Genomic DNA, 72,089 nt, shown 5'->3' with positions numbered 1-72,089 from the left:
CAATGCTATAGGCCAACCCATTTTCCTTATTCATTAACTAATAAAACAACACATAGACAGAAGGACCTCCCACACAATATTCCCTTGATGAGGGGTAAAGTCTACACATAGGGTCTGAAGATTTGTCCAATGAGAGAGAACATGCACCAAAAAAAAAAAAAAAAAGAAAAGAAAAGAAAGAAAAAAACACTTCACTACTTTTGAGGAAAGCCAGAGAGCAGCACAGGTTTACTGTTGTCACTCCTGTTTAAAAATGAAATCCTGAGATCCATAATGATCCAAAGAGACAAACCCAGAGACTGGGTCTGAATTTGCATCATTCATGGCTTCTCCCGTGTGGGTTACCCTTTCTAAATAATGGTTAATCAAAACGCAGAAACTTTATTGCATTCACTCAGTGATAAAGGCCTGTCATTGCCATGGAATAAAGCAAATTGGAAAATAATCCCAAACTGTCTATTTTCAGATGAGAGTATGTGGTATTTTTCCATGTTGTATAGAGAGACATCATACAAACTCAGTAACTAAAATTGGTCCCTTTTTAATGGGCATTTCCATGGGTTTGGAACTCATTCAGGAGCTATTTTCTTTCAACACTTTGAAGACGTCCTTCCATGCATTTTTATTTCCTATCACCAATTTAAAACATTCAGTTCACGAGTCCATTATTTTACATCCAATAATGATCATTGTAGCTTTTTATTGCTATGTAACAAACCCAGTTCCTTAAAATAACACACCATTTTGACCTATTTCCTTACACAGCTATCTGGGTGCCATCTTCGTGAGTTTTCTGCTCAAGGTATCATGAATCTACAGAGTATCATGAATGTACAGTGATGTGGCCATTACTGCAGAGTGGCATGCACTTCCAAGCTGCTGAGAGAATTAGGTTCTTGTGATTAGAAGACTGAAGTTGTTTTTCTTTCTGGTTGCCAATTGTGAATGTTATGTTATAGAAATTTCTCAGTTGTTTTATACACAGAGCTCTCACTGGTATTCTTAAAACACAACACCTTGCTTCTTCAAAGTGACTGAAGAAGTATGTCTGCCTCTAGTCTGGTTACATGGACCTATCATTGTATACAATGTATAATAAGACAGATTTCTAGGAAATGCATTTTAGCATAGGAATGATGTCCTATTATCTTTGCTGTATTATATTAGGAATTGGAAAGTCCAGTTCTGTCCACAGTGTAATGAAGGGCCTTACACATAGGTGAGACTCATTGTGAATCATATTTGGAAGAATTTGTAACATTTGAAATCATCTTAAAGTTCTCTTATTGAGTCCACAAAGTAATTTTTGTTCATCTGTCCCTATGGTGTGCTTTGCCTTCTACATGAATTTTAGTTCTTTTTTTCCTTTTTTCTGCTGCATCTGTAAAGTTCTGTTGCATTCTGAACACTTTATCAGGAGTCTAATATTTTCCTGATTAGGGCCAAATGGTGAATAATTTAAGGGTTTGAACCATAATCTCTGTTGTGTTAAATTTTTCAAAGATAACCCCAAAATGGCTATAGATAATATGTAAATTAATGCTTGTATGATTGAAAACCAACTTGTATGATTAATAAAATTAAAAATATAATATACTTTCTGTTTTTTAAAAAAAACTTTCACTTTATTTACTTTTTAATTGATTAAAATTCTGAACTCTTTTACATCTTGCTGTCTGTACAAAAACAGATGGTGGTCACATCAGCTGGCAGGCCATAGTTGCTTATCCCTGCTTTATATGAATAAATTATAAAGACAAATTGAAGCTCTAGATTACATTATCTTTCTGTAGTAGGGATTTTATTGTACTCCCTGGCAGGTGGTAGTAGGGACAAGATCCTATTTATCTAACTGGGGACTAAGTGAACTTGAATCTAGTTTCAATCTTTGTGAGGGTTAATGTGTTTCCACTGACTCTTCCATGTATAAGCACATATGGGGACTGCAGATGCTCTGTCAGTCTTTAGGTTCTTATGACCAAAGACTACAAACATTAAATGACAGTTCCTCAAAGAAACCACAGAGAGTTGAATGTCAGACGAACACATTTATTTACATCCCTCCTTTCTAAATGCTTGATTCTTAAAGAATGTAATTATCTCTATATCACTCAGTGATGATAGCATTGTTTCAGGGATGCAGTAAAATTGATTATATAAAAAATGATGCTCTTTTCTCTCTCTGTTCCCCCAGATCCAATCTGCTAGCCTCATCCCCAGTTCTGCATCACATCAATCTTGATACCTTCCCTGCCCCCTGTTTCCATCTTCTGTGGATTTCACATATCATTCCCCTCCTAATCCCCCTCCCTCTACTCATTACATTGCCCTGGCTCTCAACCCCAGCAATCACCCCTTGATAACCAGAAAGCCACTCTTGCCAAGAAAGCAGGTAGGGTGACAGAGGATTCACACCTTTCTCCTGCTCCTTCAGATCCATTCACCCCATCTTACCCCCAGATCTGTAATCTACTGTAGATAATCTACTGTAGTCTTCCTTTCCTCTCTGACCCCATCCTCGAGAAATCACAAATACTGTCTTCAACCTTCCTTCTCCCAACTCATACCATTATTCCTGTTACCAATACCAGCAACCTGTGAACATACCAGCTAAGTATCCCAAGGAAACTGGTCCATGGAAAATTTCCCCACAGGCAGCACACAGCTGTAATACTCTCCTAAAGTCCAGGGAGGAGGCAGAAACCAAGAATCAAAACATTTATCCAGTGGAGACAAAACCTGATATCATCAGCTGTAGCTGAGTCCTGATGGCTCCCTTGGAGGAGTGGGTGAGAAGGCACGGAGTCAGCATAGACTCTGGGAGTCAGGCAAGTGGCAAAGCAGACTTATTTATTGAGTGGTGGGGAGAACCTTATATACCTTCCTCCCAGCATCCAGGCTCCATTCCAATCCATTGCCTTTGCAAGGTTGCCCCTTGTTGACTAATCATGATCAGAACCTCTGACAGTGACTGTTGCTAGGCCCTCAGGCAGACTCCAGGTTCTTTTATCTCTCAACCTTGTAGGCCCTATCTTCCTACATATGGACCCTTTTTTATTTATTGCATAGGTGCTCAGCTGGAACCAGAGTTCTTTGCTCAGGCCTTGTTGACCCTGTTTTAGGAGGGCTCAGCAACTGTACTGTGCCTGTCTTAGATTGACCTGCCAAACAGGCTCTTACCAGTCATTTACTACCAGCCCTGGAAGAGCATCTCTTACCAGGACTTGCATTGGTGTTGTGGCAGTCTGAGGAAAAACACAATCATATCCTCTCCCACAGGTTAGCAGGGGGAAAGGATCTCTCCATCTTACCAGGGTCAGGAGTGTGTTTCTTGGCAGAGATGTACAATGATTGTAAGCCAGACTGAGCCCCTTGTCATCAAAAACTGAGAAAGTCCATATAGAAAAGGTCAGATGGAAAAGTCCTGTTAAGGCCAGATAAGGATTGTCTCCTAGCCTCTGTTGAGATAGTCATGGTCAACAGTTCCTTAAGAGCTCTGTTGGTCCTCTCCACAATGGCTTCACTGTGGATTTCATGGAATGTCAATGGTATGGGAAATCTTCCAGGGCCCCAGAAAGTCTTTGAATTGTTGAGAGGCATAGGCAGGGACATTATCAGTTATAAGTGCCCAAGGTATAGCAAATATGGGTGACTATTAATCTGTAATTCTTAATAACCTATATAGCTTAAAGACTAATGCTTCATACTATAAAAATAAACAATATTTTAACAGATGTGCAGAATGAAAACAATGACCTCATAATTATAACAATATATAAAGATATCTTGGTCAAAGTTATAAATGTATAGTGCAATATGACAAAACACCCTTAAATTCTATCATTATACGAAATATCTTAAGAATATGGAAACATGCATACATGCAGTATAACAAAAATGATTTTACATTTGTGTACAAAAACATTGTAAATAGAAATAGAAATATGCACAATAGAATGATATAATTTAAATTTGTAACAATATACAAATTATCTTAGACAGGAATACAAAAATAATTTTACATATGTATCAATAAAGAAGAATCTGTGCCAACGTAAATTGTCTATAACTAATAACTGCTAAAAATAGTTCACAAGTAGATGCACAAATCTATCTTATCATCACATCCCATCCATTCCCCCCTTTTCTTTCCTAAAAGAGATTCCCAAGTCTAAACTTCATTGTCCCACCTCAACCCTATTACAACTTATAACCAACTCTTAACAGATGACAATTATCCAAAAACCTAAGAAAACAAAATCTACTGAAAGAGGGGGCATTGCTTTCTTAATATTACTTCCAGTTGTCTCAGGAGCAACGCTATCTCTACGGGATCCTTTATTTATTTATTTATTTATTTATTTATTTATTTATTTATTTAAATTTTCCACCTCCTCCCATTGCTTTCCCACTCCCCCCACTTTCTCTCCCCCTCCCTCTCCAGTCCTAAGAGCAATCAGGGTTTCCTGCCCTGTGGGAAGTCCAAGGTCCTCCCCCTTCCATCCAGGTCTGGAAAGGTGAGCATCCAAACAGACTAGTCTCCCACAAGGCTTGAGTTTCTGCCTGATCATCGTTAACCAGTTTTCCAACTAAGAAAGGTGGCTGGCTCCAGGACAGCTTTACTGAAGTGAAGGTGTAGCCTCCTGCTGCAGGAGTGGAGCTGATGGGCAAGTGGCACCTGTGCTCTTTTAACTGTGGCTAGGCTCTCTTTGGCAGGTTTCGTGGGGCTTGAACTGTCTGTCTCCTCATCATCAGATGTTGTAGAGAGATTGGACATGGAGGTAAAGGAAAGGTTACCCATTTTGTAGAGGGAGATAGCAGGTGAACAACAGTCAGAGAGAAGATGACAGTCAACAGGAGTAGATAATTGTGGTGGACATTCATGTTTTATGGTTAGTGGGGGGACTTCTGTAGTTTTTTAGGGCATGGCCGTATGCCTACATAGTGTCTCCAGATGAGGGACAGTGTTTGAGAGTCTAGGAGCTGAGCCTTGCTTCCACCTCCTCGGGGGTCAGCCATTATGTGGAGGTACCAGGCGAACCGAAACAGAAAAAAAAATGTTCCTTCCTAATTGGAAAATCAGGCAAATGTGACAGACAACACAAAAGAAGAAAGAAAGAGAGAGAGAGAGAGAGAGAGAGAGAGAGAGAGAGAGAGGTTTCCCAACACTTTTTCAGAGGGACCTAGGGGTCTTCCCACCAAAATACACCATCTTGGGGGAGCTGTCCAGTACTGTAAGGAGAGGGAGATGACTAGAAATTGTTCTGGCACCAAATGTAGCTGGATCCTAACAGCTCCCTCTGAGAAGGGTGAGAAGGAGTCAATGACATAGACTCTTTGGGGTCAGGCAAGTGGCAAAGCAGACTCACTTATTGAGTGATAGGGAGAGACTTATATACCTTCCTCTCGGCACCCAGACTGTGATCTGTTGACATTGTGTGGTTGCCCCTCATTGGCGAGGCATGGTCAGGACCTCTGACAGTGACTGCTGCTAGGCCCTCAGGGAGACTCCAGGTTGGCTCATCTCTTGGCCTTGTAGGCCTTATCTTCCTACAATCACCTAGACCTATAACTATCCCAATGCCAAATGCCTAGATGTCAGTGTAAAAATGTAATCAGTAACAGCCAGGTTGTGATATCTCCACTGGAGCCTAGCAGTCCTACCCCAGAAGACACTGGCTATTCCAACATAGCTGTAACCCAATAAAAATCCTTCAAAATAATCTACATTGAAATGACAGAGACCATTAAAGAAGGTATGAAAAAATAATTTGTATAAATTTAGGAAAATACATACAAGCAGAGAATGAACTGAATAAATTTGCTCTAGACCTTAAGACAGAAGTAGAATCAATGATGAAGACCCAAACTGAAGGACAGCGCGAAATGAAAAACAATTGGCCATTTGAGCAGAAACTACAGAGTCAAACTTCACGAACAGCATTCAGGATATGGAAGAAAAAAAACTCAGGCATTGGAGATTTGATCGAAAAAGATGGACATATTAGTCAAATAAAAATGACATCATGAAATATTTAGGCAAATAGATGAAAATAGAAAAACTTATCTCGAGGGAGGTAACTTAGACTCAGAAAGAAAAACGCAGTATGAACTCACTCATAAGTGAATTCTTGATGTAAAGGAAAGAATGTCCAGACAACAATCTACAGCTCCAGAGAAGCTAGGGAATTAGGAGCACCCTAAAAGGGATGTATAGATCTCCCTGGGAGGGGAAATAGATCATATCTCCCAGGTAAACTGGAGGAAGAGGGTACAGTAGAGGGGAGGAGATGGAGGATGAGAACATGAGGGAACAGGATGGTTAAGTTGGGGAAGGGATGGAGTGGGAGAGCAATGACAAAGAGATCTTGAGAGAGGGAGCCATTATGAGGTTAGGGAGAAATCTGGTACTAGGGAAGTTGCCAGTAATTCACAAGGATGACCGCAGCTAAGATTCCTAGGAATAGTAGAAAGGCCTTTTCTTGTAGACAGATTGGTGAATGCCCTAACGGTCATCCCAGAGCCTTCATCCAGTAACTGATGAGAGCAGATACAGAGATCCACAGCCAAGCACCAGGCTGAGCTCCGGGAGTCCAGTCGAAGAGAGAGAGAGGGAGGAAGGATTATGTAAGCAAAGGGCATCAAGATAATGACAGAGAAATCCAGAGACAGTTGAACAAAGTTCCTGGGAACCTGAGGGTGTTGAAAGCAGCAGAGCTGATCCCCTCCCCCCACATCTATCATGTGGTGGCATAAATGAGGCAGCAATTGGAAGAAATGGCCCTGCACCTAGCCTGGGCAAAACAGTAGAGCTGGCCCTGGAGGTGTGAGTAAGAAGGACCCCAGGGTATGAGAACAGGAGGACAGGTTGCCTTGGAAGGGCTGGCTGAGGCAATGTTGGAGAGCTTGACACCAGGGTGGGATGGGGTGGATGACAATGGGGAAAGCTGGTATTGTGACCAGTCTAGCTGACACTAAGCCCTAAATTTTTATTTGCTTTGAGGGAAGAGGTTTTAAGGATGATTGTTGTAGCAGGGGACTGGCAGATGGGCGAGACTGGAATGCATGATGTGAAAAGCACAAAGAATCAATAAAAGTTAATAAGAAAAAAGAAAGAAATAAGGCCTTTCCTAATGTGCGGATCTAACCAACAAATTCTGAAAAGACAGTCATCTCTTCTTTCTTTTCATTTTTTATTAAGAAAGTTTTAAATACAATCTTTCTCATTTTACATAATTATCCCCATTCCCACTCCCTCCCCTCCTCTTGCTTCAGCTTCCCTCTCCACCTTCCTGACCCTACCTCCCCATTCATTCCTCAGAAAGGGTAAGGCTTCTCATGGGAGTCAACCAAGTCTGACACTTTTCCTCCTCCCTCTTTTTCTCCCCACCCCCTTCCCTTCCACCCTCTCTTCTCCCCGCCTCCTAATTTTCTCAGGAGGTCTTGTCTGTTTCCCCTTCCCAGGGAGAATCAATGTATGTCTCTCTTAGGATTCTCCTTGTTACCTAACTTCTTTAAATCATGTACTATAGGCTGATTATCCTTTGCTTTACATCTAATATCCACTTATGAGTAAGTACATACTGTGTTTGTCTGTCTGGGTTTAAGTTACCTCACTCGAGATGTTTTTGTCTAGTTCTATTCATTTGCATACAAATTTCAAGATGTCATTATTTTTTACCGCTGAGTAGCACTCCATTGTGTAAATGTGCTACATTGTCTTTATTCATTCTTCAATTGAGGGCATCTAGGTTGTTTCCAAGTTCTGGCTATTATGAATAAAGCTGGTATGAATGCAGTTGAGCAAATGTGCTTGTGGTATGAGTGTGCATCCATTGGGTGTAAGTGCAAGAGTGGTGTTGCTGGGTCCTGAGATAGATTGATTCCCAATTTTCTGAGAAACTGGCATACTTATTTCCAAGTTTACACTCTCACTAGCAATGGAGGAGTGTTCCTTTTGCTCCACATCCTCTCCAGCATAAGCTATCACTGGTATTTTTGATCTTAGCCATTCTGATCTGTGTAAGATGGTATCTCAGAGTTGTTTTGATTTGCATTTCACTGATGGTTAAGGACGCTGAGCAATGTCTTTCGGCCATTTGCAATTCTTCTTTTGAGAATTCTCTGTTTAGATCTGTACCCCATTTTTTGATTAGATTATTTGGTAGTTTGATGTCTAGTTTCTTTTTTGAGTTCTTTATATATTTTGGAGATTAGTCCTCTCTCTGATGTGTGGTTAGTGAAGATCTTTCATCATTGTAGACTGCCCATTTGTCTTAGTAACTGTGTCCTTTGCCTTACAGAAGCTTCTCAGTTTTAGGAGGTCCCATTTATTAATTGCTGCTTTCAGTATCTGCCCCTACACATATTTGTATAATGCTTGGGAACCAGACTAAAGACACTGCTTCTGGAATGTGATCATGGATAGACAGACTGCTTTTTGTTGTAGCTTTTTATTAAATGTGTTATTTGACAACCTCAAATATGTAAAAAGTACACTGACATCATCCTAACACCCATATTCTCTATTCTCCCTCTCAACCCCATTACACACTTGGTTCTTAATAGTTCTCCTTCTCACACTTGTAGCTTTTGTTGTTCTGGTTTTGGTACCAACTGATTAGAGATTCTGTATTTTAACAATCTTTTGCTTATTGCTTTTTCTTTTTTAGCAAGAGAAAGAATCTCTGCCAGCCCAATAGATGTATTAGCCATTCTGAGGAGATAGACCTGTGCAGAAATAGGAAAATCACCTCTCTCCAACTAGGAAGATGGGAAGAAACCTCACTCTACATATTGGATTAATATGTAGGTGGCAGACAGGATTGACCTCAAGTAAAGGAGATTCGAACTCCACTCTGATGGAGACTTGTGTACTATTAGAGAACTATACTTTTAAAATGGAATTTTCTATTAAAGAACAGTGAGCTTATGACAGGAAATTCTATACTTGAAGGCTCCAAATGAAAGGTAAATGATTTATGAATTTCAAAAAACAAGCAAACAAACAAACTCTGGATAGAAATCTTGTGGGTGTCAATCTAATGCTTCTCCTCTTTTTCCAACTGTTATTATTATTCCACATTGTTCTAGGGGACATTATCTGCCCCGGGGAAAGATAATAAGAATCCAGAGGGACCGGCAACTGCATTTCAAAAAAGACTTTTAAGAACTCATAACTGAAACATTTTTATTGAAAACTGAAAGAGGGTTTAAGTTAGGCAAACTTTTCTAGAGAATGATTTTGAATATCAAAATCTGAACACTAATATATTCTATGTGTGAAACATTATGTGAACTATGGGGCTGAGACAAATTCAGGGTTTGCTGTTTGAATAACAAAAAGAATGCAACCTTTGGAGAAGACAGCCTTGCAGTCAGTGGGATATTGGGGGAGCAGACTCTCATCCCTGCCCCCAGCTAAACTGTGATGCCTTCATCAAGGACAGAAAGAAGTCATTGAAATAGGGGAGTGTGAATGTTCCTCACTTTCCAGAGCAGTCTCTCAGAAAGACTTGGGTCCTGGCAGGGAGGAGTAGATAAGTGAGGTGTTAGGTGGATGGTTTGAGGATGCCAAGTTGACTCTAGTTCACTATATCACAAGACCACAAACAGTTGAACAGTTGAAGACTATACGAGGGTAAGGAGGCATGGTGGACATAGAATGGCCACTTACTGGTCCAAGAAAGACATGAAGTGCAGGAATCACTTGGCATGACACTAAGGATGACTGTGGGTCATATACCTTCCTGGAATCTATCGAGTGGAGGTAGAAACAAAGAGGGATGAAGTTCCTTTTCCTTCAGGGTAGGAGATGTTTTCTGGAACTGGGTTTACTACAGGACCTTGTGAGGAAAAGCAGAGAAAAAGCAAAAAGCAGAACCTCAAAGTATTTTTGTTACTCAACCTGGATTTCTCATCATTGACTAACTGGGTTTACATAAAAACTCTAGGTAGTTTTTCCTGCATCAGGAGTATTGGGAGTTCTGAATGATAATGCAGATGGAAGGTTAGAACTTTCTAACATTTATTTACCTGCATACATATTATATTGCATGCACTACAGCTTTGCATATTTTATTTGATATTTCTGTATTTTGACAACATTTAACAAAGAAAATAATGTGTACTCATGTATCCTTTGTGGATATTGAAGTTAATTTCTCAGTACAATAAAATACTTTGATTTGCTCAATAATTATCCCTGCTAATTACTAATTCATTCATCATTTATTTTTTCTCAGAAATTGAAACTAAAATTTACATCCATTGTTCTCCTTTATTCATTTTTTTGAGAAAAGGAAGAGTAAATAGTCTATTATTATTGCATTTCTGACTCAGTCAATTGAAGTTTATGGAAGTCTTCATGCCAGAATTCCTTACTACTTACATTGCTCAGGTTTTCAATGGTAATGGAATCATTTCATTTATTTTACAAAGGAGTTATCCTGTCTTAAATTTCCACCTAATCCCTTTCTTTGACTTGGTAACTTGGCTTACAAGGGAGAGAAGGAGACTCAATTAAAGGACTTTTTCTAAATTCCCTCTGCTCCTCTTAGTCCTCCTCACCATGTCATCTAACACTTTGACTCAACTCTCAAGAAGTCTTCAGAAGATTATTATTATTATTGTTATTTGGTTTTTCGAGACAGGGTTTCTCTGTAGCTTTGGAACCTGTCCTGGAACTAGGTCACGCAGACCAGGCTGGTCTTGAACTCAAAGAGATCCTTCTGCCTCTGCCTCCCAAGTGCTGGGATTAAAGGTGTGTGCCACCACCACCTGCCCCACCACCACCTGCCCCACCCCCATTTTTTTGAGAAGATTTCTTCTTAACCCTTCCTGATTCGACAATTTTACAGAATTCTCAGCAATCTTCTCCCTCACACACATCCTCTTCCTTTCTGTGATTTAAAACAATTTTTTCTATGAAGTATATTTTTATTATTAGCCTCAGAAACCACTCTCCTCCATCTGGCTTCTCTTCAGTAAGAAGCAAAGAATAGCCCAAGTCACTTGCATTCAGATGATATGACCAGACTCTCAAGACTATCCTATGCTGATTAGAAAGCTTCTACATTGAATGTGTCCTTTTCTCTTCAGGACCTTTACTTAGCTCCCCTTCATTAGGAGTTCCACCTGTGGCAGATAGGAGACCTGGAGCTCCTTTGGAGTTCATGTGTGGCTGCTTGAAGATAGTTTGGGAAGTTTTAGTCCATTCTAGATCCATTTCTTAAAAGATCTCTTTAGTTTCGCATTGCTTATCTTATTAAAACACAAGGCAGTTAGATGTTTGTATATTTCCCTCCTACTCACGACTTGCTCAAGTGACTAATTTATATTAAGAGAATATTCCATTGAGTAATGTTTAGTGTGTGGTTTATAATTCAATGAGAAATAGATTGGTTCCTTTAAATTTAAGCTTGGAATGAACATAAGATCATACTTTGACCTTGTAATTATCTTCTGGAGTAGGGCCAATGGCTGTCTGTGTACAGGTCTTGCAAGTGACCTGTGTTTTTTATTATGTTAACAAAGAGGCTGAGGAAATAAAATGAAATTATGAAAGGCTGGCTCCCAGTTCCACTTTTGCCCTCTCCCTGGCCTTGGCTATGATGTATAAAACTCCTAATCACATGAAACCCTGGCAATATAACTTTTCCTATCAAGTTCCATAAGAAAAAGATGAAACTATTTGGACATAAATTAACAACTATGATAAGGATTTTCTCCCCATCACTCTCTGTAGAGCATCCTGGACTTCTTTGTTTCTCAGACTATACACAACAGGATTTAGTAGAGGCATTATAACAGTGTAAGTCACTGAGATCAGCTGGTCCTGGTCCCTGGTGTTCTCTGACTTGGGCTTGAAGTAGACAATGGAAGCACAACCATAATAGATCGCTACCACATTGAGGTGGGACATACAGATAGCAAAAGTTTTCTTCTGGCTGTCAACTGAGACAATCTTAAGAATGGTAGACATAATGAGGACATAGGAGGTGCATAGGAAAGTGGCAGGTGCTGTGATTGCCTGGAGACTGAGAACTAATGTCAAGATGTCTTTGATGACTGATACTGCACAGCCACATACATAACAAGTCAGACATCACAGAAGAAATATTTAATCAATGAGTTGCAGAAGGGCAGCCTAAAAATGGACACAGCCTAAACTAGTGAGAGAAGGAACCCCATGGCACAGACTGAAGATGCCAGAATGGCACACACCCTCAATTCATGATAGCACTATAATGAAGTCCATTGTAGATAGCCACATAACAATCATAACCCATGACTGCTAACAGCAGACAGCTGGTGATTCCAAATCCGAGGAAAATATAGAGCTCCATCTCACAGCACTTCAGGAAGATTGTTTGGCTTAGAACCACAGGCTACCAAGCATTTGTTGGGTGATGACCAGGGAACAGAAGGTCTCTTCAGAGAACACTTAAGAAGAAATACATGGGGGTGTGAAGGTGGTGGTCACTACAGATAATGGTCACAATGATGACATTGCCAGCCAGAGTCAGAAAGTACAGGACAAAGAAGACAACAAAGAGTATTAGTTGGTATTCTTAAAAATTAGATAAACTCTAGAAAACAAACTCCCTTATTTCTGTGCACTTGGCTCTCTTCATTGAGGACCTTAGATCCAAAAAGTAAAGAGAAGGTCAACACTACATCTTCATGTCAGGGATGACCCTGAGTACCCTGCAGAGCAATGATCCTTATAAAGCAGAATCAATTCAAAACTGCCTGGATGGAGCTGTAAGAAAATTTAATCCATAAAGTCCTCATTTCCCAAGAACAGCACCCTAAACCCAATCACTAGAACTTACATTTTAAAAATATGTAAATAAGAGGAAGTTATTGTAGGACTTGCTTGTAATTGCAATACTGGGGAGATGGAGACAGGCAGAAGCCTGGGGTTCACTGACTTGTTGGCCTAGAACAGAGTTCCAGGCAAATAAAGACTGACTTAGAAAACTAAAAAAAAAACGTAAGTCTAAGTTGATTATGTCTTAACAATAATAGCTGTGGTTGGCACATGGTTTCTACACCTGTACACATGCATACACGTGCATACATGTCTGCATAAACATGTGCACCTGCATGAAAAAGAGCATTCACAAAATGAAATTAAATAACTACAAAAAAGTCAACTCATTTCACCAGAAATGGTAGACTGGCTCCTTAAACTAGAAATGCAGATAGAATTTAATTAGCTTCACCTAAGAACGTGATGCAAAGTATTCTTTCTATGTACATCTTGATCTTTTATATAATGATTGCGAATAGGCCATGAAATTTGTTTTGAATGTCTCTTAAAATTAGATTATATTTTATAAAATAATCACATTCTTAAGAGTAGAGCATAAACAATTTATATGTTTTCAAAAACAAAATAGATAATTTGAAAAAAGTTGATGTTTGGGATTCTAATCCATGGTTACAAGAGCTCACAATGATACCTGGGAACTATTTTGAACCAAATAGTAATAAAATAACGGTATACCAAAACATGTGTGATTTACACGGATGATTACTAGATGTAAAATTATTCCTTAAGATGTTTATTTTTAAAAAAGGCTAAAATAGCAGAATGTCCATCTCATAAAATTTTAAAAAAGACAAAAATTAAATTAAGAAGAAAATAATAGGAAGTAGATGATAATAACATAAAATAGCAGAATGTCCATCTCATAAAATTTTAAAAAAGACAAAAATTAAATTAAGAAGAAAATAATAGGAAGTAGATGATAATAACATAAAATAAGAATAGAATGATAAGACATATAAAGGGAAATGTTTATAAGTGTGAATGTAGGATGTTAGTGAAATTAACCAAGAAAACAAGAGAAAACATGAATAAGCTTTTTAAATAATCAATAAAGAACATAATTCAAGAAGATTTAGAGTAAAAAAAAAGAGGGAAAGTAGCTTCACAATTTTATTTCAATATAATTTTAGTAAAATGTAATGGTTACGTTCCTAGGAATCTATCACTGGTATTTAATTGAGAAAACTTGTACTCGGCACTATTATTGAGCCAAAACCTGTGGCTAGTCAGGTTCTAAGTCCCATTGGAGGACCTACAGCAATCATTCTTTAAATAAACATATCAAATTGTTTCCTAATGACATATCCTTATACTCATAGATGAATGCTTATTTCAGTCCTCATCAGAGAACAGTTTACTGAAAGTGGATGGTGATTCATATAGATACCTAGATCTGCCCAAGGTTTAGATTAGGCTCACAAAATGGTTATCTAATGGTGTGGAAAGTCCATCTGTATATGTGCTGTTTTTTTCTGGTTAATGAGTAAAGCTGCTTTGGTCTATAGCAAGGCAGACTATAGCCAGGCTGGAAGAGATAAAAAGAGGGTAGGTGGCATCAAGGATATGTCATGTAGTTGCTGAAGGAGACAGATGCTGGAGAACCTTACCAAGAAACCATGAGTCTCGTGGTGATATATAGATTAATAGAAACAGGTCAATTCAAGATGTAACAGTGAGCTAGAAATATGTATAAGCCAATTATGACAAAGCAGTGTTGTAATTAATGCCATTTCTGTGTGATTATTTTGAGTCCAGGCAGCGGAAACAAACAAAAAGCCTCCTACATAATCTAGATCACCTGTCTTCCTCCCAAGTCCCAGGCATCATTTCAGCAGAAGGGACAGAAACAATGAAAGAGCCAGAGATGGACAATGAATACAGGAAAACTGTATCCTCCAGACATAACAAGACAGTTGCACAAAAGAAGTCAGAAGAAATATCACATACACAGTCCTTGTGCAAGATCTGACAAGATCTCAACTGAGAGAAAGGAGGCATATATGAAATCCCACAGCAAGCAGATTAGCTATTGTAAATTGGTAGCTTCTTGGAAAGGAATATTCAGTTTTTTGTTTTTGTTTTTTTTTTTTAAGATTGAATGCTGTCCCTGGTAAGTTGACCATGCATCAGTGGAAGGTCACACATCTAAGAATATATGAGAAAACAAATTGAACTTGATGGGTTAAACAGGGATACAAATTTGAGTGGATAGGGAAAGGGTATTTCTGGAAGCAGTTGGGGCGCAATGAAAATAATCAAAACATACTGTGTGAACTTCTCAAAGAAGCAATAAGTAAACAAGTAAACTAAACCTCTAAAAAGCCCTTTGTCTTGATCAAACTTAATTCTCAAATTGACAGAGCTTAGAGTCATCTAAAGGAGAAACTTCAATTGGAGAATTGCCTAGATCAGGTTTGTCTGTGGCCATGTCTTTGGGAGGCTGTCTTAATGATCAATTGATGTAGGAAGGCCCAACCTACAGAAAGCAACACCAATTCTCTGGTAGGAAAACTAGATGCAATTAAAATCCAGGATTGTGAAGCCCTGCCCCTATGGATACATCTACAAAGCAGTCTTGCAACCAAAGCTCACTGAATATTTCTGGAATGGGCAAAGGATTAGGGACTTTGCTGTGAGATTTGAGCCCTTACTAATGCTGGAAGCTACATCCATGAAATGTCAACATCTAGACTGTCCAATGATGGAGGAGGGTCGTCTGTCTATCTGTTGCTTTCATTGGTTAATTGATAAAGAAACTGCTTGGCCTGATAGGGCAGAAAATTAGGTGGGTAGAGTAGACAAAACAGAATGCTAGGAAGAAGGCAATGAGGCAGATGCCTCAGGCAGATGCTATAGCTCTCCTCTCCAAGATGGATGCAGGTTAAGATCCTTCCTGTTAAGCCACACCTCGTGGTGCTACACTCATTAATAGAAATGGGTTAATCAAGATGTGAGAGCCAGTAAGAGGCTAGAGCTAATAGGCCAAGCAGTGTTTTAAAGAATACAGTTTCCGTGTAACTATTTCGGGTAAAGCTAGTTGTGCAGGAGCTGGGCGAGAACGCAACCTGCTGCTCCTTCTACAGTCCAAACATGATATAAATAATGGACACCAATGGACATGTCAAAATGGATGGCAGTGGGGCACAAGGCTTCAACCATATACAAAGAGAACCACAGACAAGGGAAGAATGCTGGGAGAGACAGACAGTCATCTCCTGAGAACACTGTACAAATTGCTGTCAAATGGTCAGCCCTGAAAACACACATAAAAGACTGAGCAGTTTATATTTAGGAATATCTATACATGTAAAGCAATTAATGATATTAAAGGCCATGGATCTGAAAGAGAAGAAGGGAGGGTATATGAGAAGGTTTGGAGGCAGGAAGGAGAAGAGAGAAATAATGTAATTTATATTATAATCTGATGGGGGAGAGTCTTCTGTTTTGTGTTAATTTGGTTAAATAAAGAGACTGCCTTGGCCCTTTAATAGGACAGAAAATTAGGTAGGCGGAGTAGACAGAACAGAATGCTGGGAGAAAGAATCCGAGTCAGGCAGTCGCCATGATTCTCCTCTCCAAGGCAGACGCAGGTTAGGATCTTACCGGTAAGATACCATCTTGTGGTGGAACACAGATTATTAGAAATGGGTTAATCTAGATGTGAGAGCTAGCCAGTAAGAGGATAGAGCTAATGGGCCAAGCAGTGTTTGAAAGAATATAGTTTCCGTGTAATTATTTCGGGGCATAAGCTAGCTGGCGGCCAGGAGCCAGGCGGCAGGAACGGGTAAAGCTAGTCGGGTGGCTGGAAGCAGCCCGCAGCTCCTTACAACAATAATCTTGTAGGAGGAGGTCACCTGTTGGTTTCCAGCAGCTCAGCCTCGAAATAACCACACAGAAACCATATTATTTAAATCACTGCTTGGCCCATTAGCTCTAGCTTCTTATTGGCTAACTCTTACACCTTAATTTAACCCATTTCTATTAATCTGTGTATCACCACGAGGCTGTGGCTTTTGGGCCTGAGCAGCTGGGAATGAAACAAGTGGCTTCCACCAACATAATCTCAAAAATAAAAACAAAAAAGAACTCCAATTAGACCTTAAGAGCTTGTTTGGAGGATCTAGCAGGGGAGCTCAGCTCCTCGTGTACCCTTGAAAAGACCAGTCCTCTATTCGGGGAAGGTCGTCCTCTTTGACCCAGCATGTAGCTTCAGGAGCAACACACATGGAGTGGTGAGGGAGGAAGGTGACACCTGCCTAGCCAGCCAGATCAGCTGAATCAACCCTGACAATCAATGAGGTGACAGATGTCACAGCCAGATCGCCCAGCAATGAGGACACTAAGAGAGACTTACATAGCTCTAATCTACATGGGAAGTAGAAAAAGACAAGATTTTCTGTGTAAATTGGGAGCATGGGGACCTTGGGGGAGGGTTGAAGAGGGGAGGGAAGAGGCAGGAAAGGGAACAAAGAAAAATGTAGAGCTTAATAAAAATCAATTTTAAAAAATTAAACACCTTAGAGACAGGAAAAACAAAGAACTCCAATTAGAGGAAAAATATGAGAAATTTCATTCAAAATGTCAATATTAATAAAATTACAATTTTACATTGTCATAAAAACACATTTAAGGCAATCTACCACTGAACTGAAATATAGACAAATTTTTATATGAGATGTTAACAAATTAAATCTATCAGTATATAAAATGGTCAAACGATGAAGATTTGTTTTAGAGTAGAAAGTTTCTTAAAATTAGAAGGCTCCAATTACATTTCATTAAAAAAGTGTTTAAAGGAGAAATTGCAAATAATTATTTGGATTGCTACTGATACAGGCTACAGATTTTTTTTCAATATTTGTACTCAAGGAGAACCTATAGAAAGCTGAGAATAAACTACTTCTTCTCAGCTGATAAAGCAGGCAGCAGTCCTACAGTGAGCATCATACTTGGTTTAAAGTCAGGAAGGGTTTTTTTCATGATTACAAACAAGATAAATCTGATGCCTTTTTCTACTTCTCTTTAACATTATATTGAGTGTTCTAACCAGTCCTGTAAGGTAAGAAAAAGAAAATGAAGTGTCAAAGATTGGGGAGGAAGAAAGAAATAAAACTAGCTTTTTAAAAAACAGACTACAATCATAGGAAATTCAAAAGATGTTACTGACAAGTTTTGTCAGAATTAAGAGACCTTAGCAAAGTTTTTGGCACAAAGCTTTTTATGTTAAACTTTCCTACATTTTGGTATTTAACAAACTATAACAAGTTAAAACTAGGAAATAAAACATTTACCATCATTTCAAACAATATCAAGTACTCACGAATAAAGGCACTTATGAAAAAAATTTCCAAACCTTAATGAAGCATCCTAAAGAGGTTTGAAATAAATGATTATGCTTATGAATTCTAGGACAATCCCTCACTGTTTAACCTAGTCGCAAATTGATCTATGGAGCCAACACAGGTCACTCCAATTTTAGGTTGATTATTTTCAAATTTGTTTTTAATTTAACTAATACTAATATGTATACGTAAGATTAAAGTCCCAGGCGCATCCAAAGAAAGGAGAGGATTTGCCTTTCAAACATCAGTACTTACTTTAAGGTTCAATTAAGAAGTGGTGCTGAAGCAGGGCAAAGAAATCACAGAGAGGGAAGAAAAATGAGTGCTGAACAATAATGAATCCATATTACATCATAGGTAGGGGTTAACAAATCTCCTTCCCCCTAGTCTCAAACTGTTTTCCATTTATATATTCCTCTCATCATTTATTCTTGACATTTTATTTATTGTTTGATCCTCTTGTCATATGTGATTGCAATTACTTGTTTGACTATCAAATGAGCTCCTTGATTATGGAGCACATACTGGTTTAGATGCATACTTCTAGATCCAATCCCAATTTTTGACTTCGTTTAGGCTATTGACAAATACTTGTTAAACAAACCAGTGCATGATAGAACAATGGTTTTGAGCACTTCCTGTCTGCAGGAAGAGACTCATCCTTTTGTTAGATGTTCACAGAAGCTCTGCTTTGGGCACCCAGTGCTAGGACTCAGTAATTAAGTAAAAATCTAGGCTTCAGAATTTAGGGGCTGTGAGATGCATAGCACATGATCTTACCTATAGGGTCATTGCAGGCATAAGAAGTGTCTGAAGTAGCCAAATAAAAGAAAAGCTGATATATAGAAATCAGTAATGTCTACAGCACTCGTTAAGTGGTGAAATTGGAAGGCTGCCAGGGTAGAGAAAGACAAACAGATGAAGAGGTTGGCTACAACAATTATTCAGAAGGGACACATAAGTGGTTCTTGAGTTGATTTCCAATTCCCAGTTCACATTCAGATAAGCAGCTCTATTTCTAAACATTATAGGAGAAGAGTATGTGGACTTTTGCCTACAGGATCTTTTCTTCTTTAGAAGTAGCTACATGATAGATATGTGAAGAAATAATTCCAAAAAGGACAAAAGAGTTGCCAGAGTCACAGATATGACAGGGTAACTCTGCAGCCTGGATATCCCAAATGTAGCTCCAGACCCTCTGCTACTGAAAAATCTCAATACTGCAAGAAAAAAAAATCACCTTAGCAGAAAGACTGACAGATGAAATGGTGATGCCTGAAAGAGAATGCATTCTTTTTAGGAGTGTAGTATTAGACATAGGGATTTGTTTATTTTCTTAGGGGTTGGTTGGGTGTTCTCTGTGAAGAGTCACAGTCATGGACTTGGTGTTACACACTTGTTTGTTTGCTTGCTTGCTTAAGATAGGTTTTTCTCTGTGTAGGAGCCTGAGCTGTCCTGGAATTAGTTATTCTAGACCAGACAGGCCTTGAACTCACAGAGTTCTACCAGTCTCTGCCTCCCAAGTCCTGAGATTAAAGGCATGTGCCACCACCACCCAGCCAGTGTTATATGCTTGTAACACAGCTCTTAACACCTGGTGGGAAGGGGAAGGTTGGGGAAGAATTGTGTTCCCTTTTAGTTCTCTGTTTCAAGCATGTGTAGAATCTCAGAGGCAATGTACTATGTATTCACTTAACGTACACACTCATATGGGTTGGGCCAAGTATATTTATTTTTCTGAAGTAGGGACTAAATGCCCAGATTATGTTTATGAAGACACAGAACAAGTCTTATGACTCAGAACTGATCATACAAAATAAAATCAAAGTAGCTTATAGAAGGCAAAAATTGTTACAACTACAATTTTGTCCCATGAATTAGATATGGATAAAATAGAAACAACCTACAGTAACTAACATTTGACTAAAATGTGCTCTTTGGTGAAAGTTTGTGATTTAACTTATCAAACTTTCTGTGTAGATACACAAATCATTCTCATTTTGTTAATAGAGAAATTGAGACTCAGTGGAGTAAACCACTTGCCAGACTCGCATATTTACTAATTGGCAAGAAGGGTGTGAGGCCCTGGCATATATGACCACACATGTCAATTATTTTGATTGAAGAAAAATCATGAAGAATGAATACTCAAGCACAATGTTTGGGCTAGAGGAGAAGGAGAACTGACTGTGAGAACAATGTCCAACTCTCAGCATTGCTGCCTCCAAAGACACCCAGGCCCCGAGTAGCAGATGACAACTCTGGGATTAAAAAGGCAGTCTTTGCCTGACATGCAACAGATTCTTCCATTATTTAAGAGGAAACCTGCAAGGATGTTATATATCACTTTAGGTCTCCACCAGCCATTGTGAAAATTATCAGGAAAGTCTCAAACTTCATTATCATTAAAATTGTTAGGAAGAAAAAGAGGGAGATGGAAGAAAACCAGAAAATTAAAAATCAATTCTCTTAAGCTTTTTTATTTTGTTTTATTTTGTGGTATTCCAACAAGTACTTTTTGAAATCTTAGAACAGGATATCATAGAAATTTGCTTAGGAGCTGGGGTGCCTGTAATTGAAAACAGAAAGACCTGGGGTGGGAAGTTCCATGAATCCAGAGTGGAAAAAGTTAAAAAATAAAACAAAAACAAAAAACCCAAGACAGCAGGTCAGCATTTCCAAAGGGTTGCAAGGGCTTTCATAGTGCAGTCACAAATGCCAGGCTAAAGCTTTAGTTCTGTTGGCCTCAGAAGATCTCTCAGCAGAACAGATAGCTCTGGAAACCCTAAATCTGAGTGTGCTGTCTGGGGTTTACCCAGACAGAGAAACAGGCCTATCAAATCCAATACTGTAAAGACGTCCCTTGAGAATTGTTCCTGGGCAAAGGGTGCACCTAAGAACTAGTGTGAGACCCTAACCCAGGGACCTCGTTAGGAATTAGGGCAATTAGGAGAGTAAAACTTTATGCCTTTGTTTAGATGGGAGTTTCTATCCCACCTGATTCTATAGCCATTCAGTTCCAAAGAAACATACAGAGGCTTATATTAATTATAAACTGTTTGCTTTATTAGCTCAGGCTTATTATTAACTAGCTCTTACTACTTAAATTAATCCATAATTTTTATCTATGTTTAGCCACATGGCTTGGTACTGTTTCTCAGTAATACATTCTCATCTTGCTTCCTCTGCATCTAGCTAGTGACTGTGTTTCCTCTCTGCCTTTCCACTTTCCAAAATTCTCCTAGTCTGGTTGCCCTGCCCATATATCCTGCCTGGCCACTGGCCAATCAGAGTTTTATTCAACCAATATCTGTGACAAATCTTTACAGTGATAAGAGCATTATCCCACAGCACCTTTGGTTACTGCTCATAGGAACAGCCTGTATTTGAGAAACTGAAATATATTTTGTTAACAAACCAGCAAACCCAGAATAAACATGCCAAAGAAGTAATTGCCTACTATTCTTTGCCTGAAGATGCTTTCTTCATTAGTTGAATAAACAAATATTATCCACTCTCATGCCAGGAAGTATGCTGACTGTGGATACTAGCACAATGAAACCATTAATGGTGCTTGCTGCCATAGACTTATTAAGTAGGGGAGCGTAGTAAGCAGTAGTTAAGCCATTACTATGTTTGCATATGTTTGAACAGGGCATCGTCTACACAGATGCAGTCCGGTACAAACTCTTTGGTAACTAGATAATGTATTTATGCCATTAGTAGAGGAGGTTACCCTCCTTTAGCCAGAGAGAGCACTCTACGATTCATAGATTATAAGGTAGACTGTGGGCTGGATTTAGAAGATGGTGTTGTTTAAAGCATACACTGCCTATCCAGGCAGGCAAATTTAAAACTAAAAATATCACAAGGTTATTACTAGAAGGAAAAACGAAATGCTGAAGGGAAAACTATAGAGAATAAGTTGTACTAACGTGCTGATGTCTTTCAACATTTTTCTTGGTCATGAAGTTTAATATGGATTATTGAAGACAAATATCAGTCAACTAGTTAAAGTTATAGAAGGAAATTTAAGGTAGAGGAAAAGAAAAGGTGTGGGAAAGAATTGATGAATTAATAGAAATTCATTCCAACACGCGAAACACTCCAAAATGTGCAAGGAAAAGGTGACAGAGAGATCATGTTGGAGCTAATGCTTTTTACAATTTCAGGCTTAGTTGGAGCTAGTAAAGCTTCTAAGGAAGTAATGACTCAATCATATATAAACTTCTAATTGAAATATAAGAAATGAACCCAAGAGTTGCAGGTTGGCACTCAGAAAGAATTAGGGGACTACTCTGGTTTTCCAGTGTGAATGCTTTGAGCTGGAGCCCTGGTAGAAGACACAGTGATGACACTGGATTGTTGAGACCTCAAAAACCAACCCACCATAGGAACCTTAACACACGGTCCGGAGTACTGTCTTTAACCACCTGTGGCTTAGGAGCCAATTCTGAGAAAGAGATTATCTGTGGAAAGTGTGGCTTTTCACAGAAATCTGAAGGGGTTACAGTATGAGCCTCTGTGGCAGCTTGACAGAATAATGTCTAATTCATCACGTCAAGAATCATAATAGTCTCTTTCAATTCTCAGAGTAGGGAACTTGAACAAAGGGGCATCTCTCTCCCTGGAATATACTCTTGAGACACATGTCAGTATGGAATAAACTGCACCTATTGGGTCACAAGATATTAGTGGTAGAATTGTTTACATTGGGCTCTTTTCAGAACCTTTTCTTCTTCTTCCTCTTGCTCATAACTGATAGTGTCATGGCTTACACAGGAAATGGGTTAAAGTGGTAGATATGCAATGCCTTCCCAACACATTTATCTCATTTGATACAATGACAAATTAACCAGAATATGCTTGTGAATCACCAAACTCTGTTAAATGGTATTATAAAAACATTAATGCCAAGATTCCATTTCTTTGCTTTGCTTTCTTTCTCTCTCTCATCTCTCTGTCTCACCTCTCTCTCCTTCTCTCTCTCCTTTCCTCCCTCCTTACTCTCCTCCCTCTCTTCCTTCCTTCCTGTCTCTTCTTCCTCTTTTTCTTTTTTTCTTGCACTATGAACCAGACTGGCCTTGAACTCAGAGATCAGCTTGCCTCTGCATCCTGAGTGCTTGGATTAAATGTGTGGGCCAACACTACCTGGCAAGATTCCATTTCTTAATATGACATTCAAGAGCCTTCAGCAGAACTCTGCTTGTTAGCTATGGATAAGAGTCAGTTCAGAAACACTGACCAGTCATATCCGGAAGTTAAGTGTATCTTAAAATCTGCCACTTTGATAAGCAGATAGATACATTTCTCTAGGTGGGGCTATAAAAATCATTTATAACATGTTTGTATCAGTGTCATAAGAGAAATACTCAAGAAGATATGGTCCCCAGGAATATGAACTGACTCTAGGAGGAGATGTAGGTGAGAAGTAATAGCAATTCAAGTCAGGATTTAGTTCATCAATACTAGAGGTTAAAAATTGTTATGATCATTCAAAGATCCATTTTCCATTCTCTTTTTGCTCTCAGCTTATCATGATCAAGAAAATAGCTTCAAAGGGTTCTGTAACAAATAACTATTTACTATTTCTACTGTTTTAACTAACTAAATATACTCTACATCTGCTAGGTGCATGGTGCCACTTGATTCTTGGCTGATTTATTGAGATCTTGCTCTACCTATAGAGTTCAGGCAGTTTCTTTATAGCTACCTCACACATATTCAACCATAGTCTTCAGGGAATGTGGAGGCCTGAAAATATGAGCCTATTTCCACCTTGACCAAAGAGAGTTAGGACTTACCTCTAGTTCCTTCAAGGTTATTGTGCTTCTGTCTCAAAGAACCTACCTAGATTTAGAGCCTAGAGTTCAACTCTCTCAAGGTTATTGTCAACACTTGCCAGACTTTGTACTTCAGGAATAGAGAAGTAGATGTGTTTATACCTCAAACAAAAGTCTAAGGATCCTACTAAGGCTTCAGTTCACTTAAGGAGGTCACTTTGGATTCCACCCAGGGAGTGGTTTGCCTACAACGTTTTTGGTCTAGGGTGTGAGCAAGATTTGTTTTGTTCTGGAGTTTAACTTTGGACACAGCCCACCACCTTCCATTTCTATGTTCATTTCCTTGTATCATGTTAATGTTGTCTTTTGTCTTACTCCTACCTTTTGGGGGTCAGGGGTATTTTAAGTGGGCAAAATTTCAGTACTAACTGGAATTTCCTCCCGACAGTATTCTACATGTTTCTCCATTTTATTTTTCTTTCATGTCTTCATATTCATTATTAATATTTTCTAAATCCCCAAACTTCCACAAGAGTTATTTTCATTGAGGCTAATCCCTGACAAATGGTGCCAAAACGTTGGTCTGACTGGTGAACCCCCAAACCCACAGAAGTGTGGACAGGTGTATAGGGCGTATGTAAGGGACTCTGCTAGAAAATTGCCCCACAGGTGGAGAGGTAAATAATGAGCACTCAAGGTGGATCTCTGTGAGTTCGAGACCAGCCTGGTCTACAGAGCTAGTTCCAGGACAGGCTCCAAAGCCACAGAGAAACCCTGTCTCGAAAAACCAAAAAAAAAAAAAAAGAAAAAAGAATAAAAAGAAATAGTAGATAATAATAAATGAAAGAGAAAGGCAGGGCAAAAAATCGGGAGTAAATCACAAATATGAGACAAGGAAATAGTATTCAACTATCTGTACAATTGCTTAAATGTATTTTGATAACCAGAGGAGCTGAAATGAAGCAGAAACAAAGGCAGAGATTTCTGGAGTTTGCAAATATTATATTCCTACCCTCACACTGGCAGTGTATCTGCCACTACCTTCAGGTTGTTCCAGGTATTGGAGAAGTCAAAATAAGGCCTTGCCTTCTACCCTGCAAGTGGCAGTAGTTTGATCACCTAGCCACAACCTCTATTGCTACTGGGCTGGTGAAAAGAATGAGGGGAGTATGGCATTTGACCTAGCAATGGCCTAGATTTCTGTGGTGGAGCCAGGAAAGATTCCTGGGAATTTATCTAGTGCCAGGTTTTTTGCTAGCCCCATAATGGCTCCCTCAATCAAGATATCTCTTTCCTTGCTCTCATCTCTGTCCTTCCTCCATCTTGACTATCCCATTCCCTCAAGTTCTCCTGCCCACTCCTCTTCTCCCCTTGCCCTCCCCTTTTGCCCTCCCTACTCCCTCCACCCCCAAACTCCCAATTTTGTCTGGTGATCTTGTCTGTTTCCCCTTTCCAGGTGGATCTTTATATGTTTTCCTTAGGGTTCACCTTGTTACTTAGCTTCTCTAAGATCATGAACTATAGGCTCAATATCCCTTGCTTTATAGCTAGTATCCACTTATGATACATGTTCATCTTTCTGGGTTTGGGTTACCTCATTCAGGATGGTGTTTTCTAGTTCTATCCATTTGCATGCAAATTTCAAGATGTCATTTTTTTTCCCATTGTGTAGTACTCCATTGTGTAAATGTGCCACATTTTCTTTATCCATTCTTTGGTTGAGGGTCATCTAGGTTGTTTCTAGGTTCTGGCTATTATAAACTGCTATGAACATAGTTGAACAAATGTCTTTGTAGTATGATTGAGCATCTTTTGGGCCTAAGATTGAGCCCAAGAGTAGTATTGCTGGGTCACATATATACTATCATATCATCAGCAAATAACAAAAGTTTGATTTCTTCCTTTTCAATTTGGATCCTCTTGATCTTCTTTTGTTGACTTTTGCTATAGCCAGAACTTCAAGAACTATGATAAATAGATATGGAGAGAGAAAATAAAATACTATTTAGAGCTCGAGAAGGCCTTAAAACTTTGCATGCTTGCAATCTGTGCACAGGTTGATCAGCAGAAGATGAGAGCTGATGGATTCTCGGTGTTGGTGTACAATCTGTCTAAACCAATAACTGACTCCTCAACTGAGGAGTCACAGGAAAAACCTTGTGAGGGAAGCTGAAAATGGCAGCAGCAATGCCAATTAACAATGGTGATGGTGGCAAACAACTAAGAAGGCCTAAGCATTCATATACCTCAGTATCTCCTCACAGACCAAAAGAGCGGACAAAGGCAAACAGCACTGAGATTTTATGACATGAAACAAAATCCAGAAGAGCTACAACATGTTCAGTTGACATGAAAAAGCAATCATTTCATATTTTATACCTCATATATAATGTGTCAGCAGTGACTGTTAGCATAGCTAGTTCTGGGTGCAATAAGATAACAAAATGTGCATGAGTGGAAAAGTTTCATATAATGGTGATGACAATTAAATTAGAAGTATAAGATCCCTGCAAAAAATGTCTCAAATTCTGAGAGTATAAGAACACAATAAACGTTTTTAGGATATGGAAAGTTGAAAGTAGTATATGAAGAATGATCTGGTTAGACTGAGATACAAGGTCAAGTTGAGCTAAAGGCCTTAGAATGAGTGTAGTTTGAGAGGTAATCAGTACTGAGGTAAATGAAAAAATTAGAAAGGTTTAATTCAGGGACAGAACTGATGAGTTTACCAAGAGATTCTAAAATCGATTCTAGTGTTAAAGAATCAGAGGTCACCCGTGTGTGTGTGTGTGTGTGTGTTTGTGTGTTTGTGTGTGTGCCTAACAGTAGGAATCCTTGCTCAAACCCTACTAGGTAACTGGTTGACTTCTTAGAACTCATAAAGCCTTACACTTCCATCTGTTGGTACTAGAGAATTGGGCTGAAAACATGGCATAGATCCCAATAAGGACCCTGTCGTCTTCCTGAAGGAAAACCTTAACCTTCAGGTGAAAGCCTTTTCACTCCAGAGACTGTTCCTAATACCTCAGTCAGATCTGTTTTCCCCTGTGTTATACTGATTAGGCAATGAGCTGCCTCAGTAACAAGGTCTCAGGGTACTTTGTTATTTGTATTTTGACTTCTGTCGCTGTCCATTGGGAAGAAAAAGTGTTACTTTGGAGAGAGACACTTAACAATTGGGACAGTGATTTAATATATTATCGAGAGTCCTAGGCCATATTACTTGTAACTATCCCACCTCTGATTTACTCCACCAAGTTGGACTGTATGTCTTGTAGAACTTGCTGTCCTTCATTTTGATCTCAGACACAGAAAGAGTGCGCTCATCATTGTCTCTATCTTTAGCGGTTGCTCTTATGTATGACATTCTCAGGGGTGGTCAGAGAGTTGTCAGAAAAGAAGAGGCAGGATTAAACCATAACTTGTGTATAAGACACTGGTACCTCTGTTAAAATGAAACTCATAGACTATTTTGCATCCTGAAGTTTAGGAATGGGTGGATTTATAATGATATTATGAAGGGCGTTAACTAAAACCTATAAAACATTTTATAATCCAGTAAGATCTGCAACCTATTATTTCTGGTGGTCACATTTCCAGGGTGGTGGACAAACCTCACCTGTGAGCAGAGCCTTGCAAAACCTGGAAGGAAGAGGATACCTGGTGAGTGTGATTTTCCTTAGTATTTACGGTGGGACACTTCACATGTTCAGCTGTCACAAAGCTGAATTCTGCAGGAGATGGGTAACACCACCACTTATGCAGGAGAATATGATTTCTTGGAATTTGGGAATCTAGATGAATCATTAAATAATACGGAGGTGGGAAATTAAACCCACCAAGGGCCTTTAATTGAGTCATATTCCAAAGATTCTACCATATGAAGACTACCATGGCCATTTTTTCTCCCTATCACTAACAGAGTCCTCTTTTTGTGACCATTGAATGTAGTGAATTGCAGAAGAAATTATTTTAATGACTAAAATAAGAATGTTTTGGACATAGCAACCCAAATGCATAGGAGACATTAAAAATTCAGTAGTAAAGAAAACAAGAGGCCATGAATTAGAGGTAGAGTGAGGAGAGATATGTGAGTAGGTTTGAAGGCACGAAAGTGAAGGGAGAAATATCACAGTTAAATTATAATCTCAAAAATATATGAAAAATTAAAAAGTTCATGAAGCAACAGAATAATATTTTTCTTTAGGAAAACCTGGAGATATTTTGTTTATGTAATATTGGGCCATGGGCAAGCCTTGCTTTTACCTTTAGTTGTTTATTTGATAGAAAGGAAAAGTAACACAAAATTCAGACTCACAGACACTTTCTGAGTTTGGTGGTTTCTTTCCATCTTTACATTACTTCCTTTTTTCCTCTTTTCTTTCCCTCCTCATCTAAATGTCCCAGAACCAGTTATATAAATTTATTCTTGCCAATGCATTTAATGTACCACCCTATTCTCTGTTCTCTTATGGTTATTGTGTCTCCTGGAGTCTACTTCACATTTGTTCTAGAATAGAGTCTTTAAAGACGTTAATAGTTTACAATTAATTAATGGAGTCACAGAAAATGGAAGCAGGGATACTCAAGGTCATAGGCGCGAATGAGGTTTTTCACTAAACAAATGGGAGTAATTTTAGAAATAGCATGCATGAATTTCAGTGTATACACATGCAATGAGACTGATTTATTGCTGATAGTTTCCAAACTTTGATCCTTAATTCAACAAGGGATTGGGGAGCCACTGAAACATATTCTTACCTGTTTTAATTAGATTATTCTGGTCCAAGGGAGAAATAAAATGAAGGGCATCCCCACTGAAAGGATTAAAACAAAGTTAAACTTTCTCACTTACTCTATACCTTAGCGAGGATAGCATATGTGCATACATCTGATTGCTAAACTATCAGAGAGGATTTTTTTTTCATTTTCATTCTTTTCTTATACATTACATCCCGAATTCAGTTTTCCCTCTCTCCACTCTTCCCAGTCTTCCTCTCCACTTCTTCTCTCCTCCTTCTCCAGATTCACTCTCCCACTATTTCTGTTTTTTTTTTTTTTTTTTGAACACGTCTCCCAGGGATATCAACCCAACAAGAAATAAAAAGTTACAATAAAACTTGGCACAAACTCTCATATCAAAACTGCATGAGGCAACCCAGTAGGAGGGAAGGAGTTCCAAGAGCAGGCAAGAGTCAAAGACACTCCACTCCTACTGTTAGGAGTCCCACAAAAATATCCAGCTACACAGCCATGCATATATGCAGAGGTCCTAGCTCATACCCATACACAGTACATGATTGTCGTTTTAGTCTGTGATTCCCTATGAGCCCTGGTGAGTTGATTCAGTGAGCTGTGTTATTAGGGTGTCCCACAACCCTTACCCTGCCTCTTCTGTGGGGTTTCCCTGGCTCTGCCTAGTGTTTATGGCTCCCTGCGTCTGCTCCCATCAGTTGCTGAATGATGCTTCTCTGATGACAATTGGGCTAAGTGCTAATCTATGAGTATAGCAGGATATCATTAATAATAATTTTATTGATTTTTTTCCCTAGCTGTGTTTAGTTCTACTCTGGGTTTCTGGGCTCTCCAGCCTCTGGTTCCTGGTTATCCAGGCAGTCAGACATGGGTTCCCTTTTGAGATGTGGGCGATACAGAAAGGGTTATAGTAAGAAATTATATTCTGTATTCTGTGTTTGTGTATAAATGGTGTGTGTGCGTGTGTGTGTGTGTTTCTTTGTGTGTGTGTGGGTGACTTGCTGTGCATGTATGCTCAGGTCAGATGACAATTTTGTGGAGTTGATTCTCTCCTTTTACCATTATATGGGGTCAGGGATTATATTCAGGTGGCCACATTTGCACGGTTAGTGCATTTATCAATGAACCATCTTTTAGCCCCACAAAAGTTTAATTTTTTGACTATGAAAAAATCCTATGTGTACACGGGAGAGAAATGATAAAACTCATAGGTCAAGTTTAGGATACTCATATGATTGTTTACGAATCCCTGAATTTTTAATTAAATCTCCTACCTCCAAGTCTACCATAATGCATTCTGGCTCATTACAAAGAAAAAAGGACTCTCCACTAATAAAATTCCCATTTTTACGGGCTTCCTGTGTGTAAAGCACCAGATCAGAGTCTTCACCAACATTAACCTGGTTAATGTCCATGGCAGCTCTCTGCTATATTACTATTATCAATTCTCAAGTGAATTTGAATATTACGCTTAAAAGCTTAAAAAACTATTTTAGAATTTATGCAGGAGTATTTAATGACCAGATCCTTTGGAAAAACATGATTGAAGCATTCAGGAGCAAGATGTGAGCTTTTGATCAACCAGATGAGGAAAATGCATTAAGAGACAATGGTAACAACACAGGAAAGATAACAGATGTCAGCTATTGAGTGTTGGTGAGAAGTAGAGGGAAGAAGTGGGTGGAGACAGGAAAGAGACTTTTAGGAGATACTGCCTTGGGGTGAATGAAGAAATGAAAGGGAAACGATTCAATAGATTCTTGACTTTCTAGCATGGCTAAGGGAACAAGGTTAGATTTCCCCCAGTTGAGTCTTCCATACTGAGATCATTATGGTAAGACAGAAAGTATAGATCGGCTAGCTCCTTTTTCCACCAAATACATCATAGAATGAAGAAATGAAATGAACATAGGACAATTTTTTTTCTGTGATTAAATGAATTTTCCCTTTCTGGTGCTCATTTCTTCCTTGAAAGGAAAATTGCAGGCTCATTTATGCTCATTCCTTCTTGGGACTAGATCTCAGGAATTCCTATACTACCTTACAGAAACCTTGTTTTGTCATGTGAGAGGATAGTTATGGCAGGATCTCTGGGAAGACAAGGAGTAAGCACGCAACTTTTTCTATTTTTCAGAATGACAGTGGGTGATGGGCACCAGGTTTATCGAGACAACAAAGACTAGGATGGGATTCTGTGGAGAACAAATCTTAAGATCTTTATAGGGAACTTGCCATTAAATGCAGCTGATATGATGAAAAAATTGCCAATCTATGATAGGTTTTATCCTTCACTAGATAAGTGTTCATTTGATCTCAGGTGTCATAATTCAGGGTGTGTTGGGGAAGAACTAAAGAGTTGGTCATATTTAATATCTCAACTGCTTTTCCCATGATCTAGATCTACTTTTTCAATACCAACAAGCTGTGTCTTGATTTCTTTAAACAGCTTTATTGTGAAATAAAAGCAAAACAGTTTTACCAAAAGATAATGGATACCTACTAAAGTGGGTGTATTTGGTATGTACATGTGACTAGTTGGCCATAGGCAATCATTCATGATATCTTAACCACCACCAAGTAAAGGCATATTTATCACCGTAAAGGACTTCCCATGTCCCTTGATATTTTCCCCCACCTTCTGTAGTAAGACAGTTAACATGAGATCAATACCTTCAAAAATTTTAAGTTGGCACTGAAATATTATCAACTCTATGCATTGTTCTGTAGGGATGCTATGACAACCTGATTTTTGTTGAATAATTGAAATACTACAGCAGTTGAATTACCACTCCATAATTCCTTGGTCTTATCCTCTGGTAAATACCATTCTTTGTTTTTAGCACTTGACACTTTAAAAACTCATATAAATGAAACCACTCAGTATTTGTTCTTCTGTTAGTCACCCATTTAATTTGAAATATAATGATAATACATATTTATCCATTACCTATTTAACTTGCAATGTGATGATAATACATATTCATCCATTATATCACAAATGCAGTATTTAGTTCCTGTAATGCTGGATAACGTTCTGTTCTAAATGTATGTCAGGTTTTCATTTCTCAAGCTGACGGCTAGGGACATCTAAATTGTTTCCATAAGTTGTCACATAGGCACTGAGCCACAGTTACCACAAATGTGCAAGAGTCTGAGGCTTAAAAGTTTTGTTTCCAATTAAGGTGTGCAGAAGGTTGCTCCGTATCACTAGTCATGGGGGAAATGTAAACCTACAGCACAAGGGGATACTTGCTAACAGCGAGGAGATTTGATGTTACAAACCTACCGTGACGATATAGCAAGAGTTGGGAGTGGTTGGGAAAAGCTGGAAATCTTGTATATTGTTGGTGGGAACATAAAATGATGAAGTCAATATGGGAAAAAGATCATTAAAACTTATAGATAGAACTATCAAATGCTTCATCAATCCAAATTTCTGGCTACAGTGTTGAAAAATTGAAATCAGGTCACTGTCTCTACAAGTCCCCTTTAACTTAACTTTACATATTATTTCTTTCTCTGCCCTGAATCCAAGGATCCTCCTCTAACTACTCTACAGTCCCAAGGAAGAGGGTGGGCACAGGGGAAAACTGCACAAGGCACCAGTAGCTGAGTTCTGATGACATTGGTGCCTGGAGCCCAGCCTGGGCAGAACATGCTCCTTACTAAGTAGGCCCTGCCTACTCTATTTTGTGCTTGACTCTCCATACGTTTCTTTCCTTTGTCAAGCTCCCCGAAGCCTCCACCTCCCTCCATGCCAAAGAAGAACTCCACCTTTGTGATTGAGTTCCTCTTTGAAGGCTTCTCCAGCTTTGGTTGGCAACACAGGCTTGTCTTCTTTATTGTTTTCCTGACATTGTACCTTCTGACTCTGTCAGGCAATGTGATCATCGTGACTATTATTCGCCTTGACCGTCATCTCCACACACCCATGTACTTTTTTCTGAGCATGCTCTCCATCTCTGAGACTTTTTACACTGTTGCCATCATTCCTCGTATGCTCTCTGGCCTCCTTTATCCCTACCAGACTATAGATATCCAAGGCTGTGCAACCCAGCTCTTCTTTTATCTAACTTTTGGCATCAACAACTGTTTTCTTCTCACAGCAATGGGTTATGACCGCTATGTGGCCATCTGCAACCCTCTGAGATATTCAGTCATCATGGGTAAGAAGGCTTGTATCCACTTGGCATCTGGATCATTGGGAATTGGTCTAGGTATGGCTATTATCCAGGTTACATCAGTGTTTGGCCTGCCTTTCTGTGATGACTTTGTTATTGCTCATTTCTTCTGTGATGTGAGACCTCTGCTGAAGCTGGCCTGCACAGATACCACTATCAACGAAATAATCAACTTTGTTGTCAGTGTCTGTGTCCTTGTCTTACCCATGGGCCTTGTCTTCATCTCTTATGTTGTCATCATTTCCACCATCCTTAAGATTGCCTCAGCTGAAGGTCGGAAAAAGGCCTTTGCCACCTGTGCCTCTCACCTCACAGTGGTCATCATTCACTATGGATGTGCCTCAATCATCTACCTAAAACCCAAATCCCAGAGTTCCCTTGCACAGGACAGACTCATCTCAGTGACTTACACTGTCATCACTCCTCTGCTCAACCCAGTGGTATACAGTTTGAGAAACAAGGAGGTCAAAGAGGCTCTACGAAAGGCCCTTTGTCTTAGACCCTTTTCCTCTTAATAGGATATTTTTGGAAGATGTTTGTTTTATGCTAAAGGTATGTTTATTGTTCTGCTCTTCCAATAATGTTTTTATGTATAAAGTCAAGAAAATTAAAGTAAGTGGAACTGATTGATAAAACAGGAACTACTTTCTTCAGTAGTAACATTGATGTGGGTCCTACTCAAAGCATATATGGAAGTGTGTGGTATAAAAACTTGGTCGCCTGTGCTTCTCACTCCTCCATGATTTTATTTGTGTTTTTGTGGGACTGGAGACATTTTAACAATGGTTTTGGTTATTTACACAAACGAACAAAGACTCAAAGTCTAGCCGTATCCTAAATGATTGTGAACGCATCTTGGCAAAACTTCTCTGGTGAAGTTAAAGGTGTCAGGTTGCAGCCTTTGTGAAAAGCAAGTGAGAAGACAGGAACATATATGGATCTCCGTCAAAAACGCTTTTGCATTCTGGTTTTGCAATTTACTAATACCACATTATAATCAGGGTAACTTTAAAGCTCTGGAGGCACATCTTCTAAGAGGATGGAATATTCCAATTGACCCAGGAATAGTGAGTACACATAAGGAAAGAAAGAGTGTCAGCTACAGTGAGAGGTGTGCAGTCCACAATCCTGAGAGCCATAACTGAGGAACACAGACTGAAATGGAGAACATGTTAAAAGTCAAATATGTATTGATCGATTGCTGTTTTCTGAGTGGTTTTTGTGGGTTGTAGAGAAATGTTTCCTTGATAAGTGGTGAAGTCTACACTTGTATCTGAAGAGTTGGAGCTAGGATACTCCAATGAGAGAGAACATGCAACATCTGTCTTGCTAGACCTAGTTTAGCTCACTAAATATGATTTCTTCTAGCTCCATCCATTTACCTGCAAAGTTCATGATTTCATTTTTCTTTACAGATGAATTGTATTCCATAATGTATATGTACCACACTTTCATTATCTATTTATCAGTTGAAGGACATGTGTGTGGTTTTCATGTCCTAGCTAGTATAAATAGAACAACAATGTGGAGCCCAATCCCAGAGGATACAACTAACAAACATCTTCCACACCAAAGACTCAGGCAATATTGCAAGAGAGAGGACGGAAAGATTGTAAGAGCCATAGGTTCAGAGAGTTTGCTGTGAGACTGTGTCTCCTACAAGTATGATAAGCTACACACCTAAAGTCTCACCAAAATGAAACTAAACATAAACAAAAAGGGACAGCAAATATAGACATGCCAAAGTGGACGGGGGGAAGCCCACAAGACCTTACTCCTACACAAAGAACTATGGAAAATTAAGGAATGCTGAGACCTGGAGAAATACTTTTACTCAGAGAAAAGCACACCTATTTGATATCCAATACCAAAAACATATATACAAGTAACTCTGCATAGACTTGAGCAGGATGTAATTAATAATTTATATATTATATATGTTATTTATAACATACATATGTATATATAACAAATATAGCAAATGCTATGTAATATATTATATATTCCTAAAGATATATACTGCTAAATATACCATTTGTGTATATATGTTAATTGCTGTTACATGAATATATGCATCTATACATATATAAAAACTAGGCCATCAATTTGAATAGAACAAGGAGGAGTATCTGGGAGCCTTTAAAGGGAGGAAGGAAAGAGAAATAATGTAACTAAGTAATAATTAAAAAATAAAAGAAAAGAGTTTAACCTATTTTTCTTACATTCAAGTAAAGGGGTATATAGGTTGAAAGGAACCCAGTAAATGTATAGTTCATCTTTTAGGGTGAATCTAAACTCTAGAAAAACACAGTTGCTAAAATTATAAGCACTTTAACTACAACTCAGATAATATTTATTAATGAACAGAACTCCAAAATTACACTCAATAATGTAAGTTTTTCCTAAACAGTTTTGGTTAATTTTAAGAAGACTTTGATATCTTTGCTTTAAAAGAGAGTTCAATACAGCATTAAATGTCTGCCCTGTCTATGATGGAAAGTGAGAATGGATGATTTGATATGAGGAAGGAGCTCTCTCTCACTGTTGTCCTCTGTGCTAGTCATCTATGCTGGAGAACAAAAGCCCAGAGGTTCTAACAATTTGTGTCTGATCCTGTGGTGTGATTCTGTAGAGGTATGCATCTCCTATAAAATGCTGGGGATTGAGCAAGACTGTGGAAATGAACAAGTCTTTTTATTAAAATAAACGTATGTCACTTTACAGAAATAAAGTGATACACTGAGTTTGGTCTGGGATGAATACCTTTGCGTTTGTGTTTAGATTTGTAGAATTGATGGTGGTTTTACTTTAATTGTATGGGCAAAATACAATTAAAAATGGTTGCCTCACAGTTCTGGTGAACTTGGTTCAACGCTGTTGAGTCTAAGTCTGATGATACATGTAATGCCAACTCTTTTCTGAAGTCATCTGTTGGATATTGGTGTACATCCCCAGCTTTTACCAATCAGGGCTTGCATATGCATTTATCCAGGTGGTGGGAGAACACTGGGCTGAGACTCACAGTGAGTCCCCATCAGGAATAATTCTTGCTAAGGAACCCCAGTCTCCAAGTTTCTACTTAGTTTTGGGTGCATGTTGCCACCAGTGGCTTTCTATTTCAGGGAATTGACTCTCTTTGATGACTATGAAAAGATAATATAGTTCCCACATGAGTGCTCACCTATGAGATAGTTTGAGGGTTTTTTTCTGTAACTTTCTATCACTTCAATTTCTTTTGCTTTTCATTCCTGCTTCCTTCTCTTTGACAGAATAGCAGGGAGCACCCAACAATGAACTTGATGCATTTAAGTATATATCTCAGTCCATTACCAGCACCTCTAAACTATACTATTTAAGATTCCATTTCTAGAACAATGATTGACATAAGACAATTGCTCAATTTTTAGCTATCACATATTGTAGTGGAAAGTTTTAAAAATGATTCTATCATGTGTATTGAGCTAAATTCATTGTGACTCAATTTAGTTGTCAACAACACAGCATTATCTTCTTGGAAAAAAAACTGGTTATAAATAAAAACATGATTTTTTTCTTTGGATCAAGAAATACTTTTTTTTCTTTCTTTTTTGTCTTCTAACGATTCCTTATGGACAGTTTGTTTTCACTGCAGCCTGATGCCTCTACCATCTAGAAACACAGTTTCAAATATAGTCATGTGCAATAACAAACATGCTCAAGGTATGTCTATGCCTTCCCAGTGTTTGAGAAAGAAAGAGTACAACTGCAAACAATGTCAGTGAGTGCGTTTGATAGTTTTGTGTCAGCTTGACACTTTCTTCCACAACTTACTTTCCGTCATGGTGTTTCATCACAGCAATGGAAACTGATTAAGGAAAGTCGGTCTAATAGTGGGGTATCACTATGACAGACACAACTATGTCATTGTAGAGAGGATTTTGGGAGGACTTTGGAACTTTGTGTAAGAAAAAACATTGACCTTTCACTGCTTGGTGGATGTTCTGTAGGGGCTGGAAAGATAAGACTATTGAGAGCAATGCAGGGGCTGGAAAGATGGCTCAGTGGTTAAGAGCACTGACTGTTCTTCCAGAGGTCCTGAGTTCAATTCCCAGCAACCACATGGTGGCTCACAGCCATCTATAATGAGACCTGGTGCCCCTTTCTGGAAATGAGGGCACACATGGAAGGAATGCTATACACATAATAAATAAATAAATCTTTAAAAAGAGAGAGAGAGAGAGGAGAGAGAGAGAGAGAGAGAGAGAGAGAGAGAGAGAGAGAGAGAGAGAGAGAGAGAGAGCAATGCAGATGATGGAGGCCAGGCATATAAGGATTCAGAGTGAAGTTTAAAGACTATTGGGGTCATTTGATATTTTAAATTAAGTCTTAGTTGGGGTCAACCTTGTGGATTCCTGGGAGTTTCCCTGGAACCAGGTTTCTTCCTCACCCTTTAATGCTCCCCTCTATCAAGATATCTCTTTCATTATTCTCCCCCTCCATCCTGGCTCCAACTTGACCATCATAATTCATCATGTTTCCATTTCCACCTCCCTTTTTCTCTACCCCCCCATCACCCCAGTCTACTCACAGCATCTCATCTATTCCCTCTTCCTAGGGAGATCCATGTGTGTCTCTTGGGGTTCACCATGTTACCTAGCTTCTCTGGGACTGAGGACTATAGCCTGGTATCCACTTATAAGTGAGTACATACTGTGTTTGTCTTTCTGGGTCTGGGTTACCTCACTCTGGATCACTTTTTTCTAGTTCCATCCATTTGCCTGCAAATTTCATAATGTCATTTTTTTTCCACTCAGTAATACTCCATTGTGTAAATGTACCACATTTTGTTTATCCATTCTTTGGTTGAGGGGCATTTAAGTTGTTTTCAGGTTCTACCTATTACTAATAATACTACTATGAACATAGTTGATCAGGTGTCCTTGTGATATGATTTTGAATCCTTTGGGTATATGCCCAAGTGTGGTATTGCTGAGTCTTGAGCTAGATAAATTTCCAATTTCCAAATTGACTGCACAAATTTGCACTTCAACCAGCAATGGAGGAATATTCCCCTTACTCCATATCCTTTCTAAAATAGGCTGTCATTAGCATTTTTGATCTTAGTCATTTTGACTGGTGTAAGATAGTATCTCACAGAATTGTTTTGATTTGCATTTGCATGATATTCAAAGATGCTGAACAATTATTTAAGTGTATCTTAGCGATTTGAGATCGATCTGTTGAGAATTCTCTAAAACTGTATCCCACTGGGTGATGATAACACATGCCTTTAATCCCAGCACTTGGAGACAGAGGCAGGCAGATCTCTGTAAGTTTGAGTCCAGCCTGGTCTACAAGAGCTAGTACAGACACTAAAGCTACACATAGAAACCCTATCTCAAAAAAAAGCCAAACTGTATCCCATTTTTAATGGGATTGTTTGATATTTTGATGTCTAGTTTCTTGAGTTCTTTACATATTTTGGATATCAGTCTTCTGACAGATGTGGGGTTGGTGAAGATCTTCACCCATTCTGTAGGCTGCCATTTTGTCTTATTGGTAGTGTCCTTTGTCTTAGAGAAGCTTTTTAGTTTCAAGAGGTCCCATTTGTTAATTGTCAATCTCAGTGTCAGTGCTACTGGCGTTCTATTCAGGAAGTGGTCTCATGTGCCATTGATTTTGAGATGAACCTGAGAGCATGGTGGGATTACAGTTATCACTCCTTTTAGAAATGAAATCCTGAAGTCATAGTAGCCCAGGAAAACAAACTTAAAAAATGGATCTGAATTTGCATCATCCATGTTTTCTTCTGCATGGATTACTCTTTCTAAATGATGGTTGATCAAAAGGCAGAAACTTAATGACATTCACTTAGTGATAAAGATTTATCTCATTATCATGAAAGAATATAAATTGGAAAATAATCCCCCAAGAGTCTGTGTCCGGATATGAGTTTTCATTAATATGACTTACTGGATTTTTCCAAGTTGTATAAAGACATGTGATACAAGTTCAATAACAAAATGAAATAGCTTGTTTTTCCCATCTATGGTGATTGAAAGTTTTGCTGGGTATAGTGGTTTGGTCTGGCATCCATGGTCTCTTAGAGTCTGCAAGAGGTCTATCTTGGTTCTTCTGACTTTCAGAGTCTCCATTGAGAAGTCTGGTGTAATTCTGATAGGTCTGCCTTTATATGTTACCTGACTTTTTCCTTTGCAGCTTTTAATAGTCTTTCTTTATTCTGTATGCTTAGTGGTTTGATTATTAGTTGGGAATGTGACTTTTTACTAGTGTTGTCTAAGTGGTGTTTGTAAGTTTCATGTATCTTTATAGGTATTCTTCCTTTATGTTGGAAATTTTTTCTTCTATGGTTTTGTTGAATATGTTTTTTAGGCCTTTGATCAGGGATTCTTCTCTCACTTCTCTCCCTATTATTCTTAGGTTTGGTCTTTTAATAGTGTTCCATATTTCCTGGATGTTTTGTGTTAGGATTTTTTCAGGTTTAACCATTCCTATGACTTATGCTTCTATTTCCTCTATTATATCTTCAATTCCTGAGACTCTCTTTTTCATCTCTTGTAATCTGTTGGTGATGCTTGCATTTGTAGTGCCTGATTGCTTCCCCAGGTTTTCCATTTCCAGAATTCCCTCAGTTTGTGTTTTCTTTATTGTTTCTATTTCCATTTTCAAATCTTGAGCCATTTTATTTGTTTGTTCTCTTTTTTCTTGGTTTCCTTGACATTCTCTAAGAGATTTGTTGATTTCCTTCAGTATTTTAGTTGTCTTTTCCCCCATTTAGTTAAGAAATTTTTCTATTTTTTCTTTAAGGACCTCTATCATCTTCATAAAATTATTTCCCCATGTTTCAGCTGCATTGAAATGCTCAGGTCTTGCTATCATAGGAAAGCTGAGTTTTAATGGTGACATATTGACCTTTATGTTATTGATTATGTCCTTACACTAGCATTTAGCCATATAGATTTGGGGTGATTACAGTTCTAGGTGTTGATTTCTGTGTTTGTCTTTGTGGAATTGGTGTTTTGTTCCTTGTTTTATGTTTTCTCTCTGGTCTTCTAACCTATGTGGTTAACAGTTATGGTGACTGATGAGTCTTCAGGGCCAGTAGGGTGTCTTCACTGGGGTTTAGGGGCCTTGTATTCCTTGATCTGGTCTGGCTTCTGGTAAAGTCAAAGTCTTCTTAATTTCTAGATCCAGTCTGGCCTCCATTGAAGCCTGAGTCTTCTTCTGTGGTACCTAGGACCAGCCTGGCTGCTAATAGAGCTGCTGGAGTTGTTCTTCTAACTGGTGTGTGCTGTGTCTGGGCCTATGGAATCTGCTGGAGTTCTAGGGAAGAGCTGCTTGTTGACTGGTTAGGGTGGTTTTCTTCTGGAGTTGGGGAGAGGATCCAGGTATGGGGCTGGGGCTAGCTAAGACTGTGTAGGCTTGAGGAAGGGTCACTAGGAACAGAATTCAGAAGGGGTGCAGTTCCTTTGGTAGTTGGGTCACTCACGCATTATGGCTGGTGTATTCTGTTCCTTAGTGGCAGAAGTCCATTGGGATTAGAGGTAAAGACCCAGTGGCAGCAGAGCCAGGGATGAGCTGAGATGATGTTGGCCTAGGGAATGGTCATGGTAGACAGAATGCATGGTGGGTGAGTATAATTCTGCAGACAGACGGGTCACTCACCATTTTTGGCTTGTGTGACCTTGTCCTGCTTGGCAGAAGTCTTCTTGGTTTGTTGGGAGGGCCCAACCTCAAGGCTAGAGACTTGTTGGGATGACATGGGCTTGGGGAAGTGTTTTCAGGGGCAGAATTATGGGGTATAAGTTTTATTTGTTTGTAGAACATACTTGCTTTTTGATATAGATAGATAAAAATATTTTATGAAATATAAAATATAAATAATAAGTATACATATGTAAGTTAGGGAACACAAAATATTAAAGTTTTAGCCCAGTTTCCAATATTTTTTCTGGAATATAAATGAGAGGCTATGAAGGAAAAAAAGAGTAAATAAAGAATTGGACACAGACATAAAACAAACCTCAGATTTAGATACACAAATGAGCTCATAAGAGACCTGAAAGACCAGTGATACAGAATGAAAAGAAACCCATCTTTCTCTGCATGGGGAATATAGCTCCTGAGCATCTGTACTTGAATAATCACAACATAAACAGAACAGTGATAAAATAATGAGTGACACAAATCTAGGGATGAAGGAAACCTTAGATATGACCTTATCCTAGCTTCTCTTATCTAGAGAAAAATAGAACCTTAGTTATTGGTAAAGCATATATGTTTTAACCCCACAGATAGGAGCAACTTGAACATATGCTCTGAACATGACAGAGTCCATGAATTATGTGAATTATGATACTCAAGATTCTGCAGACGCTCAGGATGTGTGTGTCAAGCTGGTCAAGTCTCAAATTTCTACTCACAGGAAGAATCCTTAAGTTTGTATTGAGGAACATTTGGCCTTAGACCTATGTCTGAGAGTTTGTGTTGTTGTCCAGCAGCTGATACACAGACACATTGTAGGGGACACTGTGGAGGAACACAACCTTAATGAATGTGATCTGAAATCTGTGTCCTGAAATATGTCCTGCAACAGTATAAGAAGCTTCCTGTGGGTCCCTTTCCCCTCAACAGGCCTATTTATATGAACCCACGTGAAGGGCTACCCCCTAAGGATCTTGTCTTATGTTTCTGAATTGTAATAATGGAAAAAAGTGATGGATATTAGGAAGAGATCTCCTATAAAATCTGAGCTTAAAGAATGATAAGGCATGGAATAAGGAAAGACAAGAAGGAAGGGAAAAGGGGAGAACAAAAGTAAGAGACAATGAAAAAAACATATTCAAGGACTTTCTCTGTATTTGAAACCAAAGCATTCCTTAGTGAAAAAACAGAGCTGTATGTCTTATGAATATCAGTAAGTTTCTTTTCCAGATATACTACCTCATGGCATTAAAATTTAGAATATGGGTAATCTAAAAACCATCTTGTCACTGACTGCCTCATGTTCATAACTATTTGTTCCTCTTTCCTTGGCTCTTTCCTTGCGCTATCAAGACACCTATCTATATTATCAGGGACAGGGGAAGGGTTGTGAGAGATCTCCATAGAAATTAGAAGTTCTAAAATATTTATAAATATGTGATACAAAAAGCACTTATAGATTCAGCCTCTTCATTGATTTTGAGATGAGCCTAAGAGCATGATGGGATTACAGTTATCACTCCTTTTAGAAATGAAATCCTGAAGTCATAGTAGCCCAGGAAGACAAAAAAAATGGATCTGAATTTGCATCACCCATGTTTTCTTTTGCATGGATTACTCTTTCTAAATGATGGTTGATCAAAAGGCAGAAACTTAATGACATTCACTTAGTGATAAAGAGTTATCTCACTGTCATGAAAGAATGTAAATTGAAAAATAATCCCTCAAGAGTCTGTGTCCGGATATGAGAGTTTTCATTAATATGACTTACTGGACTTTTCCAAGTTGTATAAAGACATGTGATACAAGTTCAATAACAAAATTTGGGTTCCTTTTCAAGGAGTATTTCACTGAGTTTGAAACTCATTCAGCAGCTATTTTCTTTCACCACTTTGAAGGTGTCCTTCTACCCATTTTTATTTCCCATCACCATTTTAAAACATTCAGCTCATGAGTTCATTATTTTACATCCAATATTGATCATAGTAATTTTTTAATTGCCATATAACAAACTCAATACCTTTAATCAACATACAATTTTGACTTGTTTCTTTACTCAGGTATCTGGGCACCATCGTGTCGACTTTTCTGCTCAAGGTCTCTTGAACTGCAGAATATGTACAGGGGTGTGGCCATTGATACAGAGGGGCACGCACTTCCAAACTCCTGAGAGAATTAGGTCCTTGTGATTAGAGGACTGAAATTTCTTTTCTTTCTGGTTGCCAATTGTGAGTTTTAGTTTGTAGAAATTACTCAGGTGCTTTGCACATACATAGTCCTGTCATAAGCTGGTACTTCCGTCTATGTTTTGATTTTATTGGTTAATGAATAAAGAAGCTGTTTTGGCCAGTGGCTTAGCATAATAGAGCTAGGTGGGAAAACTAAACTGAATGCTGGGATAAAGAAGGAGGAGTCAAGTGATGCCATGTAGCCACCACTGGGAACAGACAAGCTGGAACCTTGCCAGTAAGCCACAGGCACATGGTGAGACACAAATTAATAGAAATGGGTTAAATTAAGATGTAAGAACTAGCCAATAAAAAGCTAGAGCTAGGGGGCTGGAGAGATGGCTCAGAGGTTAAGAGCATTGCCTGCTCTTCCAAAGGTCCTGAGTTCAATTCCCAGCAACCACATGGTGGCTCACAACCATCCGTAATGAGGTCTGGTGCCCTCTTCTGGCCTGCAGACATACACACAGACAGAATATTGTATACATAATAAATAAATATTAAAAAAAAAAGCTAGAGCTAATAGGCCAAGCAGTAATTTAAATAATATAGTTTCTGTGTGATTATTTTGGGGCTGAGCAGTCAGGAACAAACAAGTGGCCCCTTACTACAACAGGTAGTCTTATACGCAACACCTTGTTTATTCAAAGTGTCTGAAGAACTACGTCTTTCTCCAGTATGGTTACATGGACCTTTAACTTTAACTTCTTTTTTGTGCCTTTAACTGTATGTATCATTCTATAAAATGTATAATAAGACAGATCTCTAGGTAATTCATTTTAACATGGTAGCAATATCCTATCATCTTTGCTATATTATATTAGAAATTTGACAACTCCAGTTCTGTCCACAGTATAATAAAGGGCTTTATACACAGGTGAAACTCATTGTGGATCATCTTTGGGAGGGTTTATAACATTTGAAGTCATTTTAAAGTTGTATCTTATTGAGTCCACAGCGTAATTTTTATTGGTCTGTCTCTATGGTGTGCTTTGCCTTCTGCTTGACATTTAGCTCTTTGTTCCTTTCTTCTGCTGCATCTGTAAAGTTCTGTTGCATTCTGAACATCTATCAGGAGTCTAATTTTTTTCCTGATAAGGGTCAAATAATAAATAATTTAAGGTTTTTGAACATAGTCTCTGTTGTATTAAATTTTGCAAAGGTAATTCAAAATGGCTATAAATAATACATAAATTAAAGCCACTGAAAATCAACTTAATTTTGTGATTACTAAAATTAAACTATCACATACTTTTTGTTTCAAAAATATCTTTCCTTTTGTTCATTAATTGATTTTAAATTCTGAACTCTTTTACATCTTGATGTCTGTACACAATCAGATGTTGATTCCATCAACTGGCAGGCCACAGTTTCTTATCCCTGCTTTCTATAAATATATTATAAAGACAAATTGAAGCTCTAGATTACATTACCTTCCTGTAGTAGGGATTTTATTGTACTCCCTGGCAGGTGGTAGTAGGGACAAGATCCTATTTATCTAACTGGGGACTAAGTGAACTTGAATCTAGTTTCAATCTTTGTGAGGGTTAATGTGTTTCCACTGACTCTTCCATGTATAAGCACATATGGGGACTGCAGATGCTCTGTCAGTTTCTAGGTTCTTTTGAACAAAGACAACAAACACTAAATGACAGTTTCTCAAAGAGACCACAGACGAACACATTTATTTACATCCCTCCTTTCTAAATGCTTGATTCTTAAAGAATGTAATTATATTTATATCACTCAGTGATGATAGCATTGTTTTGGGGATGCAGTAGAATTGATTATATAAAGAAATAAAGAGTGTAAGGCTGAAAAGAACTCTGGTAAAGAATCAATGACTCTAGCTCTCTCACTGAACTCAGTTTCTTAAGCACACACGCGCGCACACACACATACACGCAAACACACATTTCTGGCATTAGTGTGAGGTGATGTAAAACAATGGGAAAAACTCAGAGTGGGATGCAAAATCTGGCAGAGAACCAGAGTCATTTTATTTTATGATGTCATCACTAAGAGATGAATAAACAGAGGTCTGGATGAGAAAATTCATCTCCTTAAACAGCTGTCTGCTCATGGAGGTGGGTCTTGTATTAATCTGTTGCTTTCATTGGTTAATTAATAAAGAAACTGCCTAGGCCCATTTGATAGGCCAACCCTTAGGTGGGTGGAGTAAACAGAACAGAATTCTGGGAGAAAGAAGCCGAGTCAGGAGTAGCCATGATTCTCCCATTCCAGACAGATGCAGGCTAAGATCTCCCTGGTAAGCCACCTCGTGGGGCTACACAGAATATCAGAAATGGGTTAGATCAATATGTAAGAGCTAGCCAATAAGAGGCTGGAACTAATGGGCCAGGCAGTGATTAAAAGAATACAGTTTCCATGTAATTATATTGGGTAAAGCCATGCGGGCAGCCGGGTGCCGGGGACGCAGCCCCGCCGCTCATATTACTACAGTCTGCTCAACAAAAAGCGTAAAATTCCATTCTATGGAAACTGAATCAGTCCTCCAATCCTCTGTTCAGTATTACAAATTGATATCTTAGTTTGTTATCTCTGGAAATTCCACTATCATTGATAATAACTTAAAGTAATATATATATATATATGTGTGTGTGTGTGTATATATATATATATATATATATATATATATATATATGTCATAACTTACAAGATCAGGTGTCTTATGGGTCTTTTTTTTATGCTGGTTTCTTGATTATCAACTCAATGCCCCAGAGGAAAAAAAGATCATGCCATGAAAAGCAGGTATAATTATGTTCTAAGTAAGGTATTTGGAGGATATGATGAGTGAGTGTATGTATACTGCATAGCTTTATATGTAGCACTTTATAAGAACAAATGAAAAGTCTTAGTAATTATTGCTTAAACAATCCAATTATAAGAATACTGAAAGATCAAAGTTGAATGTGAGGAATCTAAACAGCCTCACAAATGTGAAAATGAGTCCTTATTTTGTTTATTTTAAAATTGTAGTTGAATATCTATTTGGGCTATGGGAAATCAAATGGTTAAAGGGTAGCAAGAATAACCAGTGAGGCTCAGGTTTGGGGCCAACTTGAGTTAAGGCTTCAGAATGAGTGTAGAGTATGAGGTGACTGAAGCAGAGATGAGACATATCAGTTTAAAAGTTCACACAACAGGTTCTGGGACAGGATTGATGTTTCCACCTAGACACCTTAAAGTGGCTTCAAGTGTCAAAGTACCAGAAATCATCCTTGTGTATGTCTGACTCTAAAGATCCTTGCTCAAACTCTATTTGATAGCTGCTTCTGCTCTCTTCTTAGAATTCACCAGGCCATAAGATCCCTTCTGTTGGCATTGGAGAAATGAACAGAAAACATAGCCTAGATCTCAACAGGATGCTGACCCAGTCCAAGATGGAAAGTTAACCTTTTAACCAGAGAGATAGCTTCTAATAACTCAACCAGCTCTCTTCTCCCAAGGGCGAGTGTCAGGGTTAGTTAATGAACTGTTTCAGTAGCGAGGTCTCAAGGCACCATACTGTTCATAGCTTATTTTCTTCCATTAATCATTAGGGAGTAAAAGGGGTTGTTTGGGAGGAAGACACCCAGGATAGCGGCAGAAGTTTTGAGCTTTATTACCCTCCTCCCATTTAGAGTTACTGCTTTATGGTCTACAGACAGGGTCACTGTGGGTAGGACTAGAAAACCTGAAGAAACTTAGTCTTTAGTTTTGGTCTCATACACAGGATTGTTTCTCTCCTCTGAAGTAGCCACTTTCAGGTGTGATTTTTTGGAGGTTTGTCAGCTGCTAACAAACCAGGGGTTCCTAAAACCTCAGTAACTGTAACAAAACACTGTGTATTGGGTAATACATATTTGTTTTTGCTAGGTAACCTAAAGTTGAGTAACTGGTAGGTTTTAGATATTTTTAAAAAGAGCCTTGACAAAAATCTTAGGAACATTTTTTATCTTTTAGTAAAAATATATAATATATTATTATAGATGATAAAGATTTCAGAATGATGGATGGGAATTGGGCTTGAACACAGCTCTCTAGAAGATCTAAGAAGTTAACTACCTGGTGAGTCTTAATTTATTTTCTGTGAAGAGGGGGGAACACTTACAAGAAACAATCAGTTGTCACATCTCCATCCCAGTGGCAGTCTATAGAAGAAGGTGATCATGGCCTCTGATATGGCCTATATGGGTCTGTCTAGAATACAAATGAATATATTGTATAATATGGTAAAGAGGGAATAGAATACTTGAAGGGCTTTGCATTAAGTCTGTCGTCCAAAGCAGTTCAGGAACACTAGTTTTGTGAGCTCAAAGACCATCTTGATTGTGTTTCTCTTCCACTCTCCATCACTGTTCTTATACTTTCAACCATTGAATACATTGTATGTTAAAGACATGGTTTCCTGAAGGTAACCAAGCAAAGTTTGGTTTCAGCAAAGTAATATGCAAACGGGATTGTTGAAGCATTCAGAAAATGCATATATATATAACAAACAATAAAATATAAGAATAACAAACAATATACTCATTCAGAATTTGTCCAGAGACAAGACTTGGTACTAACTTTTATGCCAAATTCCTGATAGAAAAGAAAGGCAATAAAAAGCCCTCTAAGCTAAAGCATTCCGTGAACCTTGTGCTTTCCATACAATTGCTACTCCCTACTTTACCATTTCTTATTCTGTTCTCCTTACTTACATGCCCAATGCCTAGCTGAGTACTTCTACTCTTGTCAATGTCTCTAAGTTACTCTTCTTTGTTTAAGCGGCAATCACATAATGGTAACAGGAAAGAAACTTTTAGGCTGTTAATAACCTTAAATAGGTACACTGGAGCTCATGTTCTCCCTCCTTCTGCTCCTCATTTGGACCTTAAGAGCTCAGACCGTTGCTCCAAATTGAGACTCTGTCTCTACCTCGATCCATCGCCAGATGAAGGTTCTAAGGTGATATGCAAGATATTCATCAGTATAGGATAGGGTCATTTCAGGTTCCCTCTCCTTAGTTGCCCAAGGTACCAGCTGGGGACATATTCCTGGACACCTGCGAACCCCTCAAGAGTCAAGTCTCTTGCCAACCCTAAGATGGCTCCCTTAGATAGGATATATACTTCGCTGCTCCCGTATCCATCCTTCCTATATCCCAACCATCCCAATCCCCCGAGCTCCTCCCATCCTCCCCTTCTCATATTTCTCATCCCATTTCCCCTTTGCCCCATGCCACTTCACCCGCAAGTTCCCAGTTTTTGCCCTGCAATCTTGTCTACTTCCCCCTCTCCATGCGGATGACTATATGATTTTCTTTGGGTTCACTTTCTTATTTAGCTTCTATAGGATCACACATTATGTGCTTACTGTCTTTTATTTATGGCTAGAAACCGATTATGAGTGAGTACATCCCATGTTCCTCTTTTTGGGTCTGGGATACCTCACTCAGGATAGTGTTTTCTATTTCCATCCATTTGCATGCAAAATTCGAGAAGTCATTGTTTTTTACTGCTGAGTAGTACTCTAATATGTATATATTCCACACTTTCTTCATCCATTCCTCCATTGAAGGGCATCTAGGTTGTTTCCAGGTTTTGGCTATTACAAACAATGCTGCTATGAACATAGTTGAACAGATACTTTTGTCATTTGATGTGGCATCTCTTGGGTATATTCCCAATAGTGGTATTACTGGATCTTGGGGTAGGTTGATCCCAAATTTCCTGAGAAATCGCCACACTGATTTCCAAAGTGGTTGCACAAGTTTGCATTCCCACCAGCAATGAATGAGTGTGCCTCTTTCTCCACAACCTCTCCAGCAAAGGCTATCATTGGTGTTTTTGATTTTAGCCATTCTGACAGGTGTAAGATGGTATCTCAAAGTTGTTTTAATTTGCATTTCCCTTATCGCTAAGGAGGTTGAGCATGACCTTAGGTGTCTTTTGGCCATTTGAATTTCTTCTGTTGAGAATTCTCTGTTCAGATCAGTGCCCCATTTTTTTATTGGGTTCATTAGCATAGTGGAACTGATTTATTGGGAGCCCACCAAGGCCAGCTGGTCTGGGACTGAATAAGCATGGGTTGATTCCGGACTCTCTGAGCATGGCGGTCAATGAAGACTGATGAGAAGCCAAGGACAATGGCACTAGGTTTTGATCCTAATACATGAACTGGCTTTGTGGGAGCTTAGCCTGTTTGGACGCTCACCTTTCTGGACGTAGATAGAAGGACCTTGGTCTTCCCGCAGGGCAGGGAATTTGGACTGCTCTTCAGTATCGAGAGGGAGGGGGAATGGAGTGGGGGGAGGAGAAGAGGAGTGGGGATAGGGGGAGGGAAGTGGGGGGAGGGGCAATATTTGGGAGAAGGGGAGGGAAATGGGAAACGGGGAGCAGGTGGAAATTTTAATTAAAAAAGAATAATAAAAAAAAATGGTACACTGGAGAAGGCAGGAAAAAATATTCCAGGCCATGAGCATAAAAGTACAGGCCTGAAAAATGCCTTTCATTCACTGAAATGAAATTAAGTTCTAAGAATAACAAGCATGAATTTTAATGTATGCTGGTATAATGGAAACTTGTTGTAAAGGAGTCTCCTCCAAATTATCAGTTGCATACCAGACAAGGATCCTGATGAAACTGCCCACTGTTCCCAGTTACAATAGTTGGATAAGCAACCACCATGAAGTAAAATTTTGGGCATCATAAGCAGACTGTTAGAAACAAACAAACAAAAATTGTGTTTTACCTAATCCATACCCATGATGGGGCAGTTCATATAGCTATTTGTGATTCTGCTCAATGCACCTCCAGAAAGATTTCAAAGGTGAATGAGATGGTGAAATTAGAAAATTTATAAAATCAGGTTTGAAGTATTCAAAGGATTGTTTACAAGTACAGAAAGGTGTGATTGAATTTCAACTGGCTATGTTGTCAAACAGAAAGGAATAACTACTAATAAATGACTATTTATTATGGGCTTTCTGTTTGTCAAGTACCAGATCAAATTCTTCATCTGCATTAAGCTGTTTAATTCATGGTAGCCCTGTGTTCTATTACTATAATCAGTTTGCAAGGGAATGTTGAACATTGTGGTTAAAACTTTGAAGTGATTGAAGAAATTTATGCAGGAGTGTCCTATGAGTAGTTTTTCATGAAAACATGATTACAGCATTCATGTAGAAGTGTGGACAATGATCAACTCATCTGGAACGTGCAACGTGGATAGAGAAACAGTTGCAGTGATACAGGGCAGGATGATGGGCATCAGGTGTGGAGTGCTAGTGGGAAGGAGAGGAAAGACAGGGTGTTTCAGAAAACTATGCCATTAAGACAGTGTGTAAGGGAAGAAAAGCAATTAAATGGACCCTCGGCTTTCCGGATGGAAGTAAAGGCTAAACCTGGTAAAAAATGGGAGGGTATTTCTGCCTATTATAGCCTCCTGTTCTGACTTCACCTTGGGGAAGACAACAGGTAGATGGTCCAGTTTCTTTTTATTCCTGACATTATGTGGGATGTGGAGAAATAAAGCAAATCATAGAACTTCATTTCCTTCTTTGTTTAAATGAATTTTTTCATTGCTTCCACATAGGAAAGCCCATTCTCACCTTGTCAAAGATTCTCAGTTCATTTTATCCCTTTTCTTTCCTTTGTTAGAATTCTAGGAAGTGGCAGAATACGTGTATTGAAACACTCTGAAGCCATTTTCAGATGCCAGAGAACAGCTATTACAAGGTACTGCAGGAAAACTAGGCAGTGGCCTTGCTTCTTCTTAGGATCTTTGAGGATGACATGGGTAGATAGATGCCAGGGCTAGAGAGGCAATGTCTAGGACTAGACCAGGGTTGTGAGGTGGAGAACTCCTTCTAGGGAATGTATCCAGCATGGGGTACTGTAGAAGGAGCTGCGAGCTGCTTCCCACCTCCCAGCTCTTGGCCACCAGCTAGGTGAAATGTAGAAAGAATATTAGTTTCACACATTTTTTATTTCTAATCTTTATCTTTTACTAAACTGCTGGTCTTTTTTCTCCCAGATATAGCTTTTTACATCAAGTATCATACTTGCTTTTGACCTAGATCCAGTTCTCTCAAGGTCAAGTAGTTTATTTAGAAATAGTTATATTTCACTTTTTATTTGTGTTTGCGCACACATGCGTGCATATGTGTACGTGTGTGATGCACACATGCACATGATGGTGTGCTTGTAGATATCAAAAGACAACTTCTGAGAGTTCCACCATGTGGGTACTGGAATCAAGCTTCAGGCTTGGAATTTCATCACTGGGTCATCTTGCCGGCACCGTTTTTTTTTTTTTATTTCTTAAGGCAATTATCCTGAAACATAATTGATATACACTAAACAATGAATATTGAACAAATACAGCAGTTAGGTGTGGACACCACAATTATGCAATAGACATATCCAGGAACTTCAAACATTCCTGGAGGGTCTCAATGCTTTGTTGTGTGTTCTACCCTCTCAAAACGCTTAAAATTTTAACACAATGTTATTAACATAGTCATTATGTTAGACAGAAAAATCTTAAGGAGTAATTCACATTGCATACTGAAAAGTTATAGTTGTTCAATAATTTTCCAATTTCTCTACTCTGGTTACTGATACTTACTGATAATGCTAATTTACCCTATATTATTTTGAATACATTAATTAACTTACACAAATTGTCCAGCTCTGTCTTGCTTGTTTCACTTGCATGATATACTCTAGATGAATCTTCATTGCTACAAATTTCAGAATTCCTTACTTTCAGAATGAACTATACCCTATTACCTAAATTGTCACTTGTTTTTGTTTCGTTTTATTTTGAGACAGGATTTCTCTGTGCAGACCTGGCTGTCCTGGAACTCACTCTGTAGACCAAGCTGGTCTTGAACTCAAAGATCAGACTGTCTCTGCCTTTCAAGTGCACCACAACAACCTATTCCAAATATTAATTTTTTTAGTCATTTTTTGTCTACAGACCCCTGGCTTGTTTCTCTAGATTATCTATTATGCATAGCACTATAATAAATATGAAAGTAAAGCTAACACTTTAAGTTTGTGATTTAAGTAAGCATATAAAAAGTTATTTAACATCACTAATTTTTTGAAAAATAAAATTAAAATATACAATTAGATGTAACATCCTAAAAATTAAGATGTATATAAAACAAATTATAAGTATGTATGAATTTGTGAATAATAATAAATAAATATTTTTAATATGTACAAGTGTTAGAAAATATTGAGCACTGTTGGTGGACTATAAACAAAGCATAATCACTGTTGAAAACCGTGGGAGAAATTTTATAGAATTAAAATGGGACTAACATATGATTCAAGAAACTGAAGATAGACTATTTCTACAACTCTCTTTTAATTTTGATCTAGTTGGGTTTTTTGTTTTTTTTTTTTTGTCTCCATCTGTGCTCTCGATCTCATGGTCATGTTGAAAAGTTCTACAGTCCCAAAGGAAAGGTAGCACAGAGAGGAAGTGTGAGCAGTTCTCCAGTAGCTGATCCTTGAGACTCTGGGGTTTCCAGCCTTGCCCAGGGTAGACACATTCTTCACTGAAGGCCTTGACCCAGCCCGACTCTGGTTCATGTTTGACCTATCACAGCTTTCTGTTCTCTCCCTGCTCCCTGAAGTATACACTAGTCTCAATGTTAAAGTCAAATGCAACCTTTGTAGCAGAGTTCCTCTTTGAAGGTTTCTCCAGCTTTGGTTGGCAGCACAGACTTGCTTTTTTTGTTGTTTTTCTAACATTATACTTTCTGACTCTGTCTGGCAACGTGATCATCGTGACTATTATTCACCTGGATCATCATCTCCACACTCCCATGTACTTCTTCCTAGCCATATTGTCCATCTCTGATACCTGCTATACCGTGACCATTATACCACGGATGCTTTCTGACCTCCTCAATCCTTACCACACAATTGCTTTCCGAGACTGTGTGGTCCAGATCTTCTTTTATCTAACTTTTGGAATCAACAATTGTTTCCTACTCATGGTCATGGGATACGACCGTTATGTGGCCATCTGCAACCCCCTAAGGTATTCAGTCATCATGGGTAGGAAGTCTTGTGTCCACTTGGCAGCTGGGTCACTGGGAACTGGCCTAGGCATGGCTATTGTCCAAGTTACATCTGTGTTTAGCCTACCCTTCTGTGATAGCTTTGTTATTCCCCACTTCTTCTGTGATGTGAGACCTCTGCTGAAGCTGGCCTGCACAGATACCACTATCAATGAGATTATCAACTTGGTTGTCAGTGTCTGTGTCCTTATTCTACCCATGGGTGTGGTCTTCATCTCCTACATTGTGATCATCTCCACCATCCTGAAGATCGCCTCAGCTGAAGGTCGGAAGAAAGCTTTTGCCACCTGTGCCTCCCACCTCACAGTGGTCGTCATCCACTATGGCTGCACTGCAATCATCTACCTGAAGCCTAAGTCCCAGAGCTTGCTCGGGCAGGACAGACTCATCTCAGTGACTTACACGCTTATCACCCCCCTGCTGAACCCTTTAGTTTACAGTCTGCGGAATAAGGAGGTCAAAGACGCCATACGCAGAGCCATATGGCAAAAGCCACTTACATCTTAATCGGGCTCATTTCCGAACTTATTTTCCTTCAGTTTGTGAATATGCACTTATTTTAGGTTGTTTTTAGTAATGCCTTTACTTATGGTATCAAGAAGACCAGACTTTACTAATGGTTAATAATCTAGAGGCTTCCTTCTATGCTCTCAGAATTCTCTGTGCTCTGTTCTAGAGGAATGAGATAATTTTTATATATTTAGTGTAAGTAGAAAGAAAAATTATAAACCCGGGTTACTTCTATCCAGAGGCTTGACAGGCTTTTAATTGAAAGCTTTGGTCCAGCTATGTGTGTCACGGTTGACTAACTTCCCCGCCAAACTCCTTTAAACCTAGACCTTGTTCAAAGCCAGAGGCAAACTGCTTTGTGTATAGGCCTGTTCATATATGCACATGACTGCATGCTCCATGAAAATATTGTGAGTTGCAGTCATGTATCCCACAGTCACCTTCAAGCCAATGATAGACTTCATATTTAAAGGCAGAAACCAAAAAGCTTGTTGTGTACCCTATGCTGGTACTATGTGTGGTGTGTAGCTACACTCTGCGATATTGTCACAATGACAAAACTGCTTACAAATTATTTCTCAGACTAGATCCTCATTGGTAGACATAAAAGACTGTGTCAATTCAAATTTGTTAAAAAACACGAATTCATCAAGTTTCTAAATCTGATATATATATATATAAATTATGGAAACAGGTGTAGAAAGACACATGTGTTGTTGCTAAGGCTGCTGGAGCAGTCAGTATAAAGACATATCATATCTTATATTCTGTTTCATGAATATTGCATTAATACTTTGTGATGACTTGGAGGATTTTTCAAGACACTTAAAGTATGTCTTTGAAGTGCAGGGCAGCACAGTGGTAAGAAAGCAAAACAGCACCAGCTACAGAAAGTACAGGTGTGAGCTATCCACAGTCCTATTACGCACACTTGAAAAAACTCAGATCCAGAATAAGACCACATTGACAAGGTGAGCTTTGTCTACCCTTTCAATTCTGGAATAGAGAAAATAGGTACGGAAGGGTAGACATCACTGTGAAAAGAACATCAGATCCACTGTTTGGCAGTTGTGGAGCACACCCATGAAAGTGAACAATCTGTGATTTGATTTAAGATAGCACGTGTCATTTTGGAAAAAGAAAAGACGAGAATATGAAGTCTACACAGGGAATGGAAATGGAGTGCTATGTCTTTAATACATGTCCAGATTTCCAGAAATGGTGAGGGTGGTTCCTTTTGGCAAAGTTGATTAAAAGACAATTTTTAAAAAATAGCTTAGCAATTCTGATTAAGTAAAAATATAAAGTAAAGATGGGATGAACAGTGGAACAGCATCAAATGTCTAAAGATGAATTTGTCAAAGGCTGATGTACATCCCCAGAGAATACACCTTAGGATCCACACATGAACTCTCTGGGTAACCTAGAATCCTGGAGTGAGGCTCTCAGTGAGTCCCCTTCAGGAAGTGTCCTTGCTAAGGATCTGCGTCTCTGGGATTTTATTTTTATCATGTTTGGGGGATGGGCTTCTTCTAGTGGTTTGCCTGTTCCATGGTGGCTCCTCTCTATGATGATTATGAAGAGCTATCTCGGGTCCAGAGCTGCCATCTGTGAGATGGTTTAAAGCTTCTGCTGTGACCGTTTCACACTTCAGCTTTTCTCTTTCACCCCTGCTTCTTTCGCCCCAGCAGAGGTGGGGGTGCTACATTCAAGCCTCTGCCCTGGAGTTTGTCTTCTGGGGTCACCAATCTGCAGCTGTATTTTAGAATTCCATTTCTAGAACAGCTGGCGTGTGTGGAAAAACCAATTTTCGGCCTTAACGTATTCTAGTGCAGGTGGATGAGCTCTGTTCTTTCAGTTTTAAAATATGTTTTTGTTACAAGTGCTGAGTTGTATCTACCCGGTCACAACCATTTTGAAGTTTTGTTAAGAATTTTTGCGTCTGAATTTTCTGTAATTTCAGATCCTTTTCACCCGACCCCACAGCGTTGCAGAGAGGTTTTTGCCCACTGTCTGTGCTGTACTGAGCATCAACAAGACTGACCATACACCTAGGCCTTTTCAGTTTGAAAATGGAAGAATATGGATGTTACAAATGGTATATGCAGATGACCTTGATAGCGATTCTGAGAGCATCAGTCGACTATGGCTTTAATAGGAAATACTGTAACAACTGAAGCACCATATGGGGACAAGGACTTGCTAAGAAACAGTCCAGACCTGGGCAAGTGATTTAGGGCAGGAGACAAACTTTAAAGTCATCCATAGACCTAGGCTGCCTTGGGGGCTTGTGCCTGCCACAGCAGGAAACTGCATCTCTGGGTTTAGGGAGGTGCCCCTCTGTCCTTCATTTCCATTGGATGAGGAGGCATTCACCTTTCTTCTAAGAACTTACTTCCTAAACAGACTTTCCTGATACATCTTTTGCCGAATCTTTATTCTGGAAGCATTCCAGGAATTTATCTTCCAAGGTCACAAGCCAGGAGATGTTCATTTGTTTTCCCATCCCCTAAGTAGCAGAAACTCATAAGGATTTGTGATTATCTGTTTTGAGGGAGAAAAAAATGTTGCTTTATGCTCTGTCCTAGACCAATTTAGTACAGCTCAGAAGTGACCAAGGAGGACAAACAGGTAAATCGAGAAAGGAAATTTCTTAACTAACCTGTATAACATACTCACTCTTTGACATAGATCAAAATATTTCACATATATTTTTAAAAAGACACTTTAAGAAAGGGTATAATCTGGGGACCACTAACTATTAGAATAGTAATGTAATTTTCTAAGTTACTTCTGTAATAGAATGCAAATGGCCATGAAGACGAAAGACATAAAATAGAAATGGCAGGCACAGATCTGAAATTAGCTGGGAATTTATATATGAGAATCAGCACACCAAAGTGGTGACAGATCCGGGTGCCCAGTGATGAGGCATGAAAGGAAATCCACCCTGGCACTGAGCAGGAAATGACTGCTGAACCCCTGAGCCTAGACAGTCACTACATGTAAATGAGTGGCAGTGTCTGAGAATAGGGAGACTCTAAGCCCACCTTGTCCAGTCCCTTCTCATACAGGAAAAACAGAATCTCAAAGGCTTGCCAGCGGCCTGGCCCAGTCCAGCACCCAGTGAGAAGCAGCGTGGACTTCCATCTCTCTGCTCCACCCATGGCCATCCCAAGCTTAACTGGGGATATAGGGAGGCAAAAGTTAACAGCAATAGTCAGGATTCTAGGAACTCCTCAGAAGTCTCTCAAGCTGATCAAGCCTGGAATTTCCATGCACATCAAGTGCCTCTCAGTTCCTAACTCTGAGTATTTGGCAATGGAACCAAGTCTGAGATAAAGGAGGAACTTCCTGTCTAGCTCAGCACCGGAGACACTGACACTGTAGGAAATTGTGGAACAATGTGTCTTGATTGTGTATATTGGCAACAGTGGTCTAAAGTTTATCCTGAAATAAGCCTTGGGCAGGAAGCAGAGAAAGTTTCTCATAAAATCACCCAGGAGTTTCCAGTGGGAACTTTTCCCTGCCTGCGTCCCAGAAGAAATCACTTCCACATTCACCACACCTATTTATATGAACCCACGTGCCAGGGATGGAGTCATTCCTTCCCATATTAAATGAGGAAAATGTTGGGGAGGAGGAAGAGAAAGGGGTTCACGTACTATATGCATATTCCCATCTTTCTTTTTTTTTTAAAAAAAAAAGAAAGATGAAGTAATTACTATGCATATCCCACTAACATTTCTTGATAAAATGAAAATTTCAGGTTTAGGCAGGGTTTACAAATTGCCCTCATACTGTTTCCCACAATGTCAGTAGGTGTAGAGTCTGGGCAAAGTCAACACCCTCTGCTCTCGTGGGATGTCATAAGTGCCAGTCCAGCACTGACAGCATGGACCCTATCGCTTAGAGTTTTTCTTAAGCCTGAACTCATTTTCTGCATGAGCATAGGCAGGAACTCAGTTAGACATGTTGCCTATCCTCATTCTTATTGAAATGAAAAGCCTGACTCATAAGTATACAAGCAGGTTTTCTCAAGTCATAAACCTAGAAAGTAAAAGAATAAGGAGTTTGATCCATGTCTTATACTGTGTGACTAATAGTGGATATTTCTGCAGGGAAGAAACTTAACCCAGTTCACACTTTGAGACAGACCCAGGCCTTCACTAAATGGTTTGGTAACAAAATGAAAGAGATAAACACAAACCTATTCCCTTTACCCAAGAACTTATTAGGAGAACTACACCAGTGATTTTCAACCTTCCTAATGCTGCAACCCTTTAATACAGTTCCTCCTGTTGCAATGACCCCAACCATAAAATTATTTTCATTGCTTTTTAATAACTGTAATTTTGCTATGTTATAGATCATAGTGCAAGTATCTGATATGCAGGATATATTTTCATTGCTACAAATTGACCCAAAGAGGTCATGATCCACAAGTTGAGAACCTCTGTCCTGGACTATAAGCCATGATTATCATTTACTGAATTTCTCAAATGTCATTGCCTTGCTCCTCTATGGGAATATGATACAAGTTGCAACTATAAGATTGGTTTACCCGACAAGGCTAAGTTGATTACATATGAATCCTGGTGTGAACTTCCCATGCTTTGGGTCATCTTAATTTTTATCAAGAATCAAAATCTCCTAACAATAGAAAGCAGAGTACGTCCCATGTTCCTCTTTTTGGGTCTGGCTTACCTCACTCAGGATAGTGTTTTCAATTTCTGTCCATTTGTATGCAAAATTCAAGAAGTCATTGTTTTTTACTGCTGAGTAGTACTCTAATATGTATATATTCCATACTTTCTTCATCCATTCTTCCATTGAAGGACATCTAGGTTGTTTCCAGGTTCTGGCTATTACAAACAATGCTGCTATGAACACAGTTGAGCATATACTTTTGTTGTATGTTTGGGCATCTCTTGGGTATATTCCCAATAGTGGTATTGCTGGGTCGAGAGGTAGGTTGAACCCGACTTTCCTGAGAAACCGCCACACTGCTTTCCAAAGTGGTTGCACAAGTTTGCATTCCCACCAGCAATGGATGAGAGTGCCCCTTTCTCCACAACCTCCAACAAGGGATGTACTCACTCATATTTGGTTTCTAGCCATAAATAAAGGACATTGAGACTATAATTCGTGACTCTAGAGAAGCTAAATAAGAAGGTGAACCCAAAGAAAAACATATAAGCATCCCCCTGAATATTAACCTTCATCAGGCGATGAAAGAAGACAGAGACAGAGACCAACATTGGAGCACTGGACTGAAGTCTCACGATCCAAAGGAGGAGCAGAAGGAGAGTGAGCACGAGCAAGGAACTCAGGACGGCGAGGGGTGCACCCACACACTGAGGCAATGGGGATGTTCTGTCGGGAACTCACCAAGGCCAGCTGGCCGGGGACTGAAAAAGCATGGGACAAAACCGGTCTCGCTGAACATAATGGACAATGAGGACTACTGAGAACTGAAGAACAATGGCAATGGGTTCTTGATCCTATTGCACGTAATGGCTTTGTGGGAGCCCAGGTAGTTTGGATGCTCACCTTAATAGACCTGGATGGAGGTGGGTGGTCCTTGGACCTCCCACAGGGCAGAGAAACCTGCTTGCTCTTTGGGCTGAGGAGGAAGGAAGACTTGATTGGGGGAGGGGGAGGGAATGGGAGGTGGTGGCGGGGAAGAGGCAGAAATCTTTAATAATTAAATTAATTAATAAAAAAATCAGCAAGAAAAAAAAAAAGAAAAAAAAAAAAGAAAGCAGAGTACGAAACATTGCCAACCTCACCAGTGTTCTACTATGTCTTCTTGCTACCTCCTTTTTACAATGACGAGGAAAGGTTATTATAAATTTGTGCCCTCATGGGTTTTTCTTCTAGAAGAAAGCAAACAATTGAAGAAGTCCAGAATCTCTAAGGGTACCATGCCACACGACTCCATACTTGCTTTATTCAAACTGTGCTTCCCTTTTACAAATACAAATAAGGGAATCAACTCATTCTTTAAATTATTAAACCGGTGTTTATTGAACATTTGCTATTACATGTTACTGAACCAGCTGCAGACAGTTTAATGAAGCATTTATGCAAATCCTGGGGCACCGACTTTTCCGTGGATACTGGGAATGACCTTTGACAGTTGAGAAGCTATGGAAAATCACTGTTACGAATGCCAGCAACGGCATCAGTTCCTTTATGTGCCTACGTTAGGCATTAAGCTTTAAGGTTTGTTGCGTTTTCTTGCCTTCTGAATCTTCAAGGCTAGTTTGAACTGTTCCTGAGTTGAAAACAATAACCCCGTGTCCACAGCAAACAGAATCACCACCAGCAACTGGATGAGAAACTGTAGCCAATGATGCTTGTTTTTGTAAACTAGAATGGAACATAGATACAACAATTGTACAATTCAGATTAGAAACTGAAAGGGGGGCTCAGAGATCCATCTTCCTTAAGAGGGACACAAACATGATTTTCCACCCTTAGTCTGATGGAATAAATGTTTCCCAGTAACCCCTGTCTACCTCTTCTTCTAGTCACTGAAAGTCATGGAAACATGATGCCATGAGCTGATGATTTGGAAGTACAAAAGAAATCAGCATGGAGCCAAGGATAATTAAACATCAAAGCATAATTCTAAGTTTGGTCAACTTGCATATATATATATATATATATATATATATATATATATATATAGAGAGAGAGAGAGAGAGAGAGAGAGAGAGAGAGAGTTAGATATGAGAATGCCAAAATAAAGCAAAAATTTCCTCTTTCAAAGGTAAGCATTTCAAAGTTCCCCTCTTGCACGACGTTTTGGAAGGACAGCTTTTCTTATGAGCCATAGAGGCCCCACCTGCCTGCCCTCGTGGGTTCACTCTCCTCCTGCAGGACCTGCACACACAGCTTGCAGCAGGGTTGATTTCCTTCCCCACCATCCTCAGCTAAAACGGACTTGCCAAACTTTTTGTACGCTTGCTTCCTTAAACTTCCCAACCACTTCCAATTTGATACATACAAACACTCTTCATAGAAGCCATGATAATTTTTAAATGCTAATTATATTATTTTATGTCTGGACAGTCCTTTACAGTTTTTAAAGCCATTTGACAAAACTATCTCATTAATCTTTATAAAATTTTATTTTGGGCATAGTGTTACCATCAACACTTAGCAAATGAGGCCTGTGCTGTGGAGTTAGGTCCTGGATCTCCTTGTTGCAAGTCTATTGGCAGTTTCAGACAATTACAGACGTACTAACTTTAAACACCGGGCTTGTATGTACACTTTCTCTTTCTCTGCTATGTATTATCTTGTTCTTTATCAACTTACATCTTATTACGGTGATTCTGAATTTCTCGGATGTGTAGTTCAGCCGCCTAAGATAGCCTGTGCAGTGATAGGTGCCACTGTCGTTAAGGTTGGCATTTCTAATGGTGATTTTGGGGTTCTCATAACTGTACTTGAAAGCGAGGTCATTCCTATAGTAGATCACCTTCTGGACAGTCCCGTTCCTCCAGCCATGGCATCGGATGTCAAAGGACTCATTGTCTATTACCATCTCAGCAGAGGTCTGAAGGAGCAACCAATCTGAAGAGCAGTCATATGTTACTGTTATTTACTTAACAGTGGATAAGTGTCCTGAGGGGGGAAGGCAGGGAGAGAGGAGCAGATAGAGCCACAGACAGATGGGGGGGGGCAATTAATCCATTTCTTGTTTCATATTATCAATTAAAGAATAAAGACAAAATAGTGTTTATAACTTGAAATCTATGCCAATGAATCCCTTTTCCCTCAGAAAAGTCAGTCAGGAGCCATAAAATGTCATATAATCTACTGCTGAGCCCACTGTGGAAATTCCAAAGACCAGAATTCCTTTCGGAGTCTTCTAGCTGGATCTAGTTAAGAGGGAGCACACAGAATACTCCTCCAAAAATGTTTGAACTCATGAGAATTATTTTTGGTCCACTCTTTCTTCACAGAGGCTTTTCAGTTCTGTTGTTAATTATAGTTGGCCTAAATACTTCCTTAAAAGACAAATATAGATTTTAACTATTTGTTTAGTTTTTATTTACCATCTTTTTCCCTATATAGATCTGTGTATCAAGATATAGGACTGTATCAGTGTTTAGGAGTTTGTAGATAGTCAGTGATTATTTGTTAATAATGACTCAGCAAGTTCAAAGAACTGTATTCTATGGCTAAAATCATTTTTAAGAATTGTAAAACTTTCATAAATGGAGAGTTTAGGGTGAGAACATATCTAACTTGTGCAAGCATATTGTATTTAAGAAAAATGCTTTGAGGACTTCTCTAAAGTCTACTACTACCAGGCAGTAAATGACTATTCTACATGGTTTAGTTTGTATTTAGAATGGGTTTAGAGATGTTAAAACATCATTCTACTCATGAAAAACGTAATGTGTAACTTTTGTATTTGAAAGACAGTTTTTTTATTAAACATGTACTGATAGCTAGATATGTTGTATTAAATTTTGGAAGTTAAAGTAATAAATAAACAATATTCATTGTATCAAAATAAACAATAGAATTATTTTTAGTAACAGTAAAGGACATGAGGAACATGTAGAGATATCTTTCATGACCCTCAGATTGTTCAGAGCAAATTGTTACTCAAATATTACGATCCAAGTATATATACACAGATTTTTGCAGTGTTCATATGCCTATCACAGCATTTGATCACAGAATACATGTCTACATCTAGGTAATATAGAAAAAAAATCAGATCAGAGGAATAATATTGATGATTGAATAGACTATTAAAAGAGAGGATGTAAGGAGTGGTGCAGAAGAAAATCACCGAGATGTCTTGAGGGAGAAGCCCCAAATCTCTTGAAATAATCTACATTCCTACCAGCTTCTAGAGCAGTGGTTCTCAACCTGTGGGTCACGACCCTTCTGGAAGTCAGATGACCTTTTCACAATGACTGCCCAAGACCATTGAAAAACACAGATACATATATTATTATTCATAACAGTAGCAACGTTTTATGGCTAGATTTTACAAGAACATGAGGAACTATATTACAGGGCTGCAGGGTTAGAAAGACTGCAGACCACTGTTCTTGTGGCTCCTTCTTCATGTGAAAGACAGACAGAATTCTCATATTTCTAGAACATACCTCTCGTCACTTCCAAGTACACGGGCTTACTCTTGTAAAGTCCTTGGTTCTGACATACGTATTTTCCACTGTCTTGCATGGTGGCACTCACAATGTTCCAATGTGAAGTTGTCACTTTAGAAATGGTGCCATTGTGGAACCATTTAGTATTGTTGTCTTGAAGGGAACTGTTCGCATTGCATGTGAGAGTCACATTATCTCCTGTAAATATTCTAATCCATGGTGGGGTCAAGGACACAACAGATTTCTGAGTGGCTTAAAAAAGTAAAATTATGAAGATAAAGAAATTTGAAGTTGTTGAAAATTATCCAGTCTCAAAAGTATAAACATGTCAACAGTCAAGCAATTGGTCTATCTTATTAGTAACAAGGCTTAGTCTTGATGTCGTCTAGGAAAAGCAATAAAGGATGAAGTAAACAGTGATGTGGTCTCAGAAAGCAGCCAGTCCAGGCATAAGTAAGGGTTCAAACACAGAAGTTTGGAAACAAGTGAAGTATTTTATTATTTAATGTCATAACCTACTCTAATTCTCTGAACTTCAAAATTGGTATTCATAAACGTAAATTGTAGGCTTTTTACGTGGAGATTATGCTTGACTCTCCCAATCATTGCTTATCATAATGGTTGATATATAGTTAGTGTTTACTAAATAATTATTGAATAACAGAATGTAAAAGTAAAGGATAAATATTAAAGCCTCAGTTTCATTAAAACCTATCAGGAGCAACTGTCAATCATTTCAGACTATAACAATTACTGGTATACTTTAGTACACAAGGTAAGTAAATTGCATTAATTAAAATTAAAATATAAAATAGGCTTGGTAAAAAATGAGTTCTAAATTTTTTAAGCTATTTAATTGTGAATATATGCAGTGAGAAATGGTTGTAATTTTCAAGGCTCATGAAAAGCACCAAGAAGGTGTCAACCTTGGATGGCTTCCAGGAGCAAGGAGATGTGGTGAAAATTTAAACAGAAGCTAAAGAACTGCTCGTGGTGATGACAAAGGGTGATATAGTCAAGGAACATTATAATCAGACCTGAGGGACTTACGATAGCACCTAGTTTTTATCGATTGTGCAAGACCCAGTAAGTGATGTTGTAATCTGAGTTACAATTATAAAAATCAATAATGATAGTAATATGAAAGTTGGATGAGTGCATGTGAAAGGCCTAGAAGAGAGACTGACATCAGAACAGACATGACTGTTGACTTAAGCAGAAGAGGAGGTGGCTTGAGAGGGGAAAATGGTATATGGGAAACTCTGGGGCAGGTAATAAATTACAGGGAAGAGGGAGATCTGGAAAGCAAACTTTCTGGGAAGAAGAAAATTTAGAGCTATAAGAAAACACAAACAGCAGAAGAGAACAATGTCCAGATACACCGAGGGAATAAGGACAAAGAACTCACCCGTTAGTGTGATGGCCAGAGCTGCAAAATTAATAAAGGGTAAGTTAGCATCTACCTCCAGTTTTCCAGGATGCAAGAAGACTGGAATAGGTGTGGGAATGAAACCCACATTCATAAAGTTTTAATGATCAGTGGGGAGAAGGAAGGGCATTCTTTCCTCCATCCTCCTCCATTGTTATCTGTATTATAATAGATGCCAGAGGACTGAAAAGATCCAAGCAGTTAGCCTGGTTTCCCACTGAGGTGATGCTCAGCCCAGTTACCTTTGCTCCTCTCTACTACACAGTGCCCAGAAATGCCCCCATGGTTTGCATATGTGCTGCATAGTCAACAAAACAAAACAAAACCAAACGTTCTCAACTCTGATGCTCTCTAGATGCATTTTGACCCCTTGGGGTGGGAATTAATGAAAATTCATACTTACAGAAAAACAGCACTGTTAACCACAGCTGGCCAGACCCTCCAGTGGCAGTAGCCATTGCTTCTGTGCCTTCAGGTGCTAACTGTGCCGGGGAGCTATATGGTTTCAAAAATAGGCTTCAAACCAAAAAGGAGAAGGAAATGTTTTTTGCATCATATCTGGTTCACTCATCAGCTTTGCCTGGGCTTGACTTTTTCCAGAGATAATAACAGCGTTATGCCAAATTGGGCAATTTTATAGTCACCCATTTGCTCCCATTGCACATTCAGCTGCACACCTAGAATCTGGTGGCTGAGGACCATGGGTCTGAGCAGAGCCACAGGCTTCCTTAAGGTGCCATTCAATGCACAAGTATTTGGTTTGCATCTTAGAAGCATGGGGTATAGGAGACTGCAGAATAAAGTAAGTACTAATTGAATCCCTTGATAGGTGCCAGGCACTGCGTAAATATAACTGATACTAGTCACAAAAAAATCTTACGAGTTAGATATTACTGTCTAAATTAATTAGGTTTTATTACAATCTGTATTTTATTGTTGGGAAAATAGATCTTAGGAAGGTTAAGTAATCTATGCTATAATGCCATCTATTGAATAGAAAATTTGGATTTTAAACATGTAACCCTGAATTCGGTCTCACAGCCATTATGATGCTCTGTTTAAGAACACACCAGGTCATGGAGAACAATGGGTGAACTGCTTGGAGGTTCCTCTCAGTTGCTGATCCTCTCCTCCTTAGCGTCTTGCTCATTTGCTTAGTCTGAGAGTCTCCATCCGATTCCTGTGATCTACTATCTGATTGGTTCTTTGGAGATAGTCCCAGAGGCTCTTCCTCTACTGGGCCCTGATATGGTTCATGACAAGTGAGGTACATATGAACCCTCACTTACAGGATTGAGACGTCTTAATTTTTGCTCTATCCCAGCTTTGGCCAACTTTAAGTTTTATGACCATTGAACACGAACAAGGTTTCTCCTTTAAATGCACACTAACTAGCTCTCCTCCTTATCAGGGCCGCTCTAATTCACTGGTTTCTTTCAGGTTGGATTAAGATCTGATATGGCCAATAATCATAGAGATGATGACAGGAATGAATACCTATGTTGTATTTGCATATGCAAATGTTTTCTATTTGCCAATGCTCTGGAATAGGTGAGAGCCATGTGCTTGAGCACATCTCACAGGTGAAGTGTGTGGGACACCATGTGTCATGTTGTGTTCTTCCTCCAGGACGAATGAAGTCTGCTGAATTAAACATGAAGTTGTGCCACAGCTTTCCAAGGAATTAGGGGATATAGTCTGATATTGAGTATGGTTCAAGAACATGACACCATGTTATGCTTCAGTGAAAGAACTTTAATCGAGCAGCCAGTGGGGTTTCTTTCACTTCATTTTTTTATTTAAAAATTTTTAAATTATTTGATCATATCTGCACACATACCCTGAAAGTAATTCCAGAGTTCCTTTCCATGTTCCTCCCCAACTTCCTATCATCTTTGACTTCTACATTTTTGAAAACCACGTGTTGTTGATATTTACAGAGCAGAATTCAAATACTCCCAGTAACTAAATAGTGGGTTCTACTTATAAACTAGGAAGAGTGATATCTAGACAGTGGCATCATTATAAGATCTAGTAAGAAATCTTGTACGTAAAACACATTGCACAGCTTCTAGCATTTGAAAAATGTTTAATAAATATATAACCTTCCCTTTATTAGTATTTTTGCTAAATTATTATAATAGAAATATTTATTTGGGCTGGGTTAAGGCAATAGGAAACCTATATAAGATACATTCCTCAATAACTGGTGTCTCATGGCACTGAATTTTGAGCAATCCTAGTCCTCTCTGGAGTCATGAGAAAAGAGTAAGAACAGGAAGGAAGTTTTATTTGGAGAGAAACCAAGGAGGTATAGAGGAAGGTTTTGGCTTTCGGTACTGGGAGGGTAATGTTTAAATTCATAGACCTTGAGAGAGACAGATTGTACTTCACACATTGATGAGAATTTATTGAGGGATTTGGGGGGTTCTCTCTCCTAGGATAGGGGTCCTGCAATAAAACTGCTCTTACTTTACTGTGACTCAAACAGTTTCTACAAGGGCTTTCCCTGAAGCTGTCCAAACAGCTCCTACTTCTGTGGGAGCAGAAATGAGCTCCCTGAGAGGTGCTTGCCTAGTCTGAAGAGGGGGGAATGTTAGTGAGATCGCTTTTACTTGCTTCACCATCTGAAGCTTACACTTAAGTGCCCAACAGTGAGAGGAAGAAGGTGCTTTAGACACAGCAACAAACAGCAGAAAAACATTAGGAGCAACCAAGAAAGTTCACTAAAACTTAAGAACAAATTATAGTATTTTTTTTGACCCTAGAAAAGTAAACAACTAGCAATATAAGCATCAGAAAGAATAAACCATACACTTATTCCCAGAGGATATTTCTAAAATGAGCAAATGAAAAAAAAATCTCAGAAGAAATAAAAGAAAATCACCAAGATTAAACAAGAGCTTCACTTACCATGCCTAAGATAGTTTGAATACATTTTAATCTTATTTGCAAAATATCCTCCAAATTTATTTTATATCCAGTGTCTGGATGGTGTAGTTGCTCATTTCTTGTATTTAGTATCTTCATTAAGAACATATGTTTTGAGGCACAGGAAAAATTTTAATACATGGAAATTATATTCTAAATTAATTGGTTTCATTTGTAGTTATTATTATTGTGAGTAAGCATTTGAAAATATTGTTCTGAAAGGGATCAATAAGCTCAGGATATCAAATAATCTAAGGAACCCTTCTATGCCTTGAAGGTTTTTAATAGTTAGGTGGTAGAGTCAAAAAAGGGATGAAAGTGTGCTTGACAAAATCAGTACAGTATATAGAATCTCACTTCTTACTGCAAGATTTTGAATTTGAGAACATATGTGATTAATACATAATAGCACCTCATGCCCAGATTTAAACCTGTTACCAGTTCCCAGATGACTTAATCTATATTTCACTTTGTGAAGCAGAGACATAAAACTCTAATGGCCATGCATAAACGATGGGATTTTTGTTCTGCAAGGTGTCCTTGAAGCTAGATTCAGAGCGAGAAGTTTTTAACCAGAACTTTATTGTCTTATCGCATATCTGAAAGAGCAGCATCAAACTTAGCCTATTCACTGCCTGCTTCCTTCCAAAAATCAGGAAACAGAAAGGCCAGTGTGCTAGCTTGGTCTATATGTTTATTAAAACCAAGTACCATATAATATTGGATATGAACTGCTGAAAAGGCAGTATACCTGTCTCCTTATAGTATATGTATCTCATAAATATCACAGTCTCTCTCGTGATCAAGGGTAAGACTAAGTATGCAACACATCTTATCAGTTTGGTCCCTCCTACCAATTCTATGTGGTTGGTAATGAGGAAATTACATCATAGAGAGGTTAGGCAGTTTGTTGAAGGACTTACATTTGGCAAATAAATACTTAGGGTTAGAACTCAGACAGTTTGGCAGGAGAGTGTACATGCATAACCAGACAGAAAGAAGTGTCTATGTAATCAACACCTTGAGATTGAATACCTGAGGATTTGTCAAACCTACTTAAAAATTCCTTAGATTTGCCAGAGCTCATCACTTACAGACAGGAAATCATCAATCTAATTCATCCATTTCATGTTTACACATTCCTTTCCTCACTCCAAGACAGGGTTTATCAATTCATAGCTATGAATTTATCAGTAGTTGCCATGGTGGTATTTTAATTGTGTTCACAAACTTTGTCTATGGGCATCATTTCCAGCCAAGTGACCCAAAGGAATTCAGACTAACTTTCCTGTCTCCCTGTTGATGGAGATGTGGAGTGACTATGCACAAAACACTCTGGTCAGGGAGAACTGTGTTATAAATCTGCTGGGGAAGATGCACAAGCAATGCAGTGTTGGATAAAGGTTCCTAAAATACCAAAATATTATGTTAGGTTGTTTACTTTGAAAAATGATTACCTGTACATATTTCAAAGATATTAGAAATCTGGGATGTGAATAGACTCTTAAGCTTGATTCTCAACTCAAACCCTTGATTTGCTATGTGGCTATCTCAAGATACCACCTTGCCTCATGTTTCTGATGCCTCACTTATAAAATGCAGGTAGTAGTGGTGCCTTAAGGGTGTTTGCAAGTGTTAAATGAGTTAATACAGTGAAGTGCTTGGTAGAGAGCATGGCCAATACTGCATCTACTAACAGTTTCTATTACTGATATGATGGGTGTTTTGGATGGAGATTTTGCTGTTAGAGAAGAGAGAATTAGGTGAACGTTTCCCTCAAAACAAAATTTGAATAGGGAATAGTCTCCAAATGTATTTCCATCACCTGATGTTTTATAGCCATAACACTAGCACTCTGAGCTAACAGTGGCTGTATCACTAGACTCTGGAAACACTTAGGAGTACTATCCTTACTCTAGAGAAACAGTTCCTACATCTCTCTGCAGGCCTGCAGAGGTAAGACAGGAGCCAGAGGTCATTGCCAGGTGTGGTTCCAGACAGAAACTCCCATTTTGCAGTCACCAATTGGCCAAATGTGGTGTGAGCTGTGGATATTTTATGCTTACTTACAGAACCAATAACATGGTAACAGCCTCCTCTTAAAGAAACCCCTTTAAGATAAGGACAAGAGGTCTTGGCACAGCCCAAAGCATTTGCATTTTAATAGGTGAATTGGGAATCCTAATCTTTCAGAACTGTGGCTTCACTGTACTGTGACCAGTGTGTTTCTAGAAGTGAAGCTAGTTATGACTTGGAGTTTGGAAAAATTGGAGAGAGCTCTAAATGGTGGCTCATAATGTAATCTCAACACTCAGGATGCAGACATGGGATTGCTGCACTCTTGAGGCTATAAGGTAAGACTGTCTCAAACAGAAACAATGAATAGGCCTGGAGAAACAGGAAAGCTTTGCCTTGCAAGCATGAGGACTGAAGTTTGATCAGCAGCATCTATGTAGAAACTTGGCACAATGGCACTGTTCTTTAACACCACTGATGGCAGGTGGGCATGAAAGACCACTGGGACTCCCTGGGTAAATGGCTAGATAAATCAGTGAGATTCATGTTCAATGAAAGTTCAAAAATAAAGGAAGCGTGATGTAACATTGAACCCTAGTCTTTCTATAGCATATACACTCACACCCAGACACCACACACACACACACACACCTGCACCTACACACGAACACATTCACATTCACATTCAAAGCAGGTATGTACATCACGCATAATAACAAAAAAGGAAGAAAAGATCTGTAGAATCCTTGTGGCGTGTGTGTATGTGTGTGTCTGAGTGTGAATATGTGTGTGTCTCTGTGTGTTGGTGATTGTTTGTCTCAATAACATGTATAAGGGAGAGAATTGTGGAAAGAGTGGGGGTAATTAAACCCTGTATTGCCAAAGGCACAAGGACAGCCTTCCAAGCTAAGAGCTGCCCTGCTTCTGGACATCATTCTGAATTATATACTTTTATCTTGAGTTTGGCAAGCAAATGCAAAAGCAGTTTTTGCATTTCTCACATATACCCAATTTAACAGAAAATAAACTGCCATGAGTATTGAGGGAAGAGAGCTATTTCCAATTTTTGGAATAGCATCCTTCAATCTTTTTATTTCAAAGAAGGAGAGCATCAACAGCTAAAATGGTCAGTATACACATGCCTCGGGCATATCAGGCTGTCTGTTTGCTCATCACAGTCCCATGTTCTTATAAAGTGTTCTCATTTTATTACTTTCTCATATTAAGGTCCTGAGTTGCTCTGATTTTAAAGTATATCTCTGTGTAGGTAGTACAGATAGATAAACCCAGCTTTAGGGTCCTGCAGTTTATGTAATTTAGGATTCTCTTCCTAAAAAAATAGAAATTAATGAATATAATCTTAGGTATTTCAATGAGTTTTTAAAACAAGTAAAAAAAAAAAACCCTCAGTATAGTAAGTAAACCTCAACACACTACAAAGGTCAAGACCTGACAACACAAACATAAAATCCAGAAAAATTAATTTGTTGCTTATATAAACTCTTCTTTAGAATTTTTTTCTACATGTCTTTTCTACATATTGCTTATCTTCCTATATCAGAGAGTAATTTTCTAGTATCACTTTGGTAGGGAAGCTAAAAGTATAATTCATTCCCCTATCATCATTGATCAATATTTATTTTTATATTATCAAGGTAAATGCAATTTCAACATGTGATATTATTGTTTGTAGTGCTGCGGGCTTATGCTCACAAATGCAGGCATCCTGATGCTTCTATGCTTGATTCTCATCACAAAACCCAAAAACATTATCATGTATTTATAATCTTTTATTCTGTGCTATTGAATAAGTTCTTTATGGCGGAAAATCTTGTATTTTTATGAGGCATCAAAACAACTCATATCTTCTGCTAATAAAATTAGACATATCTGAGGCTTGTGAATTTTTTTGAAGATTAGCTTCTCTGGCCAGATGTTTCACTCTTGTCTTTCCTTCTCTGCTCACAGATGTGCATCTCCGGCATTGGCAGATGCGCCCCTCTGCAGTGTGGAGGTTACCTTCCAGCTCTGTGCTGTGAAGCCGGGAGAGCCAGTTTTTGGGGAAGGGTTTTCCTGGGACTCACATCTACAGTAAGAGACTAGAGTAGATGACTAACAACAGAAAATTAATTATACCATCTATTACACTAACACAGAGCTAAGTAGCTCCTCAGCTAACATTCTCCTTACATGAACCCAGAGCAACCGTCAGCTACTCTCCTGTCAGCAACAAGAGGGAACTATGATGGAGAGAAGTCTGAGCGGGAAAAGACGGTGCCTTTGGGTGATTACAGCAAAGACACTGGGAAGATCTGTGTGAAGGGCTGGCTCTGCAGCCTGTGGTACTGAGGGGAAATCCTTTAATCAACAGGGCCAAGGGAGACCAAGGCCACTGAAGGAATGCTCTTGGAGGGGATACTGGGTCCCAGGTCCTAGCTTTTCCTCTCTCTTTGCTTTCTATTGACCAATGAAGCAAGCAGCTCCCCTGGCCTGCATGCCTGCTCAGACATTCTGCCTTATCACAGGCCCAAAGGCAGCAGGGCCAACTGACTAAAACCTCACAAACTATGAGCAAAGTGAAAGTTCCATATTTTTCAATTAAGATTACCCAGGCATTTTTAAAAACAGAAACAGAAAGCTGACTAACACATATATCATAATTTTGTAAATTTTATAAAAAATATAACATTTATTCAGAGGCTTTGTGAGACCTTGTAGGAAGTGGGCAGACACGAAGCCCGACTTTCATTTACTTTACCATATCTACTAGTCAGTTTTTAATCTGTAGATGTCATATCAGAGGAGCAAAGAGGCTGTTATGAAATGGAGGACAACAAGCAGGGCCTATTGGCAGTAGCCACCACTGGTCTAGGTTTTCAGAGACAAGCTGATCTCTGTGAGTTCAAGGCCAGACTGGTCATAGAATGAGTTGCTGGATAGCCAGGGCTACACAGAAAAACCCTGTCTCCAATAACAAAAACCTAAACCAAAAAAGAATATTCAGGTTTCACCTTAGCCAGTTCTTTAAGCCTGTGTTTCTCACAAGTGGGGAACTGCCACTTTTAAAATGACAGCATGCACATTTCTATTGATAACAAAATAAAGGCATTGGTATAAATATTATGGATTACTTGTATAC

General features: G+C 38.8%; 3 protein-coding genes and 1 pseudogene across 3 annotated transcripts; 2 read left to right on the top strand and 2 right to left on the bottom strand.

Moving 5' to 3' along the window:
- Positions 1-11,710: 11,710 nt before the first annotated feature.
- On the bottom strand, positions 11,711-12,635 carry LOC130875216 (olfactory receptor 10J1-like; annotated as a pseudogene).
- Positions 12,636-32,472: 19,837 nt separating this feature from the next.
- On the top strand, positions 32,473-33,414 carry LOC130874953 (olfactory receptor 10J3-like). The gene has a single exon (XM_057770530.1). The coding sequence runs from the start codon at positions 32,473-32,475 to the stop codon at positions 33,412-33,414; it is 942 nt and encodes a 313-aa protein (XP_057626513.1).
- A 19,069-nt stretch (positions 33,415-52,483) lies between these two features.
- Positions 52,484-53,425, top strand: LOC130874974 (olfactory receptor 10J3-like). Its single transcript, XM_057770566.1, has one exon. It carries the CDS (start codon positions 52,484-52,486, stop codon positions 53,423-53,425), a length of 942 nt encoding a protein of 313 aa, XP_057626549.1.
- A 6,226-nt stretch (positions 53,426-59,651) lies between these two features.
- Fcer1a (Fc epsilon receptor Ia) lies at positions 59,652-64,097 on the bottom strand. Its single transcript, XM_057769943.1, has 4 exons — positions 63,983-64,097; positions 62,572-62,826; positions 60,758-61,015; positions 59,652-59,803 (listed from the first exon to the last, which is right to left on the bottom strand). The coding sequence occupies exons 1-4, from the start codon at positions 64,095-64,097 to the stop codon at positions 59,652-59,654; spliced, it is 780 nt and encodes a 259-aa protein (XP_057625926.1).
- Positions 64,098-72,089: the final 7,992 nt, after the last annotated feature.

Source organism: Chionomys nivalis, chromosome 5 (genome assembly GCF_950005125.1).
Source record: "Chionomys nivalis chromosome 5, mChiNiv1.1, whole genome shotgun sequence".
NCBI classification, from domain to species: domain Eukaryota; kingdom Metazoa; phylum Chordata; class Mammalia; order Rodentia; family Cricetidae; genus Chionomys; species Chionomys nivalis.
The sequence above is the reverse complement of the archived record's forward strand: the minus strand, read 5'-3'. Positions and strand labels throughout refer to the sequence as shown.

Coding starts and splice junctions, on each gene's coding strand:
- LOC130874953 (XM_057770530.1), top strand. CDS start 32,473: ATGCCAAAGAAGAACTCCACCTTTGTGATTGAGTTCCTCTTTGAAGGC.
- LOC130874974 (XM_057770566.1), top strand. CDS start 52,484: ATGTTAAAGTCAAATGCAACCTTTGTAGCAGAGTTCCTCTTTGAAGGT.
- Fcer1a (XM_057769943.1), bottom strand. CDS start 64,097: ATGAATGTGGGTTTCATTCCCACACCTATTCCAGTCTTCTTGCATCCT. Junction 62,827..63,982: donor TCTGGCCATCACACTAACGG/GTGAGTTCTTTG, acceptor TACTTTTTTAAG/CCACTCAGAAATCTGTTGTG. Junction 61,016..62,571: donor GTACTTGGAAGTGACGAGAG/GTATGTTCTAGA, acceptor ACTGCTCTTCAG/ATTGGTTGCTCCTTCAGACC.